The sequence below is a fragment of the Ciconia boyciana genome, chromosome 1 (genome assembly GCF_034638445.1).
Source record: "Ciconia boyciana chromosome 1, ASM3463844v1, whole genome shotgun sequence".
Classification (NCBI taxonomy): domain Eukaryota; kingdom Metazoa; phylum Chordata; class Aves; order Ciconiiformes; family Ciconiidae; genus Ciconia; species Ciconia boyciana.
Genome location: NC_132934.1, coordinates 75,094,882 through 75,166,970, shown reverse-complemented (window position 1 = coordinate 75,166,970; position 72,089 = coordinate 75,094,882). Strand labels below are relative to the sequence as shown.

General features: G+C 38.5%; 2 protein-coding genes across 14 annotated transcripts in view; one reads left to right on the top strand and one right to left on the bottom strand.

The window, feature by feature from the left end:
* C2CD5 (C2 calcium dependent domain containing 5) overlaps positions 1–6,822 on the bottom strand; it is a 70,416-nt gene extending 63,594 nt beyond the window's left edge. For 12 of the 13 annotated variants that reach the window (XR_012044436.1, XR_012044437.1, XM_072875084.1 and 9 more), the window contains exons 1-2: positions 6,076–6,185; positions 1,889–1,975 (exon numbers count right to left, since the gene is read on the bottom strand). Coding sequence is in view for 11 of the 13 variants with exons in the window: in XM_072875084.1 (XP_072731185.1) it covers positions 1,889–1,975; positions 6,076–6,165 (177 nt within the window). In the remaining 2 variants the exon portion in view is untranslated. Of the gene's footprint in view, positions 1–1,888; positions 1,976–6,075; positions 6,192–6,416 lie in introns of those variants that run through there. The other variant, XM_072875033.1, reaches the window with a different exon arrangement.
* A 23,078-nt stretch (positions 6,823–29,900) lies between these two features.
* On the top strand, positions 29,901–63,874 carry ETNK1 (ethanolamine kinase 1). The gene is made up of 8 exons (XM_072874982.1): positions 29,901–30,187; positions 42,053–42,312; positions 43,154–43,294; positions 44,868–45,010; positions 51,606–51,689; positions 52,801–52,961; positions 55,555–55,628; positions 56,839–63,874. The coding sequence occupies exons 1-8, from the start codon at positions 30,032–30,034 to the stop codon at positions 56,909–56,911; spliced, it is 1,092 nt and encodes a 363-aa protein (XP_072731083.1). The 5' UTR covers positions 29,901–30,031; the 3' UTR covers positions 56,912–63,874.
* The last annotated feature ends 8,215 nt before the right edge of the window (positions 63,875–72,089 follow it).

The following is a 72,089-nucleotide window of genomic DNA, read 5'->3' as shown; positions in this document are numbered from 1 at the left end:
TATTTAAAAAAACACACAGGGAAATACTGCTGAAAAACGAATGCAAAAAAGAGGAGAATTAGTGATGTACGGTGACCTGACACAGATAAATCTGTAATTTCAATTTCCTGTATCTAAGCACATTCAGTTATTTTGATTTTACCCTTCACAGACTGGTGAGATCCTGGAACCAGAGTTATCACTGGGAGAAGAACAGAAAAGAAAGATTACAGTGACTACACATTTTAAAATTCCACATGATTTGTTTTAAGTCACATTCCCTAAACTGTCTACCCATCTCCACAATACATACTTTTCATTAAAAAAAGAGAAAATTTAAGATAAAGCATCTCAGAGGACTATTGTACTCTGAAGTTATATTTACTGGTCCTCTCACCTTTCCAAGCTGGTCAGTGGCTTAAAAGAAGACAAGACATTTTATATAACCCATTGTAAAAACCCAGTAATTTCAGACATGTATTTTCCTAAATAAATAACCCATCTGCAGACACCTCAACTATTTTTTAGGACATACAAAGATAGACATTCTACAACTTTTTGTGTTCAACATCACAAACCAAGAATCAGGTTTGCTAAATGCAATGGGATGACTCATGTAAGTGTTTGCAGAATCATAACATGTAATCTTGCAAAAAGATCCAACTACACATACACGCACACACTTACAGTGTCTTAAGCAGTTAGTGTTTTTCCACTCTTTGGGAAAGGAAAGAAAAGAAAAAAAAAAAAAGAATTCCACATTTCAATGTTGCTGTTTGGCTCTTTTCTTTCCCAAATCCATTTTTCCATGCAAAAAGATATAATTTTGAGACTTCCGTTATTGTCAAAAAAACTCTCTCTGTATGAGTAGAGTTAACCCTCCACACAGATCAGCTCTTTCCCCTTCCCAAAAAAATGACCCCAGGAACTGAAAGATAAAAAAAGAAAAATTAATTTAATTTCAACACCACAGTACTACTTTCTTGATCAACATGGATTGCCGATTAAGACATGCTCTTAATCAAGCATTCCGCGTTGATTAATAATCTGCCTAACCTTACTATTTTATATTTGCTCTAGAATATTTCTAACATTACCAGATATTACATCACTTTATTATATGTACATATATTTACAACCATGTTTATACTGTGATATTATCTTAGAACACTATAAATGAACCAGTACTATATATTCAGATGTTTTAACAATTAATTTATTCTAAACACCATTACTTTTTTTTTTTAAGTAATTAAAAAAAATGCAGTAACAAAGAAAAAAAAAAACAGAATATGTAAACACTTGTTCAGGGCGTAATGTCAAAGAACATCAACAAATCAGATCCTGGAAAGCAACAAGCAATTACAGGAAAATGCTGAGTGCCCTCATTATTACATAAGGAAACAGGAAAAGAAAGTGTCCAGTAATTGTTGTCCAAGCTCTTTATTTTGTAATTTTCTCACTGGAATTCTCCATTTTCTTCTCTGTCAAGTGCATTATTCTTGCAACCCAAAGTAACATTTCAAATCCCAATTAACTTTCCTTACTCAAAATTACCCCTTTAAAAAAAAATACAAGCATACCTGTACTAATATCTGAAAGCCTAATCCATAATGCTATTTTCCCCCCACTTTTAACTCTGTCTTGTCTTTTTTATTATTACCCAGAATAACATTTGAGTTTGATCAAATTGGGCAAGCTTTTAACTTTACAAACAGTCCTAAAAAGCCTTTAGCAAACAAGATCTAACTGTAGACAGGCTTGATGAAAAGGCTTCATGTGTATTTAAACAGAAATACACTTCACTCCTCAAAACTCATTTTCTGCCTGAAATGAAATTATTTCATTAAGGGCATCTAAACCAGAGTGTCTATACAGATGCAGGCAAACTCTTGAAAAAAATACTTACTTCAAACTTGAACCACTCAGAATTCCACTGAGGATTAAGTGATTTGGGATACACATCTGTCTTAAATGTTGTATTTCCAAATTTTACCTAAAAATACAAGCATTCTATTATTAATAATAAATATTAATAAATAAATTTAGAAACCCATTAAATCTACACATGCAAATAATTTCAAATACATATTTCAACAATATCAACAAATCCTTTTCAGTGAGACTGGCTTTTTTAATCTATTCACAAGTATCAGTAAGTAACCTTCCACGTAACAACAAGACTTCCAATAAATCTCTCTCTCCCACTATTAAAATCGTTTCTTTTCCTCCTAATCACTTGAGAGGTAAAAATATTGCTTATATTGGCTATTCCAAGTCACTTGGTACACTCTTTTTCGCCTTCAGTTTAGAAATATTATAAGCAAAAGTATTCTATCTAAATATTGATAGTTTATGTCCTATTACTGTTCTCTCTAGGATTTCTAAATCAGCTTTATTGACAATTTATAAAAGAAATCTGGAAATAAAATGGTAACATGGGTAAATTTATTTCTTAAATTTAAGAAATCTCCCCAGATACACACCAGAAAAATAACGGAAACCATCTCCATTAACTGCAATCTTGATATGCTGGACACATATCAGTAAATTCAGAGCAGCAAGGGGGAAGCACCTTATCAGTTTCTATTCCTTTCTTAAAATATAGAAAATTTCAGAAAGCATATAGGCAAAAAGGTTAAGATTACATATCTCTATATATATCCCTGTAACCCACAGTTACTGAAGATTAAATATTCTCCCTACTTCTATTGATTAATGCACCTTCAACTACATAACAGCTTATTTCAGGAATCTCCATTTGGTCTCCATAGCAGTCTATTTCAGAAGGACCCAATTTGTTTGGGTTTTTTTTAAAAAAAAAAAAAGAAAAGTGAAACTGAATTTCTGTGATGCTCCATACATCAAGAAACCGTGCTGCACAATGCAAGAGCCTTTATTTCACTGCAGCTTTCATTCCAAACCATTTACAAACACTTCTAATTCTCTGAATGTTGCCTCTCAAAATAATTAGTACTTCAACTCATACCAACTATCTGATGGTACTTACAAATACCCAAAGTTATTTTTTTTAATTCATTCAAGATTCTTAAGAAAATAATGAATGTGCTGATATAAAAGAAATGCTGCAGTCAAAGACAGTTGTGGATTTTGAATGCTATTTTCTTTCTAAAAGTCTAAATGGATTTTGGAGACTAAATTTAGGCTTAGCTTTTGAAAACAGTACAGCAGTTTTTAAAATATTTTTGCTCAAGAAAGTATTAAATAAACACTTTACATGTTTCAGTAATACGGTGATTATTTTGCATAGGTGCATACCCCAACTCTAAAGAGATTCTGCACTTGCTTAAGTACGCCCAGTTAATTTGAAAAGCCTAAAGCACTGCAGAACTGGACTATGAGTTCACGCTGAGCTCTCTATATAGAACTGTACATACCTCAGTCAACAGAACCCTGTACAGCATTTGTGACCAAAGAAACAAAAAAAAGGTGGGGCCCCTTATTTGATTCAATGAACAGTAATGCTTTTCAAGAAGAAGTTACTTCAAAGTAAGCTTTAAAGTTAAAAAGCCAGAGCAGTATGAAAACACAGGACTAAGCAACCTTAGTGTAAAAAATCATCTAGCTATCAAAAGGTGGATGCAGCCTATGTGCACACAGAAAACTAAGAGCACTGCCACTTAGAATGTGTATTCGTCACACAAAGCAGTATAATCAAGTGATACTGATGCTAGTTTTAACTGAGCTACCTTATGTACCAGAAGCTGCCAAGATGCAACAGCCCAGAGCTCCACCCAACCTATTTTTACATGTTATCTAGGGAGTAAATTAGTTCCCTTGGAGCCCCAGGCAGCTACAACTGAAATTCTCCAGTAGTCAAGCTAGTTCATTAAAGCTAGTAGAGACAATCAAGCACTACACTGCTGTCCGCTGTACAAATTTAGAAGCACAATTACAGAAGAAATTGTGCTAATTTGCTCCAGATCACACATGCTGGCAAAGTCCAAGTTATGCATAACCTGAGCCAAGTAAGAGCTCTAAAGTCTTTTCTCATTTTCTTTTCTAATTCTAGATTTATATGAGAAAATTTAACAAGGAAATTAAAGGCTAGTCATCAGCTAGTACCTTAACATTACTTTAGCTTTTCATTTTTATTTTCGTGAAAACGTTTTGTAAAGGTTTTCAGCAACCTTACACTGAAAAATAAAACAACAGTTTCAAGCTCTATTTATTTTGACATAAATCTCACCTACTGCCTTGCCTACTCTGTATGTGGAAAGGGTAGTTCCCACAGTCTTTCTAAGTAACAGTGCTAAAAGCAAGGCCCCATCTACATATTTCTTCAGCTTTATTTGTGCCAAGACATTCATGAAACTGCACATTAACCCACCTAAGTAAATTGATCTTTCTGATAAATTTTATTTTCCTTTTTTGCTAAGCTAGTCTTTAACCAGATGAATTTCCAAATCTATTTTGCTACACAGCTACTCAGACAGTGGGGTTGGCACAGATGGCGCAGGGTTGGGAACAAACGACCAACAGGAGAAGAGAGCTGTTTCTCCTCAGGGCAGCATAAAAACAGGCCACATGAAACTCATCAGAGAGCTGTATTTCCTATTCCTGTTTTCCCTGTCTCCTAGTAGCACACATCAAGTTGTTGTACACTGCCTATTAATCAAATTTAGCATTACAAGAGAAACGTTTATAAATTAAAAACTGAGTGATGAAACATCTGAAACCAAACACTGAAACACTAAATTAAATGATTGTCATTCATGTAATAAAATACAACTGTGTACTATTTCAGCTGCATTGAAAAGCACATGAGAAATAAATTTTCACTTTATTACCAATTTGCTGTCTCACTAAGCAATGTGCTTACTGTCTAATGTCAACCAAATTTTTAAGCATCAAACCAAATCAGGACTTATATATCAAAATTTATTTTGATATTACTATTATCAGACTTTTCAATTTATGCAGTTCTAGAAAGACATTCTGTCTTCCTACCTTAATTCCAGTGTTGTGCCAACCTGAATTACTATTTGTGGTACAAGCATGCATTTACATAGCATTCCATTTTTAAACACCTCTTTGCTTTTTCTAAGAGTATGATTTCTGAATCTATGGATGTTTCTGAAATGTTCTAAGTTGTTCATACTGGAAATAATGAATCATAAAACAGAAGGATTACGTCACTTATTTTACAATCCCTTCCTGAGAACGCCTTCTATATTGACTGTCAACTAGCTACATGATTGTAAAGAATGTTGAGGTTAGATACTTTTGGTACAATAAAGTGATTTAAACATGCAAACAATATTAAATATTTGTCCAATAGAAATCCTCTTTGAAAATATTTCAGTATTTCAAAGACTTTAAATAGAAATATGAATATCGGCCTTAGAAGTAAAGCCTGTACAACCACTCTGCACTTCATATATTCAGAGATACAAATGACTTAAACACGCTTTTACTACTTCTCCATCCTGCTTACAACGCATCTCTCGAATCCTGAAATGGATTCCATTTGGCTGCGACATCAGCAAGAGCCATTCATTAACAACCTTCAGCCGAGAGACGCTGAAAACGAGTAGACCATTTCTAAAATGCCAGTCAAATTCTACATGTCTGTCAGCTAAAAATCATACCCGAGGGTAAACCGCAAACTGCTTTTAAAGCATCCCTGCGGACACGGGCTCAGGGTGCTCCTTGCCACTCCTGCAGCCCCTCTGCGGCCCATGCTCGCCCACCCGGCCCTGGCCGGCCCGCCCTCCCGCGCAGAGGGGGGCAGCCAACAGAACAGCTCTCTGGCCGAGCCCGAAGGCACGAAACGCCTCCCAGGGCGGGACCGCCGAGGGGAGCGGTGGCCGGCGGCGGCCCAGGCAGCCCTCCGCGCCAGCGTACGTGACCGCGGCGGCACCTGTCACGGCAGCGCGGCCGGCCAGCAGGGGGCGTCCCGCGCGGCCGCGGTAGGTGCGCGTCCCCCCGCCCCTCGCCCGGGGGCGCCGCGGCGGGGCCCGGCAGGTGCCTCGGCCGCGCGGCGCCGGCGGCAGGTGCGCGGGCCCGAGGCGCGAGCTGGCGGGGCCGCCCTCCTCCCCCCCCGGGGCTCAGCGCCCCTCCCCTCCCGCTAACCTCCACAAAGGCGTCGGTCAGGTCACTGGCGCGGTCCATCACCGGCAAATGGCGCCCTGCCACGATTTTGACCTTCAGCTTCCCCGGCATCTTCCTCCTCCTCCTCCGCCCCCCGGCTGCAGGGAGAAAACAACCGCGCGTGTCCCATGGAGCGGCACGGCACGGCACAGGGGGGCGGCGGGCGAGCGGGCGCGCATGCGCCACAGCGAGCAACGGTCTGCGGCTGCCTGCCCATGCCCGGCGCCGCTGCCCGGACCCAGCGCCGCAACGGCCCCGAGGCACGCGCGCCGTGACGCAACCCAGCAGGGAGGGAACGGTAGTTGGGCGCATGCGCTACTTACTGGGTCACTACCGCAAGCAGCTGACATAAGCGGGCGTAGGGAGCGGGGACGAGAACGGGTGGTCCTCCACGCTCTCCCGCTGGCGGCGGCAAGGCCCCGGGGCGCCCCGCCGCGTAGCTCGCCCCTGCCGGTAGCGCTCCGCCCCCGCGCCAAGATGGCGCCGGGGGCATAGAGACCCCGCTGGAAGTCGAACGCCGACTCCTCGATGGGTTCCGCGCTTGCGAAGCGGCGCTGCTTCCAAGGGAAGTCAGGGTGCTTGAGCGCCGAGTCATCGATGCCGGGGGCTGCGGCGCCGGCCGCGGGTGGCCCGGGGCAGCGGCGGGACGGGCTGTGGGCTGGGCCGGGGCCGCCTCCAGACCCTTCGCAGCCGGGCCGGAACGGCGCCGCGCCTCTTCCCCCATCCAGCCTTGCGTCTGCGGCTCTGTGGGGCCCGGTGCCGGGCGTCGCGCTAGGCGCGCCCAGCCCCTGGGCTGGGCTGCTCAGCGTCCCGGGCCGCCGTGGAGGCCCTGCACGGGGGAGGCCGGCCGGCCCGGCCCGGCCCGCTGGGAGAGCCCTGCCAGCGGCTCCGATGGCTCGGGCCTGCTCTGCCTCCAGCCTTCCCCGAGGAAGGAGGCGATCCGGTCTCGGGCTTGAGGACCCGAGGGGAGAGTCCTTTAAAGGACTTAAACCAAACCCCATGGGTTTGTTGTTTTTTTTTTCTTAATCGAATACAAATATTTGCAGTATTTGAGGGATTATGAATAGATTAAATGGAATTTAGTTATCAGAAATAGGATTTTATATGGTTCTTGTAGCCAGGTTTTGACTTTTTGATGCCTGAAAAGCTCTTTGTTTAGGAAGTAGTGCTGTGGAAGCTTGGGGGGAAACCAAGGGAGCAGGGCTGGCCAGGGGTTACATCGTGTGTGTGCCCTCGGGTGGGAATCTGGGAGTATGCAACTAGATTGCGTGAGAATCTGCGGGTCATGGGTTGTACTGCTGGCGTGGTCGTGAACAGGAATATAAAAGAACCCTTGTGTTTTGATTAAGCATTCCCCAGATGTTGAGCCAAATAGTAGATCTGGTTGGATTATTTTCCCCTCTTTCTAATCTTACAAAAAGACTAAATAATGTTATGGGCTGCAATGTGATACTGCAAACACGAAGGATATGAATGAAATACAGTAGTGTGTGGCATACCAAGTTAATGTGTAGAAGATCTTTGTCTATCTGTGCTCTAGCTAGCTCCATTTAGTCTCACTAGTATAGCACTTACTCTCTTTAGCTTGTTTTGAAGTTATCTTTGGAACAATTCATACTGTTGCTAGTACTCATTCTATTATAAACAGCCTACATGCATGTTTCTTCCTCATCCATCCAGTACTCCACTTGTTTGAGTGGAATATTGGAATGAGACTGCTCCCTAGGCAGGATAGCAGTAAAGAGCAAAGACCCGGGAAAGGAATCAAAACCAGAAGACATGCTGCTAATGCTAGGATTTTAGTTTAGACCAGAAACGTGCTTTTTGAATTGAATCTCCCAATCTCACCTGCTTAAATGTTGTTTTCGCTCACATAATCAAGCAGCTACAGAGCATATGAACTGAATAGTTAATTTGGATAAGACTGAACTGAAAAGCGTAAGCTAGCAATACACCAAATGTATTCTAGCTGTTTAAGGGCATTCAGGCTGTGGCAGCAAATTAAAGATAGTATGAAATTAAACCCTCTGAATTGCATATGGTGTGGGTGCTAGGTCCTCAGCGTTCTTTCACCCTAAAGATGGGCCACTGATACACTGTATTACCTGTTAACATAGCCGTTCCTGTGTCTTAACTTCACTATTAGAGTGGAAAACTACCAGCACAAGATGGGACTACAAAAAACCATTCTCTGTTGCTCTTGTTAGATACAGCATTGTTTGGCCTCCAGTAATTGGTGGTGTGTGGCTTTATAGCCCAATATATTTAGGGAGTGTAAAGTAAGTTCTTGACTACAAACAAGTAAAAACAACATAAAAGTAAACTTGGTCATATGTTCTTTTTTCTGTCAAAACACCTATTGCTTTGTTTCTTTTTGCTAGCTAAATTACAGTGCAACAATTATTAGGAAACTGTGGTTACTGCGATTTTACAGCATGTCTTGTGATATGTAGAAAACTTTTTTCAGCTTGTAAGGACATGAATCCTTGAAAAAAAATTATTTAATTTGGAAGAGGAATTTCTAGCACATTGAACAAAAGATTGAAACAGTCTTGTATGTTATAAGCAAAAGGACACAAATGTAGCTTAGTTCTGTCTCTTCAGAGATGGGTAGGTGGCTCTACCAAATATGTTTGTGATGCCAGGGTCTTCCTAAACCCCTCTTTAGTCACTGAACGCACTAAACAAAACTCTGGAGCTCTTTATTGTTCACGGAAGATTGGACAATTTGCCTGATTAATGGCCAGTTAATACAGTGAATACCTGGCTACATGTACTGCCTTATTAAATGAAATAGCTACAATTTGGGACAATCCTTAAACAATTCAAGCATTATTGTACCAGATGCTTGCTGAAAGGGAAACATTCAAGAGAACATCTAACATGGTAAGTAAGCTCTTCCAGGCAGGTTCTTGTAAACTTGCAGCACTCCTGACTCTTAAAGACCTCTTTAATCTTTCCAGACAATCCACCTCAATGCTTCTTATTCTCAAACTTTTAAAAAATATTTTTCTAAAGTTAAAGCTGTGGGGGGTTTTTGTGATGAAATACAAGTCTGTTCTTACCCACTGAACCTAGGGAACAGATTATCCCTTTAGAAATATTAGAAGACTCCTACTCGATTAGACTGGTAATAACTGGTACATATTCTTTTAGGTAATCTTTTTTGTTGTTTAATTTATAGCATCTGGGGCCAGTAAGATCCACAGGTTAACTACCTGCTTTGGGAAAATTTATCTCCTTTTTATTTTGAACTTACAAACTGATTTCACTTGTGGACTCCTATCTCTTACATTATGAGGGAGAAGGAAGAATTGTTCCCTTTATTTTTTTAAATTTACTTGTTTGAAATAAGTAACTTTAATTTTTCCACTCTTTCTTCATAGGTCTTTTTTCATGCCTCTGAACATTCCTTTTAATTTCCCCTGGAGACTCTCTGAACAGGCCATATTATTTCCTGTTTGGGATACTATAAGAAAAAAGTTCCAGGGAACCTTTACCAGTGTTGCCTAGTGAACATCTCCCTCTCTATGGGATTATGAAATACAGGAATTAATGCAATGCATATTTCTTCTCAAAAAAAAAAAAATCTGTCTAAGGATCCAGCTTTTCAATGGAAGATTTTAGTAGTCAAAGGACTAGAAATGAGAACAACACCTGTTTCAGAGAACCAGTTCAAATCTGTTTCTTAGATACTTGGAAGGATCAATTAGGTATGATCGTAATGCATTAAGAAACCTGCTTGGTGGATTATACCTGTCTTAGGGCTAAGGACTTTCTATACTGGCAGAATGAGACTGGTCTTTACATAAATTAAATGTTACTTAACACATTTCATGCCAATAGTATTCCAGATCTCTAGGGCCAGCAGGGACTTAGGGAAAGGTAGAAGGGGCTCAGCTGAAAGTTTAGTCAAAGCCCTAGAATAAACTATTCGGGGCATCTACAATAGCATTAGTTTTCCCTCTGGGCAAACAATGTTCAATATAATGGATATACTTGAAACTAAAGCTATATTATGTACTTTCTCAGTAATATGCATGTCAGAAGTCCACAGAAAATATTAAGAGGTATATTTCATGGGGGGGGGGGGGGGGGGAGGTGTGATAACTGACTTTGCACTTTAGTATCCACTTTGTTTCTTGCTGAGTCTTTTCCCTTCTGCTTAAAAGTGATGTTTTAGCAGGTCATGACAATAGAAGTGTCTTTCAGCAAGATAGCAAGTATGATATGCTTAAAGAACAGCATTATCTTATTTGAGCAGGTATTGTCATGTATTAAATGACATTGTAACCCAACTATACAAACCAAGAATATTGCTAATTACAATATTAAACACATCTTGTGTGGAACAGTGAGTGTCATAAAAAGGGGAGAGTTTTTGTGTGGGGAAGCTGGGAGATTTTACCATCTAAATGTAAAGATCCATGTATCCCTTCTTTTCCAGTTGTTGTAAGTATGATAGGATTTTGTTTTGTGTTTTGTTTTCTGCTTAACTGCTAGCTGAGTCTATGCTTGGATTTCCAGCACAGAGAGATTTCCTTTGTGATAGACATGCACTTTGAACCATTAGTTCAGAAATTGATACTCCAAAGAAAAGATTTTCCCTGTAACTTCAATCTGCTGACCCATCACTTTAGGGTAGGTTTCAATTATGTTAGCTTACTAGCCTTCTTCAAGATACAGCTTAGAAGGTGGTGGCCTAGGCTTTCCTCAGGTTACAACATGACCTGAGATCATAGAATCATGTGGTGGGCTGTGTCTTAACCATGGGGAAAAGTGCTTTTTGATTATGTTGCACTGAGCTGATTTGAACAAAAATTAATTTAAAAGTTTTTTGGTTTTTTAGTTTGTTCAAACACACCAAAGAGACTTTATATCTGCTTTTGCTTATTAGCATTCACAGAAGATACTGGCTCCATTTCTACTGCAGTTAGTGTGATAAGTGGTCTTTGAAACAGGAGTCTTTGTCAACTTATCAACAAAGAAAACTGCAGTGCCAATTTTTGGTTTCTGGAAAAATCCCAGTATTTCTTTGTAACACTACATGTTTCAAAGCAATCTGGCTGAAATCTACAGGACACCAATCCAAAAATATTTTTAATAGTGCTCAGAGGGGTCCTATATCCAGAGTGAGATAGATATATGTCCTTAGTAAAGGACCCCTGCATCCCAGAAGAAAAAAAACTTAATTCCACTCTGACTATGTCTCCTATGCTGTGTGCCCACTACCAGGATTTAAACAGGAGCAAAATCCTGGTCACTACTATTTATTATTGCGTGTATGTATTTGATGTGGCATTGCAATCCCTAATCCTTCTCGTTAGATTAAAAGATAGGGAGTGAAATCCTGTCCCAATAAAATTGGTAAGGTGAAACTCTCTCACTGAAGCGAAAAGGTGAGTTTTATGATGAACTCCTGGCGAGAACAGGGTTTCATTACTGAGGTTTCTGATTTAGGCTGGGGGAGCTCACTGTAGTTAGCCTGTTTAAACAGAAGATTAAGAGCAGTATTAATGTCTATTGCTGTCTACATGAACAAATTCCTGCTACCATAAGGGTCTCTAATATAGCAGGCATGATAAGGAAAGGATGGAAGTCTGACCAGGACAAATGTTTAATTTGTAATTTGGAAATATGTAGACATGACTAATGGAAATGTGAGTTATCACTGAGCGAGTTATCAAAGATAGGCATTTTCTAATTGCCTGTAATCGTAAGTCATTGGGAGCACTTAGAATCTGTAGTTCTGTCACCGAGACTGCATTTTTTGCTGACCTATGAGTGAGAACAAAAAAGAAAAGCCTTGCACAGATGTGCACTACATGCAGCAGGAAGGTGACTGTGGGCAGACTCCGGTCTTCTGTTATTGTCACCTCGCTGCTAGGGCATCTCCCTCCCTCCCTCCCTGTTCTTACAGACAGAGCAGGTGGAGAGGGAGCCTGGAGACAGCTGCAGGAGGAGGCTGTGAAGGCAGTCAATGAACAGTGGCTACCTAGTACTTGAGCCAAAAAGTTCATTTTGACTCTCAGTTACTTGGGGAGGATCTTAAGGGCTCAGTTTTGCTGACTTTGTCCTACTTTGCCTAAAGCTGCGTCTCTCAATAATGCTTTTTAATCTTGATGCTGTAACTGTTAGGTAAAAATCAGATGATCATAAGTGATTTCCCTGATGGAATTAAAGTACATGATATGGGTAATGGTGTACATGGGTGGTTTACTTTTGTCCTGAATCTATTCAGTCATTCCCAGGCTAATGGAACTAAGTTGAGCTGACATTGGTGATAGATGATAATATAGTCTATTCTTTTATATTATACAGGAACTGAATACAGAACTTATTTGGACTTTAAAAGCAGACAGTATCTTGGAATTAATTTTTGAAGTTAAACATTGTCAGGAAATTTAAATACTGTACTAGTGATACAACAGATGGTCAGATCCAGATAAATGTGCTAATATCCTATAATATGTATGAAAAAAGCTTATCCAATGAAAACTCTTTAATTCCAATGATATTCTAAAATATTATTCCCATGCAGATCTTGTGAATTGAATAAAAACTGGTTGTCCTTTGGGGAAAAACACAAGCCAAGAATTATTCTCAAGGCTAACATTAAGAGGGTAAAAATAACCCCAATATGTCTTAGTCCTAAAATTATATTTCTGAATTGTTTATGTACACTTGTTTCCTGGATATCAAATGAAAGTATTTCTTTTGGAAATTAGATCTCAACACTTTATATTCTCTCCAACAGTCTACTCAAGTCAATCTTCTGTTGACTTCAGCAGTTTGGGATTTGGTCCATATCAAACAGGTTGTAAGAACAGAGAGCCATCAAAATATTCCATTTCATGCTGCTATTGCTGTATGAAGGTCTCAGTTTCCATATAGACTTAAAAGAAATTGGATAAAATAAATACTCACTAGCATGGGAATGTATGCAATTACCTACTGGGGGAATCAAACAACTGGATCTAATGTCATGTTCTCAGCTAGTAATTGGATATCATTTATCTTCCTTACAGTTCTGTGAGGGAAATAACATTGCATATGACTCTGTGCATTTTATGAGCAATGAGTGGCAATGGCATAATTGGGGTATCAGTTCACAGAGATTGCAGCAGAATCCTGTGTACACATGCTCTAGCAAAGATATTTAGTTACAGGCAGTACAATAATGATAGCTCTTCAGAGTGCTTCATGCTTACAAAGCCCTAGTTAATTAGTCAAAACCTAGTTAATAATTTAATTAAATGTAATTTTCAGCAGCAGTATTTGTATCATTAGAAGATAATTAGTCCTTCGGTGACACTTTCAACATTTCTGCCCTTCCTCCTTCTAAGAGTTGAGACAAAGAAATGAAATATTTAACTGTGATTGTAATATGTATTATATTTACACAGTTATTAAAATTGTTATATTTGGGGTTTTTTATTCTGCTTAATGCTGTTGGTATTTTCTCTTCCTTTTTCCTGTATAAGTGTAATAAATAGATAATTTATTCAGGTCCCCTCCCAAAACTTGGAAATATTAATGAGTGTAACTTTGTATAAACTATCTATAGAGTAGTCTTCAAGATCCTTCACAAGATAATGCAAATTATTTGCTGGTGCACTGAAGAGATTAAATTGGATTACAATAAAAACAATAAATCTTTGTATTCTAAAACGTGGAGTGAATGCTGTTCTTAATAACCATGTGATGCTTTTGCTTCTTGTGCTCCATTTGGAATAGACATGATGATATGAATTATTAAACATTAAAGTTTTTCATGTATAAACAATAAAAACACATTAATGAAGCAAACTCACTGAGTTTTGTTTTCAGCAGCATGTAATGCCTTATGTTCAGCTTCTTACAAAAGGTCTACACTGTGACACTCATTTGCTGTCAAAACATCTGACACAGAGGGGTTCACGTTGTTTATTTTAAGAATTTAACTCTCATGCCAAGCCAGAGGAGACAGAGAGGCTCTTGATCTGAGTTGTCTCCTCCCTTAGTATGTGAGAAGCAGAAAAACTAGGTTCCCAACTCAGGCTGGTAAGGTTAGAAGCTTAAACTATAAACCAAAAGTAATATAATTCAATTTCCATCACCATTCAATTTGTTGTGAAAAGTATGCTCTACTGCTGCAGAAAATGCCAGTCAAGCTCAGCTAGCAAAGTGTCCATGACACATCGTATGAATTAAAGTAGGGGGAACTGTGATTGCTATGAGATGAAGCACTTCACAACCTAGATAGAAAAACTCTCCCTCCAGGCATGGGGAAAAAGGTGAACAACTAGTAGAAAGTGTTCCCTTCTCATCCAGAGCTCTCAGGGAAGGGAGGTGGGTGAGAAGCCCCAACTAGAAGTCCCAAGTTAATTTTATGTTTCCTACTAAGAATGTGCATTGTGTCTTTCATGGTGTGGTGTGGCAAGAGCATGGTGCTGCTGCTACAGATTTGGGGCTCTGCACTAGGGAGCAGCTCTAGGTGGTCCTAGTGATAAAATCTTACGCTGTATATGAAGGCACACAAAGTCCAAAGTAGAAAAGAGTCATCTTATCTGTGGCTGATGGGTTATTGGAGCAATCAAGATGACTACTTCTAACAAAACAATTTTTTTGTTTGTTTGTAACGGTCCTATCGTGGTTCCTGTACACAATCCTAAGTCCCCCCAGGGTCAGGGCGAAGTCTCTATTCACAGAGAAAGCATAAAAGTTCAAGACCTGCAGGATAAGTGAAAGCCCCACAAAGCACACTTTTCAAAAAAATCCTAATTTATATATAGCCCTGGATGCATATAAACTATATTATGTAGAGTGGAAAGAAGATGGATGGTCTCAGTACTGGCCCATTCTTTATTCCAGTTCACTCTTGGTTACTAGCCATTGAGCAAAGTCTTCACCACCTTATTTCTTAAGTAAAAACTCTTGTAGAATAAAACCTGGCTAACTAAAGTAGGATCTTGTCATCTGTGCTTGTTCTCTGACTACTACCTTAATTCATTCCTGACAGAGTTGTGTTCAGTGCTGCATTTGACCCTATTGACGGCAATTTATAGAGCTTTTGAAATATGAGGACAGTGTCTTTGAAGTACCAAAATTCTCATTCATCAGGCTTGTTCGGCCTTTCTGTGCTTTTATGTACAGGAGAATTACGATCATCACCTTGAACTGTCTTGATAGCAGCTGAGGGAGGTACTGCTTTGATTTTATTAGCAAAGGTGATTATGAACAGCATAACTTGAGAAATATATGCTAAATACATCGCTTAATTATACATTATAACTCTGTAAAATGACTGAGCATCTTCCAATGCATGAAAGTTAAATACAGACCTTAATTAGGCAAGCCAGGAGATAGGGGTGACAGCAAGGCAGGCAGGGGCAATGACATGACCCACCAGGGTGCAGTCCCACAGCACCCCAACAAGACAAGCTGAGCAAGTCCACTGGTGGTAATAGAGTTTGGTCAACAGCCCGGTAATTAGCAGTCAAGTTCATAGTAACAAGGCAGGTTGAAAGTCAAGACAAAGCAGCAACGCAAGGCTGTGATCTACAAGGCTGGATGCAGCTAACCCACCAGGGCTCTCGGGCAAGGACTAAGGAAAGGAGCAAGGGCAGGGGCCTGAGCCTACACCCCGCTCCCATCCAGGGACAGAAGCTGCAGAGTCCCCAGGTGAGAATTTTCTCACCACTTACCGGTTTTCACAAAAGCTATACAGCTGTGGCATATTAGTGCTCATCTTGGATGCTGGCAGCTAAAGCCTGGGGAGGGAGGTAGAAGGGATTGCAGAGGAGGATTATGGAGGAAGGTGGTTACAGGCTGGTGAGGGCAATTGGACCTGGTGTAATTGTGTCGGTGTGTTCAGTGCCTTGATAAGGGTATGCTGTTAAAGTTAGAAGTTAAGGTAAGTAGGCTGCTAGCTAGCACCAAAGCATCTAGCAGCTGGGAAAATCCTGCTAAAATTAAAAAAAAAATTAATGTTTAACACAAAATAAGGACACACACTGTTATATTTTTAAGGAGTAACAAAAAATTGCTCTCTACAGTAGTCCAGAAGAGTTTTCATGTACACACATATGTGATTGCCATAAGAGCTGTAGCCTACAGTTTAGGCTCTTGGAGTAAGAAAGATCTCTGCTATCTTGCCATTACCAAATGTAAGGACTAAGAACAGACCTGCCTTGGCTAATTTTAACAGTCTGAAAGAGGCAAGGAGAAATAAGAATATTCCAGTATGTCCATCCTCATTTTTAGACATGTTCAGTAATTTTTTGTCTTAATTTCACACTACTAGTCTTGCAATGTCTCACAAATTACTTTTGATAGTATGAAAACCTACTGGTTTTCCTGATTTTATTGCTGTGACTCCTGAACCCTCCACCAAACAAAGGCAAGCAAGGTTGATATAATCGGTTTTCAAAAACAAGCCTCCATGTAATTTTTGCAAAGGTCAACCAATTCAAGACTTTGTTGCAAAGTGTAGCTGTGATCTGTATGAAGACAAGGCCTTGAATTTCTGAAGGCCTAATTTTCACACCGCTTCTGAATCCAAAGAGTTAACTGCTATCACCTGTAGTATCATATTTTGTCCGTGGCCTTCCTTTCCAGTGATTTTCCATTTATGCTGGAGATTATCTCAATGCACTATGTAAGTTTCAGTGCTTTAAGTCAACAGATTAATCACTTCATCAGCCTTCACTTCATTTTGGAGGATTGTTTTGAAATTAAGACAGACCTAATATTATTTTAACCTTGTTATTGTTTGCATGTGTGGGGAAACAGCTTGATAACATTGATCTTCAAGTTTAAAAAAGCACAAGCTGTCTTGGATAACATTTGAAACATTTTTCTTGTGATATCTGCCATGTAAGATCTTGCATTATAAAAACACGCACATAGTGCTTGGTTTTGGTTTTTAAGTGTCACTGAGATAAGACAAGGCGTGAACTATCACAATAGATGTGTTATACTGCAGGTCGCCTATGTGAAGTAACCTATAGCCACTGATACGGGGTTGGCAGTTGGTGTCGTCAGACTACTCATAGTCTAAAAGCAGAGTCGGTGGCCTAGGGAGAAACTCTGCTGGAAGCGTACTGCTTATTCTCCACAGGCAGTAATTCTAATTATTAAGTGTTTGAGATGCACACGTATTATGTTTGATCATCACGTACTCTGATATTCCCCTGAGCCAAGTATTCTTAGCATGGTGCCTTAGACAGACCGGAGCATGGGTGAGAACTAAAAGGCTGAGGCAAAATCTGTTTGGGAGTAATGCTACCAAGCTCGGGGAACTAATAGAAAAGTGTGGAAAGGATGATGACTCCCCTATAATTTTAGATATTTGCCTGTCCTTTGTAATTCACATCTTGCAAATTTTTTTGCTCATTGGTGATTGTTAGATAAGCATACAAAATTGTGTCCATGGACACTTTTTGTTATCTGCGTGCAGCAAAGAAGTAACAGCTTAGTCTTTCAGATGCAACCTTTGCAGCTATGATCTTTTCCAGTCTCAAACTGAGGCTTTGTTATCAAAACACACTGTTACAGAAGTTACATTTCAAATCTATCTGCGATATTGAATGGCTCCCAGAGGAAAGGGAACCTTCAGCTCATAAACCAGATATGCGTCATAGTTTCATTTTCTGTTCTTGGTGGCTGTATACATTTTTTTCACACAGTCACTGAAAAGTACTTTGGTATGTGGTAAAATGCAATCCTCACTCACAGCTTTGTTAACTGGCGGTACCTAAATTGTGATGAATGAAATCAGGTAGTTGAAGTTGATGCAGATGAAAAGTAATCTGGAAAAAGAATAATTCTGGTTTAGCCACATCAGATAACCACATGGTCAGATACGGAGAAGTATCAAAACTCTTAACCAGGGGTGGCTGGATGTAGACTGGGTTATGCTTCTGTGCCTAACCCTTCTCATTCCAAATGGCCGCAACTGAAAACAGTAGGAGGCTAACTAACTCTCTCATGTTCTCCACTTCCCTCTCTGATGAGAATAAACACATGGGAATGTTTGGTATTTCTTAGAGATAATATACTACCCTATATTAAGAAGCCCATCATTTTTGATTCAATATCAAAGAGGACAGAGTTATCAAGTTTCTTGTCATTTAACTATGCTTGTTGTTTTTTTAAAAAATTAAAAGACATTTCTTGTCCCCGTTATTCCTATTTGAAGGCTGTTTCAGAACATTCATGCATGATTAGAAATTTCCAACTAGAACTCCAGTAGCAGTTTATGCCTATTCTTGCACACCGATACTGTTTTTTAGCCTAAATGGTTCTTTTCCCTTTAGGATACATCTGTCCAGAAACTTTTGTGATGGGTGGTTCTGCCCACACACAACTTTTCCTGTACTAGATGGAACTAGCCAAGATCCAGACTCCTCTTACAAGAGCATGGGGGTCTCCATTTACCTAATCATGTTATTAACCTTTATCCATACCTGTTTCATTTTTTAATATACAGGACCAGAACTGTACATGGTACTTCAGATGAGGCCTCAACAGTGCTTTGTACTATAATTCCCCTGCATCTGTATCCCATGTACCTCTGTATTTGTAGGTAGTCCCTGCTGGGACTATTTTGCCCGATACATCCTAGGATTCCTTTTTCCTTCTCGACAAGCATATCGTATTTGTGTGACAGACAAGTTTATAAAAACAGAATAATGCTCTATCAGGGTGCAATTATAAAAGTAGAGGTATAGAAACTAAAAGCTAATCTATGTGTGTTCTACACATGCAGCACCAGTTGATACGCAGCTGGGCTTGTGTATGAAAAAAACACTGAGAATTATGCAGAGCCCTCTGAGGACCTGGATTTCCTCAGCAGTCCGTGAAGGGCTGGGGAGCTTATTAAGGGAGCAGAAAGGCTCGGTGATGGCAGAACTCCCTCTTTCTCTCAGATCTCCACACTGATGTGCAGCAGCATGTGTTCTGAATACTCAGTGTAGAAATAGGTTCTAATTCTTATGGAGCACCAAGCTAAGAAATTAAAAATGTCCTAAAGATGGCTACATTAATGTTTTAACATACTTTTGAATATATACACAATGCAATGCGTTGTTCTCACTATGAATGTCTGCTTGTGTATTTGCAGGCCTTGTGGGTTTCCACCGAGGACACCAAAAATAATCTGATGGCAGATGATATCAGTGATCCACTCTTCTATTATCAGCAGTATCCAAGAACCAGAGGCTTCCAAAAATAGGTGAACATATTCTAATATTCCCTAAAAATATACGCAGTGCAATAATAAATAAAGGTTGGAAGAAAAAAATTCCCTCCTGACTTTTGCCAATTTAGTTTATACCCTACAAGAATAAGATTTAATTATCCTTATCTTAATTATCCTTAACTTGGTACATGTAGTAACTGCAGGTATTATTATCAGCCATAAAATTATTCAGCCACAAAATTTACCTACACTGCCCAAAGCACTCTTTTCCATACACCTATCTCAGTTAAAAATGCTTTTCTTTAATTTATTCTAAATTCATTGGACATAAGTTTTATTGGAGTGAATTCCATGTTTTGCTGATAAGGGACCTAAAAGTAGTGATTAGTTTTTGGAAAAGGTTTCTATAGGCTATGTCTACAAAAACAGCTTATCTTACTTTTTAAATGCCTATACTGCTTTCAGTCACCTTGTGTCCACATGGAAACATCTTTTGCTCATGTAAAACTGGAATTAACTTCAGGGTTTTGTAAAATTGGGTCAAATACATAAGTGCATGTCTACAGCTACTTCTGGGCCTGTCCCAGCTGCTTCTTGAACTTTGAGCCTAAGCTTCTCTATCATGCAGTTTTTCTACCATTTCCTCCCCCCCCCACCCCCCATGAAGATTGTGTTTCCCTCTACAGTATTAAAAAAACCCAAACCCTGTACTAATTACATTTCATTTTCTAACCTTTTTCTGATCTTGTTTATGCTTTCAGCAACTGCATCAAAAGTGTGCTTTGTTCTTGTATTTGTGTTTTGCTCTGTGATCCTTCCCATATGAAATTCAGGTTTTGCCAGACTCTTTTGGCCAGGTAAAACCTCTTATTTGTGAGTTCTTCTTTCTAAGAGAAGCCTCACTCTTTTTTTGAAAACAGCTAGTGAATTATGAGGATCAGATTTGAACAGCTAGCTGGGGAAAGAATGCTGAAAAACACCACAAAGATAAAAAAGGGAAAGTTTAAATACACCAGAGAAGAGCAGAAACCCAGAATATTTCTGGAAGCAATTAAAGAGTTTGCTTTATAAAAGAGTAAGCCAGGGAGATGTTATTGTAGGAAAAAATATTTTCTGCCAGAGATTTGGTTTCTGGCATCAACTTTCATGTACACACATGATTAAGGAGAAGTTTTCTTGGTGGAAAAGTTTTCCTCCTTAGCGGAGGTAAAGTAAATCCCTCACTGGCAGAAAGTGAACTACAAATAAGCTGTGACTTTAAATTCATCAAAGGGGTTTTAAAGGTGATTTTTTTTTTTTTAAGTGTTCCAAAGTTCCAAGCATCTGGGTTTATTCTACTTTCTTCATCACAGGTCCACATATGGTATTGGCTTGTAAGATAGGATCTGGTTGAGGCTGTGGCAGAGCTGGTTTGGGGACACTTTAGGGATCACATAGAAGTTGACCTTGAGCCAATGACTTTATGCAACTTCAAGTCAAAGTAAGACAGTGATTTATTGAACTAGAACTGACCGTCACAGAAGAGCTATCTCATGAATTCCACTTGTCCACCGCTAAGGATCTATGAATGGTATTGCAGTTGTTTTTATAAAATACATAATTCTGGGCAATTAATCCATGCGATTGTAGGATCGGTCGATCTACCTTTCAAACATTCCTTCAGTATTTCTGCTTTTGTATACTTGTGTTTTTCTATTGCTTGAAGCTTCCTGTTCCCAAAGACAGTGGGAAACAAATACTTTTAAAGATAAGCAGGGAGTTCAATGTTAGTGGCAGAATAAGGTTTTAGAAATGTTTTTGTCATTTACGGATTGTAAAAAGACCAGTGGACAGCTTTTGGCATGGCTCTTAGTGATACATTTCATTACATGATCAATAACTGCATAGTAATGGCTTCCCGCTGTTTCTTTCCAATGTAAATAGTTGCTGGTGGTGCCAGAAAGTATGTTTATGGCAAAAAAGAGGAAGAGAGATGATTATCAGGAAAACCTGTTAAAATGTAAACCACTTCAAGGGAGACTCAAAAAATCTCTCAAGTTCCCTACTTTTTTGCATTACAATATTACTTGTAACAGACATTCAGAAAAGCTGCTGACTGGCTGCTTTGCTTACTCTAAGCATTCCTTTAATTCTGTAGATTAAATAAATACATTGTTGCAACATGTGAGAAAGTGATTTTTTAATTATTATTATTATTACAGAAAAGGGAGTTGGATTAGAAAAAGTCATTCCCCTGAGAAGTAACACCTCCAAAATAATCTTGCAATGAAGAAAAAAAAAAAAGACAAAATGAGTGATAATCAACAGAGCTAGTTGACATGCTGTTCTTTAAAAGTTAAAGACGTACATCAGTTGGAGAGAGGATATCAAATATCAGTAGGGAGAGCAGCAGGAAACTTTTTCCGCTGGATGAAAGGGGTAAAAAGAAGAAAAACAAGTCTCAGTTGCACTAACAGCTGACTAAGCTCCTGACATACTCGAAGCACAGCCAATTGTAATGAATACCAGGGAAATCAGTATCTTCTAAACAAAAATACTGCTCACTTAGAAACTTAAAGTCAAGATAAAAACATAAATCTGAGAATAACATTTAGGCAGAAGATACACGGATCACAGAACTGAAACAAAATGCTGCAGTTGCGACCTGCTTGCAAAAGATTTTCTCCTGTACTCTGGGTGAACCTCAGCCTTTAGGGATTGTGGGCAGGGAGGCCCAGCTGACATAGAAATGCAAAATTCCAGTGTGTGAGAAAGGACCAAAGGCATTACAACACCCCACCTCTGGTGCTTTGGAGAGAGCCGGGTGAAGCTAGAATGAATATTCTTTCCTTTTCACATGTTAAAGCTTTGTGGATTCCAACAAACCAGAAATGTTGTCACATCTTCAAGTGTAAAGACTGCAGATTTGAATCTGCTGCACAAACCAAAATATTTTAAGAGAAGATGAGAAAGAAGCAGAATTTAGGAAAGCTGGTAATGACTAAGAATATGTGTTTGCTTACACTGCAGTGGGGCTTCCAGTTCTCTTTCAAGGTGTTTGATAAAACTTAAACTCTGAATTCCACTTGCACTGGGAGCTCCTAGCAAGACATGATGTTGTTGTAGTAGTAACTCTTGCTACCTTTCCACTTGATTACCCTCCTCCTGGCTTACTGCTTGCTGTCCAAGCTGGCAGGAGTCAGGGAAGCAATTCACCTCCCTTGCAGTCCTCTGTGCTTCTGTGGTTGTTGAGGTCTACAGCCCTATGGAGGGGAAAACAGAGACTTTGGCAAAGTTTGGCCCTTTACCCTTGGTATATTTGCTGTCGTTTTATTATATTATATTTATTTTTTATTGTATTATTGTTTTACTTTTCAATGGGAATACATAGCTTTATTATCCCTAAACTTGAAATGTAATTTAATTAATGTTCCAAGCTCTGCCTTAACAGAAATACAAATGAAGCTGACTAATTCAGTAATTTCCCATGCTTAGCAACAGTTGCAAACAGAGAAGTCTGTAAAAGATATTTACAGCCTATGATTAAGTATCAGGCTGTTCTGAGCTGTTCTTCTCTTATGCCCACTGTAGTTCTTTGGCAAGCCCCCCTAAGATTCCCAGCCTCAGGAGTAAATAAAATCTGTAGGACAAATAATGAAATAAACAATACCGAAAAAATAAAATCTGTAGGACTTTCAAAAGCAGCCCGAGATGGTGACCTACAGCTTGTAGGTTCAGAATGGAAATATGAGTCTGCCCCTCTGAAAGTTAGATTTGCTTCTCCCCTACCCCCTTGAGAGCAGGTGGTTTTGCTCCAGGGTGGAACCAGGGGGGCTGCTGCCAGGCCCTGGGGCACTCATGAGTTTTAATGGCCCTGCCCAGCCTCCCCAGGACCCCATTTCAGCCCAGCCTGCCCTGCTCCTTGGCTGGGGTGGTGGGACAGCCCTGGCTGCCAGGCGCTGCCCTGCCCTGCCGCGCCGGGGGGACCCCCATAGCCCCTGGCCCCCAGGGCACCTCCGGCCGCGCTGCACCCCGAGAGGTGAGGGGGTGATGGCAGCGAGGGAGCAGCGCTCCGCTCTGAACTTTAATCCAAGCTCATGTGACTGGTCAGACGGACGTAGCCTTTCACTTCCTTTGGCTCCTAATTAGTAAGCGGTGATTTTCCTGGTGACAGCAATGGAAGCTGAACGGGCTGCTCAAAGGTCTGCTCCTCCGACATAACTGATTTTAACCAGGCTGGTATACAACAAAAAAAGGAGAAGACCAAAGGATACAGGAATTGACTAAAACCAAAAGACAGTGGGGGGGGGAAATAAAACAACCACAAACAAAAAGAAGCATGTAGGTTATAGAACAAAAAGGAGGGCTCCAGAAAAGGAAAATGACTGCAGAGCCATGGACTAGTTTGGGGTGCTGTTGCTTGGTCCTTGGACGCAGTGCAAGTCCTTCATTAAGAAGCTACATACTTGCACTCTACCAGCAGGAAAGGACCAAAGCATGAGAGTACTAAGTGAGAAACAAGGCAGGGGGATCAAAATAAAGAAAAAAGAGGCCAAGTCTGAGCAAGGGATACTACACTAGGTTATGCTGGTCAATTTTAATCCACAGAAACTGGGATTACGCACCTTTCAAAAGTGAAGGGACCTCTCCCTTCTACCCAGCTGAGAAGTGGCAAATATAGAGACAAAAACCAAACAAGTTACTTCATCAGCAGCAAGAGAATGGATAAAAGCTTGGCTCAACTTTCCTTTCTTTCAGTGAGAAATAATAGGGATTCTTTTCACCTGTTCAGTAATTCCCAGTTCTAGGATTTAAAACTATCTTTGGTATTTAAAGTCCCAGTGAAATTCCGAAGTCCCTCCTCCTCAAGTTATTAAGGGAGGACAGACAAAAATTCTGGTCACATTAACCTTAAATCTGTAGGAAATAGACTATAAACAAGGATGGAAGTAAGGCTTAGGGAAAAGATGCACAAAGGGGCACCAAAAGAGCATCCAGCTTGAAGTCTGCTGGGCACGCAGGCCTTGGTACGCAAGCTCCAATGTTTATGGAAAGGATGCAGTGGTGTTGCCCCAGAGTCCTCCTGGTTATCTGTCAACTTGATGAAAAGGAATTAGATATAAGCACGAGAAAGCAGCACCATTGCTTGTAATTTCTATGATTTTTTCAGTCCTTGACTTCTTGAAACTACCAAGAAAGTTGCTGGGAATTGTGTTTTTGCGAGGAAGATATTTAAGTCAGTTTAGTAATTTCTTCTCTCATTGACACAGAATCACAACGATCTCCTGCTCTTTCCTTCCCCTTCTCCCTCTCATCTCCTCTCTTTGCCACCCTTTTTTGCCTTTCCTTCTTCTTTATTATTGATTCAGGTTGAATGTGAATTGGCAGTCATTTATATGTGACAACCATTCTCTCGATCTCAGGATAATTCTGTACACATTTTTAAATTGTTTTAATTTAGTTCCACTAACTCCCCACACACACTTTTTATGCTATAAAATTGATTAGAGATTTCACTAGAGAATACAGAATGGCATTCTGATAGTACCTTAAAAATAGGAAAAAGTATTCTAGGCTTCTTTTACAAGCTTGCATAGCATTTAAATGCACATTTGATATTGTCTTTATTCACAGAGATTGTTTCAAATTGCTGAGGTTTATAACTTTTCTTCATAGGAGGATGTTTGATTAGTCAATAAAATGTTAGAAAAGCTTAAATTTTTAGAATATATAAAAGCCATTCAACTCCTCCTCTTATATTGCTGCAGGTGAATTTATTCTTGCATGCAAGGCATCCTAAATCTGCCTACGTAGACTCTTTTTGGGTACTTACACAGCATGTGTATTTATTGCCCTTGAGAAAAACACCAGGATATGGTAAATCATTGGACATGTGTACAGTCCAAGTTTAGTCAAGGATCAGTCAACTTGTAATTACTCTTCATATTTTAAAATAGAGAGGTGTCCATTAAAATAAATGCAGACACTGGCCTTAATTATGATTTTGTACTGCTTTACTTAACCTGTATTTTTGAGTAGTGTAATTAGTACGAAGATTTTCTCTTCTTTCTTTATACCCAGTGGCTATAATGTCTCATAAATAGCCCTAACCAAATGTACAGTTTAGCCCCAACAGCATGGAGAAATCACAGAATTCCTTGCTAAGCTGCTCATTTTGATTTAGCACCTGCTTAAGCGTAAGCATGTATTTGGTCCTACTGACTTAAGCAGGTTTTTCAGGTTTTGTCTCTTCACTGCACTAAGATTAATTAACATGCATGTTTAAGCATTTTGCTTAGTTTGCTTAGGTTTCCTGCAGGACATGTGACCAGGTAGCTACTCCCAGTGGTTCAGCCTACAGTTCATGGACTCAGAGCCAGGGACAGCACAGAGGGAAGACATCTGCACATTGATCTGAAGGAACCTTGGAGGTAACCAAGCCTATTGGCACAGATGTCCAGACTTCCCCTAGAAACTTCTGAGGTTTCCTGGTGAAACACTGAAAAGCTGCAAAAGCTGGAAACCCCTAAGCTATTTCACGTGTAATCAGATCTGTTATTACATTATGCACCGCACCACTCCTGTGTTGGAAAAAATTGGGGTTAGATAGTCAGGAACTAGGCTATCACATGGAATGTGTCAAATGAGTGTCACTAATTGGTAGGCTACTAGAAAATTAAACCATAAAACTTCAGTGAGCATTGAGGTTTTTGCTCTGCTATCATATGTAGCTTTCAAAATATACTTGAAAAAGCTATAACCTATTATTCTGCCAAGCAACTTGCACAAGAGAAGCGTTTTTACCATTTTGACAACACACCAAACAGTATCCATCTTAGAGAAATTTGTAAACTGTCAAGATTTTTATAAAATGATGTGTTTCACGCTAGTCTTCACCGAGATGAAAATGAAATCTGTTTATATAGTACAATAAATATATGACAGAACTATCAACTTTGTGTGTTGAGAGTTGTTGCTGGTAAATCAATATGGATGCTAGGGCACCAGGCACTTTAAAAATCGATATAATAAATAAATAAATATAAGAGTTGAATTACAGTTTAACACTGTGTGTACAGAGATGTGATTCATCTTGACACAAATAATACATGCTGGATAATCAACAGAGATAACATTCTTTAAAGCACTGAAGAAATTCCGTGATCACAGGATTAGTCTGGAAGTCAAAAATTATTTCCAGGCCCGCTGACTGACTGGTCTAATGGCAGGTTTAACCTTCTGATGACTCAATTTTTGTATTTGTGAGATTAGGACAATAGAAAGTATTTTGAGACTCTCTGCTATGCAAAATGTTATTAAAATTAATTATGGCTACAAGGGGTACATTTCCCATTTATAGTCACATTTATGCACTGAGTTCTTCTGAAGCAATTACTGAATAACTGGGTTTGGAAAGCAGCCACGAGAACTGCACCTGGGAAGATAAAACTGGTTCTGAGCCTGATGTTGCTCTTTCCTTTGTGCTTTGTTTTTTTTAAAAGAGCTTATAAAGCACCACCACTGACCTAAAGGCAAGGTGAACAAATGAAGGAACAAATGAAATGGCACAACCTGGTTTCTGATTAGCAGAAGAAGGAAAAGAGAATGGCAGAACAGTGAGGATAAGCAGGTCAGACAGGCTGTATGCAGTCAGTACCTAGACAGCCTGGTAGAGCACAGGTCTGGGAGAGCACTAAAGCACCCTGTTGTCTTCAATTCCATGTTGTGTACATCTGTGGTCAGCCTTAGGATGAGTTTAATTTAGTATGGTGTACCTACAAAACTATCAGGCATTAAGAGAAAACACATTCTCTTTATTCCTGAGCCCTTACTTCATGTAACATCAGCTCTTCCTAAGAACAAGAACAGCTGACCTGAACACGTTGTAGCCTGTGAGGAACCCACTAGAGTTCTTATTAGTGAATTTCACAGTCTGTAGGGTACAGGCGTCAGGAGGGGGGGAAAGAAAAAGGAAAATAAATTTTTCAGAAAGGAAAAAAATACTATTCTTGGAAACTTGAGAAAGAGTCCCAGTCTTCAGAAGATATTTTGTGGGGTTTGATTTGAACACAGCAAATATTTGCAGGAAACAACAGGTAAAAAGGAAAGGAAACAGGGTGAGTAGCAAGCTATAACTTTTATTGACTGTTTTAAAACAGGAATTAAGAATTCCCAGTGCACCATGAGGACAAGCAAAAAGGATGTGTCTTTATACCATGACCAGAAAGATGAAGGTGCTACTGCCTAAGTGTTCTCAGTTCTTTCATCTATTTGATAACTATTTAGAAGGCAGAAGTTCAGTTCCCTTAATTCCCAAACAATCTAAGCACCATGACTGCTCCAGCTTCCCCCTTTTATGTTTAAAATATACTCACAGCCAACTTCTGGAAATTTAGTCAGACTTGGGTAAGTTAGCAAGGCTTCTCAGAGTTAACAACCGAAAGCTTCTGGTAGGAGTACTATGTTCAGCATTAGCAAGATTGAATCTCTGTTTAGACCAGTTCTTGTTGAAATTAACATAAAGAAGCTGGAGCATTCAACCTGTGATATTTTATTTCAACAAAAATGTCACTTTGCCCTTAATCCATAAATAAGTCTTAGTTTATCATCTACCAAACTGCCTAAGCAGAAGCAGAGGGCACCATGTATCACATGCTTGATCAGGTAGAGTAATATGCTACTATGCTAATACTAACTTATAGGACTGAACAATGTATAAAGGTGCGTGTATTTAAAGAAATCTTTTTTTCCAAATAAAAACAGAGTTTAACTTTCAAAATGTCCTTAACATTTAAAGAAGAAAAAGTGGAGTGGGCTAATGGAAGAAATGGGTAGGTCCAATCAGGTGAGATGGAGAAAGAAGATTTTAAGAAGGTGGTGAGTTGGTGTATATAAAAGACAGACACAAAATCACAGGAAAGAGGGTTATAAAACTTGAAACAGTTTTTATTTTAGGGAACAGATTTAAACAAAGGAAAGCCAAAGCATATTACCACTAGAAAGGTACTCAAGCTGTAACATTTAGATCTGGAAATTTTATGACATTTGAAATTTGATTCAGACCCCTATATTCTTACTCTCTTAATCCTTGGTAGAAAAAGGCTATTAATATAGAATAACATATTTACACTAATAACACCAACCCATAAACATTACGTTTTCATTTAAAATACAACAGAAGGAAATTTTGTTTATTGAACTCTCACAAAGATGGATTCCTGGCTCTAAAGATTTTAAACACGTGGTCTGAACCAAAGCTTAGACAGAAGAGAATACTAAGATTAATGATCATGAAGAATGAAAGAAAAAAAGATTTAACAAGGAAATTACTTGAAAAATTGTTGACAGACCATTCCAAATGTTTAATCCTGTCTGAGGGGAAAGGCATACAGGTGAGTGAATGAAGAAGAAATATTGGGATAAGGTGAGATGTTCAACAGAAATGATAGGAATAGAAGTGATGATGCACTTATATAGTCAGGTCATGCAAAACCCTTTGGTGACAAGACAACAGCAATTCTTGGTAAAGGACAACACATCCACAAGTAGATGGAAAAGTTACTAATGCACTGCATTTTTGGAGAGGAACGCGTATGAAATTAAGAGAACTAAACCTGTGGAACTAGCTGTTTCCCTCATGGCATTGTTCATTTTGAGCATAAGTTATGCCCCTTTCCCCTGACCTGGGTCTATTTAGAGTAACAACTCTTTAGGGAAGAGACCGGCCACTATTCTGTTTGTGTAGTTCTTGTGTTTTAGGCTAACCTAATAAACTTGCTTTATAATTGAGGAACTTCTTGAGTTTTCAGTGTTTCCTACGTGGGAAGATCAGAATGTGGCGGGAGACAGGTATTTGTAGGAATATTATGGGTAGCATCAAAATATTTCTAAAAAAACCAAGATAATTTGTTCCTTTTTTTTTCTTGATTGGTAAAATGCTGTGGTGTAGTCAGGGCTTTCCCCCCCCCCCCCCCGAAAATAACTGCCCCATAAAACTTCAAGGCAGCAAGGTTTTCAGCACAAAACAGGAAAAAAACAAAAAGTAACTTTTCTGTACTGCTCATGAAAAGGATAATCTTTATGAAGACATTTAAATCAGGGCGGGCACGTAGCATGGTACTTTCCCAGTGCCTAAGGGGCCACAAATGGTATAAAACTACAACTGGTTGAAACTGGAAGGTGGTTAGCAGGTATACACCCTGCAAGGGAACGGGGGAAACAAAAGGGGGGGTGTTACGAAGGCTGGCCCAGAAATTAAAGACAAAAATTAACCGCAGCGGATAACTCAAAGCCTGATTAAAATCGGCCGTTCGCCCGCTGATTGACTGGGCGGCGCCTCGGCAGCTGCCGGCCGCATTCCTTCACGCCCGGGGAGCGGGCGGCGGCTGGGGGACGCTCTCCCGCACCGGCTGCCTTCACGGCTCCCCCTCCACAGCCGCGAGGAGCTTTTATTAATTACCTCCCTCCCTGCCTCACGGCGGTGGGCTCCGGCAGCGGGCAGGTGGGAGGCGCGGGGGGGCGCTGAGGGAGAGGCGGCGGCGGCGGCGGCGGGCGGGCAGGTGAGGGGCGCGGGGGAGGCGGAGGGCAGGGGGCCGCCAGGCCCCGCCCGCTCTCCCAGGCTGCTCCGCGCCGCAGCCGGGGGGAGGTGGAGCCGCTTTATCGGGAGCCGAAGTGGAAATTTCCCCCTCAGTTGCCGGCTCTGCTGCGGAGAAGACGCTAGCGAGAGCCGCCCGCCCTTGTCGCCCCGTGCCGCGTCCCGTCCGACTGACCGCCGCCATGTCCAACTACATCCACGTCCCGCCCGGCTCCCCGGAGGTGCCCAAGCTAGACATCACTGTCAGTGAGCGGGAGGGGCCCGGCTACCGCCAGGGCGCCCTGCAGCTCCTGCGCCGCCTGCGGCCCCACTGGAGACCCGAGGAGGTGACTCTGCAGGTACGGGGGAGGCCGGGCGCGTCGCGGGGCCTTGCGCCCGGGTCCCCGGCCGGGGATGCGGCAGCCCCAGCTTAGGGAGGGAGGGAAGGGAGAGAGGAAGGAAGGGGGGAGGGAGGGCGGCCATTGTGCGGGGGAGCTGCCGCCTCGTTTCCTTCCCCTCCCCCTCCCTCCTCGCTCTCCGAATGCAGCCCCCTGCGCTGAGCCCCATTTGCTAGGCAGCCTGGCGGCGGGGCGTGTCGGCGCGGCAGCATCCCCTGCCCCCCCTCCCCAGCCCTCCTCCTGCCCCATCGCTCGCTTTCCTCTTTCTCTTTTCGTGCCCTCCCCGCTGAAACTTGGCTCCCCCCGTTAGCGGAGGGGAGAGCTCTTCTACCCGCTCTCGGCTGGCGTCCCTGCCGCACGCACGACGCTCGCTGCCGGCCCGGGGGCCGAGGGCTGCGATGCTGGTGAGGGAGGAGAAGGGGAGGGCCCCGTGAGCTTCACCCTCGCCGGGTCCATGCGGAGCAGGGCGTGTTCGTCAAGCGGTGGGGGACTTCCCTCCTCCCTGGGGCAGAGGAGGGGAAAGGCAGCCGGAGGAGGAGAGGGCGGCTGGCTGCCGCCGCCGCGCTGCCTGTGCTGCCGTTGCACGGAGGGGGGCGGCCGCTGAGGTAACGGCCGCCGAGGTAACGGCCGCCGGGACGCCGCGCGGGGCGGGGGCGCTCCCCTGGGCGCCATCGGCGACGGAGCCCTTGGCGGGCTCTCCCATGTAATAAGTAAATATGAATGCAGGCCTTGGATTCGCTACGGGGTTTGGTTTTAGGCTGACGGTATCTCCATAAGTATCAGCCCCGTTAACGTCCTTGCTTGCATCTCTTAGTCTTGACTGTATGCCGCTTAGTCTCCGGTATTCTCTAGGTGAGCAATCATTCATATTTATGACGAGTCATCAGCTTGAGGATTGGCTGCTTTTGTGCTTCTAGAATATACTTAACCTGGCCCCGTAGAAGTCTTCAGTCAATATACCTGGCTAAAATAGCAGTTCAGTTGCAGCCTGTGTTTAGTTGAGCGTTTTATTATATGCTCTTAAACTGTGTTATTCAGCAGTTATTAATACGTGGAAGTGTCTTATTTTAGTGAAGTTCCGCTGAAGAGCGCTGCTGGAACTAATTTGTATAGAAAAACTGAGCACATTGAGGTAATAGCACATAAATTGACTGAAATTTTCTGAAGTTTCTTGATAGAAAAAGAAACTTGACACATGCTAGTCCAGTTAGTATGAAAATAAAGCTAATGAGATTTTTCTGAGTAACTTCTCTGAGGGCTGTAGCCTAAGTTAAGCACAGTCCCAACATCTTGAGGTGCAATGAAAGTAGCTTTACAACATGTAATGCTAAATAGGGTTGTTAGAATTCAGAGAATCATAGTATGTCTTGAGTTGGAAGGGATCCATGAGGATCATCGAGTCCAACTCCCTGCTCCTTGCAGGACTACCTAAAGTTAAACATGTTTTTGTTCTTTTAGTTCTCTGATTGAGGGTACTTCTCAACATAATATTTTTTGTTCTTTCATACAGGAATGCTAATAAATGAAACTAAAACATTTTCTTATTAAGGAGGGATGACTCTAACCTTGGGAAAGTTCTGGTAGGTTTAAGAAAAAAATGCTGCTTCCTTCCTCTGTCACCCTCTTTGGAAGAAGCAATTAACAGAATAAAAACCACCGGTACCATTCATGTGGAACAGGGACTCATTTGACTGGTCGTGCAACAGTAAAGTAATAGACTACTGTCTGTAGTTAGAGGTTTCTGTCTAAAAATTGTCTGAGTTTTGTTTCAACCAAGTTACTTTAAGACCAAAACTTTTCAACTCACTCTCTTTCCTCTTGCTCCTTTTGAACAGCAGAACATCCTATTCATGAAGCTCTTCAGAGGCCTTTTATTTTTAACTCTTTAATCTGTGTTTAAACTGCTGTGTGTACGTAACAAGCAAGAATGCATGTGGTTTGAAACTAGTTGTATTACCACCATTGCTGCTGCAATGTTACACATGCATGTTACGCATGTATTGCATACAGTAAGATGCTGAAATGAAAGATGACTCTCTTTGTTAAGAGGATGGAGTGAACAGAAGGTCTGCCTTGGAGTCCCCTCATTAGAGGGGTGTATATTTAGGAGAGAGATGAAAATGAGGATCACTTATTGCATGGAAAATATGCTTGACTAATCTGAAATAGGAGCATCATAGCAAAGTAGGCAAAGAACATTGGTAGGTGGAACTACTTCCTCTGTTGAACTCTGTTGTTAGCTACCTTTGCTCTTAGTACTTCTTGGGTCAAAACAATTGGCAAGATGTTGAAGAGTCCAGTAAAAAGTTAATTAACTTCTCTTGCAAAAATTTACTGTTATGTGTCAAATTGTTTAGTCAGCTAAACAATTTTGAAACAGTGTAGTTAAAAATTTTTAATGCTTAATCCTTACTTTCTGTAAGATTTGTAGTTATCTAAAATCACGAATATATTTTAACACTTAATTTTTTTGCATCATAGCATAGAACATAAGTGTAGGACAAGATGAAAAAAATTAAATCTTCAGTGTTTACATTATTCTCATTGCATTGTTTATCAGAAAGTCTATAGAATCCATAAGCATTGCCAATTATCTGCTGAATCACAAGCAGCTCTACTGTAATGTATCTCCTTGATCTCAAGTTATATGTGAATATTATCACTACAGAACAGTACAAATATTCAAGTTCTTTTACATTGGTAAGGAGAAATGAAATTTTCCTGTCTAAACACTGATCTTCACGTAGATACTTTGTGCAGTTGTCATCTGAGGGTGTACTAGGAGCTGTGTAGAACTCTGTGTTACATTTTCTAACTCTTAAATTCTTGAGGTTTGCTTTCTCTGCTTTACGGTCATACAAAGCAATGTCATTAAGATAAATCTGTGCTTTTTGCCGTAGTCACTTTTGATTCTGTAACAGCTGATTTTAGTAATAAAATCATAGAGTAGTTCAGATTGGAAGGGATCTCTGGAGGCCTCTCTCCCAACCTCCTGCTGAAAAGCTCACTGCTTGCTAAATTCAGAAATTGATTGGTGTGAACATGAGAAAAATTTTTTTGGGATTTCATAAACAAAAATGCTTTTCAAAACTCAGACCCTGTTTTGAATTAGTGAACAGCTTAAATTGACAGTGGACATTCCAATTTCTATATTTTGAGCAATTCATTATTAATGAAAGAAAACTTAATTGTTTTAACTCTTTACTGTCTTAAAGAAGTTGTATCACCCTTCCTAATGTAAAAATACAATCACAGTTTGGAATCTGCCCATATTAAGAATTTTTTTATTTTTCCTCTTTTATGGAGATTCATTTGTGTTAGTATTTGAAGGAGGATCGGTATTTGGTTACAGTATGGGAAGGTTTGTTACCACTTCAGTGGTAACAAGTGCAGATTCAGGATTCTTTTATCCCATGACTTATTCTACATCTGGTGATAATGAAGGATTCGGTAGGTTAATGTAATGCAGTGTAATGTTATGGTACAGGAAAAACAATTGTATGTCTTTCCATTCTGAAGTAATCTTTAACATTGAGAATAAAGGCTACTTGGTTTTACTGGTGAAATTGAGTGCTAATTTACACTTTTGTTGTTTGGATAGACCAGCATGATATCTTATGTGCAAAAATCAGCTGCAAAATCATTCAGGGATCTGGAATGATAAAAATGATGTGCTAGCAAACAGTGCTTTTGTCCTGGCCCACACCTGAGGAGAGAGGAAAAGAAAAAGATCAGTTTTGCAAAGGGGATGAAATTCTTACATAAGACTTTTTTTTTTTCTTCCCCCAGAATCCTGCAAGCTCCTATCTGGAACTTAATTCCAGATCATCTCCAAATAAGTGTCATTAAGTTGTGTGGGTTTTTTTTTTCTCTGAAATAATTGGACCTTGCTTGTTTTCTGGTACTGTGTCTTTGTTACCAAGATGTACATGTCTTTGCATTTATCAACACTTTGCATGACTTATTATTGCAGCATTTTATTCTTTCAAAAAATTTGTTCCTGTAGCTATAAAATGTGAACACACAAGATAGAGCCATGCTTATAAAGATTTGTACTTTCATGAGCAAAACGCCCCCTCCCCCCCTTTTTTTTTCCTATATATGAGGTTAGCTTTTCCCTGTGTGTCTCTGCTTTTTCTTCCTGACTTGTGCTCAGTAGCTTTTCTTCAGGCAGTATTTTCTGGCTGCTGCTGTAATTTCTTTGCTTGTGTTGATCTTGGTATTTTCTTTATAACAAACTATGATTAGGTTCAGATTTTGGAACTAGTTAAAATGTTTCACAGTTTATTTAAACAGACTGAATGTGGGATTTAAAGCATTGAAATAATTGAATGGAAACAGAAAATGGAAGTCTGTGGGAAACAAAAGTTTATTTTGTATCATTACATTTTTCAAGAGTATTTTTATTGCTTAGCTGTTTTTAGGACATCATGCTCTTCAGCAGTTGTGAAAGTAGTTACAACTTAAAGAGGAAGGATTGAGTTCACAGATTAACATCCTGAAGTGCTAATATCTCTAAATAGAAAAGTGATGAGTGAAGGAAAGAATAAGAAAAGTTAAGAGTTGCAAATGGGCTGCATTGCTGAGGTGTTGTGGAAAAACTGTAATTTGAGGTGTGCCTTGAACAGTGTCACAGTAAGTGGGAAATGTAGGCAGTATTAGATGTTACTTGAGGCTAGGTTGGTTTCTCTGTTCTCCGTAATCTCAGTCCCTTGTTGTGAAGGGGTTTTTGTGGTATCAGTGGGTGGGGCAGCAATCATGCATGTGGTGACATTTTATGTAATTAGTGTGCCACATCACAGTGCATGATGTAATCCAGTTGTGCACGCTATAGGTGTGTTTGTATTGATTGGTTCCAATTGCAGAGAATCGATATTTGCTTAGGCACAGCTTGGATATGACTAGTAATGGTGTATAACTTACAGTATAGACTTGTAATTTTGGAAAGGAAGGTAGCTATCTTAAGATGTCTTAGTTCCTGTTCTCCCCCCCCCCCCCGCCCCGCCCCGTTACATGGCCATTTTATGTCAAAATCTTCCAGGGAAGGAGCAGCACATTAATTCTTCGAGTTAGAATAAATTCTTATGCTCCTTTTCTATTAGCTTATTTTTTGGGATTTGTCTGTAACTGTTTTCATCAGTATCACAAAGTCTGTAGAAAGATCTAAAACAATTCACCACTTTGGAAGTCTTAACTAGTTACCTGATGTTGACTGTTTTCAGGTAGGAGAACATTCTTCAGAGACAAGATGAAAAAAAAGGAATTTTCCCTTTGGGGTTTTCTTCTGACATAAAAGAAAATAAAGCTTTCCCATCTTGTCATGCATTTAGATCAGAACCAGCCCGTGCAAGGGTGATGTATCTATAGCATTTTATAATAGACTACTGAATGTAATTTTAGATGGTCATTATATTGAGAATATGGAGGATGTGAAACTTCAGGTAAAAACCTTAAAAAAGCCCAACAAACAAAACCAACAACCCTCCCTTGCCCGAGTTCTTCCTTGAAGCTGCAGTGTTGATGGTTTGGTAGCAAAAAAAATATTTAAGTGATACTATATAGCATAGGTAGTGGTGGTGTTGCTTTCTCCATGCTGCTGTCATGGATGAGCACCCCAAGAGTTCAGTGGAAAACTGCTAGTTCAGCCTGTGGCCAAACTTACCATAGAATAGTGCCATGAACTTACTGGCTCCCTGCTAGCCTTGGTCCTTATGACACCAAAGGGTCTTGTTCGTGATTATCTGACCACCAAAATCACACAGACAATGGCTTTCACCTGCTGAGTGTAATGATCTACAGGGTATGGCTCCAGAGCCTGGAGACCTTTGAATGATGTTTCTTGTAAGCCCTGTTGAATATATGAGAATTTACCTAAGGCTTGCATTTTCCATTAGTTGTACTTTGTCCTTCTTTTGGGAATAGCTGCAGAAAGTGACAGAAATAGCTATCCTTGTTTCAAGAAATTAAATGCTTGAGATGTATACTTGTGGATGTGCCTGTATATACTTTTCTAGAAGAAATGAAGTTATATCTTAATACAAACTTGAAGCTTTGTGAGCATTAAAGAAGCATGTATTAAAAGTCTCTTCCTTTCTAGAGATCTTAATGTGCAATATGGGGTTCAGCAGCAGAATGGGGGGAATCCCTACTTGTTTATGCTGAAACTTCACATCACTGTTCTGTTTCTACAGCAGTACAGTACTGCTTTCTATATTTCTCCTCCTATGGATGTAATAACAGTCTAGAAGGAAAAAAACTGCTTAGTTTTACATCTCTCCTGTGAGTGATAAGTGCTTTCTACTTTGCCCTTGTGACACTATTTCTGCCAGTTCGTGCTTATTATGTGTGACTAATTTTGTTCTCATTCTTTTGAACACCTGGAACAACAGGATAAAATGATAGGCTTTTCTTGAACCACCTACTTATGATATGGGAGCACTCCCATCCCACGCCCTTTTCAGGAATCTAATAACCTGATCGTTGCTGACAAGTGCTTTTAGGATAAACTCTGTGTCAAAGATACTTCATGTCTTGGTTGAGTTTTCTCTGCTCTTCCTGGACTCACTTGGCCTGTCTTGTTTCTACCATGTGCTGCTTTCTGAGACTGCATTTGAGTAACTCAAGCTTATTTGTAGCTTTCTCACTTTCACTCTGTGTTTCAGTAAACAGTTTATATTTGTTCCTGAGAGACAGAAAGCCTTGACTTCAAGCTAGATCTCTGACTGGATTGTGGGCCAGTATAAATACCATTTCCAGAAGTGTTTTCAGAATTTAGTTTTAGCTTTGTGGCACCTCACCTGAAAGTACTTACTACAATGTGATAAGTACATATCACAACTGTTTTAATTAAAATATTTAAATAATTACATTACAAGAGTACCAGGATCTTGCTGCTGGATTTTTGTGTTCCATCATGTTCTTGACTTCTGTTGGCTCTCTGCGTTTCTTGATTTATTTCCAGAATTTTCTACCTGCTATTCATAACATTCTGCAGATTTTTCCATTGTCTTCCACATAGCCTTGAGAGTTTACTGATTATCTTATTCATGTCATCAGAGTCAATTCTCTGTTTATGCTGCTTACCTGATGCTTTTGTTATAGAATTCCTGTTTTGCTCTGCTGCATCTCAGGTTATGTTTCAGGCAAGGCATTCCAAGATGATTCTTTAAATGCTACAGTAAAGGCATTCTGAATAAAAGAAAAAAGTGAGTGTTATGTTCTTTTACTGGTAGAAAACATTAGATGTTTTCTCATGATGGAATATGGAAATTGTCTAGTCTGGATAATGTTATTAGAAAAGTAAGCAAGCCCTTCTGCCTTTTTAAGAAGCAATAACTAAAATGCTTCTGGGTGTAAATAATTACTTATAGCAGCATGTTACAAATAGATGCTAATAAGAAGTGGAGTTCCTAAATTATCAGTTGAGGGAGTCCAATTTCCTTGTTGTAGGTTTCTTTTTATTAACGCTAATGAGACTTGTTTTAAGGGGATAATAGACCTGTGCAGTATGACAAAAGCTGTACAGTGGCCAGAAGTTTCTGTTTAACAGAATAAGTGAATGAAATTCTTACTGCTTCTTTGCATTAGTACTACATAATGCCTGTTTTTTTGGTAGTATCACTATTTCTGATGACCTTAGAGCCTTGTCTTTTTTATAGTATAATTTTGTATGGAGAGAAAAGCAAGCTTCATTAGAGGGTTGTTTTATAAGAAGTAGAAAACAGTAGCACAAGTTCCAGTGATTTGAAGTGGTGCCATTGTATGTTGGGAATTGTTGCCTATTTTGTTTGTCGCCTTTGCCATTTGATAAAGATGATAGACTTCACTTTCTTCAGAGGGGATAGTGAATTTTATACTTAATAGTTTTGATCCTTCTTAGTTCAACAGAGCTTTCACTTTTCTTTCGGTCCTGCAATGACAGGATAAGGGCTTTTTCTAACGTTACATTTCAGAAGTTTTCATTTATGTATGGCAGGCAAGATACTTTTTAACTTGATCGACAGCTCAACACAAATAATTTCTGCAAAGTCCTCTTTGAACTTTTTAATGCCTTAATTCTGTTTTTGTGCTAAAATGTATGAGAATCAGTACTTACACATTGATTTGCCATATTAGAGTGCTGTGTCCTGTTCTTGGCTTCTCAGTATGAGAAAGATACAGGCTCACTGGAGCAAGTTCAGCAAAGGGCCATGAAGGTGACGAGGGACTGGAGCATCTTTCATATGAGGAGAAGCTAGGAGGGCTGGGACTGTTTGGCCTGGAAAAAAGTGGGCTTGCAGGGATCGTATCGATATGTATAAATATCTGATGAGGGGGAATGAAGAAGAGAGCCAGACTCTTCTCAGTGCCCAGTGACAGGCGAGGCAATGGGCACAAAATAAAACACATGTGAAATTCCATCTGAACACAAGAAAACACTTTTTTTACTGTGGGGGTGGTCAAACACTGGAATAAGTAGCCCAGACAGGTTGTAGAGTCTCCAGAATTCCTGGAGATTTCATTGGACACAGTCCTGGGCAACTGGCTCTAGTTGGCCCTGCTTGAGCAGAGAGGTTGAACTACATGATCACAGGAGGTCCCTTCCAATATAAATAGTTCTGTGACAATACACTTACAAGGGGGAAGGTTGTGAATGAATACAGTATAATATAAAGGTGTAATTTGTGATTTACAAGTCATACTTGAAATGCATTTAAGTACTGCCTGTTCAAATTGGGTAACACTGCTCAAGCACATCATCCTTCTCTTGATATAGCATGTGTATTGTTGCAACAATATGCTTATGTACACAGAGAAAACTTAAAACATCTGCATAAGCGTCAAGCAAAAGAATAGGGTAGTGTTAAAATACTATTCATTCATTCAGGTGTATTCATTTTAATATGAAAGCCTGTATCCATGGTACTAAACGGTATAGTTTTCTTAGTTGCACTGGTTAACATTGTAACATTTAGTTGCTGTGAAGACTGTTTAAGACAAGTCTTCATTACTTGTCTCCTAGTCTGGGTTATTCAGATAATAGCTAGTAATAAAATGTGTCCATAAATTGTAAAATCTTAGTTTTGAGTCGGTCAAGGAGGCTTTGTAAGCAGGTTTATTGGAATTTATGGTTGCCCCGTGTAGATGAAAAGTATATGATTTGCTGAGCCTACTTCTGCAAGGTTAAGTGTTTGTAATTGTTGAAGAAAACGGAGTACCTTCATATCCTCTGCTATTCTGCATCTCTCCTAAGGAGCCTTGAGCTATTTCTTGTTGCGTTTGTTCATCTCACAGCATAGGGGTGCTGAGGAAAGCAAGGCATAATAGCTAAAATATAGCACCTTCCACTGTGAAAGTCTTGTCTTCTCCTAAATGGGGAGACTTGACCCAACTTCAGATTGATTTTTTTTTTTCTTTAGGAATTAAAAAAAATAAAAATGCTCCTGATGCTTGATTTCTCCAGATCCCTGAGATTTGGAAATAAGCTGTCACTTGTGTTTGAATGATACTACTTTACTTTTCAAAATAAAGGCTACCTCTTGGAGGGGGGCAGGGGAAGTCAAAGTTTCTGAACTGTGTTTGGCTTTCAAAAAAAAAAAAACAAAAAACAAAACAAAACCAAAAAACTAAGGAATGATAATGCCTGTAGAGATGTTGCCTGTTGTTGGTGTGTGTGTTTTAATAAAAGAAAAAAGATTACTTTTTCTTTAAAAACTAATGTTTAATATAAGGTCTGAAATGCAACAGACTTCTCCCTCAAACCCTAAATCAGGCCCAGAACAAAAATACTGACAAATGGAGAAGAAATGCAGGAGGATGTGTGAATAAGGAATTCAAACTGTTGTAATTGAACACTTAGTATTCTAATGCTGATAAATAGGCTTCAATTTTCAGCTGATTCTCTGACTTCTGTTACAATTATGAATGAAAAAAGTCTATCCAGAGTCTCCAGGTTGCCTTTAAATAAAAGCTGCTTGCAGCTTCAAGGACCTATGTAGTTTGTGAAAGCTCTAATAAAGGTGATCAGACCGTATCTCCATTTGTCTCTTGTGCATATGCCAGAAGAGTTAACTACGTGAGAATTAATGATAAAAGCATGTTCTAAAGAAAAGTGTCAAATAAAACTTGCAAGATGTCCACCCAAGGGAAAACTGTATGTCTAACTGTGTATCTTAACCAACTTGAAGGTACTTCCTGCTGCTCGCTTATTTTAGTGCAAGGTCCTGAAAGGAGCTTTTGTGCTTTGTGTGAGAGTGTATTATTTTTTAATTGAGTTTTAATTAGGGTTTGGGGGGCAACAGTGGGAGAAGAGGCATAACTATAGCCACTAAAAAAGGTTATACTTGAATATAAATTACAGTTGCTGTGATAACCTTGACTTTAAATTGTTTACTACTTATGCTTAAGAGTGCAGGAGGCTGTTCAGTAGTTATGAAAACATTGGTGTTCTTGCTTGTCATGCCACTTGTCACCTGCGAATGTTAATGTCTTGCCCTTCAGTCACTTACCTAACAGCTAGACTTAATATGGGTAGTGCTTATCTAGCAAGTTCTTAAACATTCAATCTGGATTGACAGAGTGCAAAGAGTTTGAAAGCACCAAACATCTGGTTTTTGAGCTGTAAAACTGCCCCAGATTGTAGGAGGAGATCAAGAACTGCTGTGTTACTCTTGCAGGCATTGAGCGGGATTTCATGTGCTTGACTGTATGCAACTGGGTACATGCAGCCCATAGCTCAAGATCTAGTCTGCTTGTCAGGTAGCATCTGCAAGAGCTCAGCCTGTATAATGACTATTTCAGGCCTCATTGTCAAATGTGAAAGGAGAAGCAGCAGTTAAGGAGTGGGGTTTTTTTTGTCTGCCCCCCTTCCCATAGCTAGGAACTTGTAGTATCCATACCTCCATCATTATTTGAAAGGCAACGAGTAGGTTGTCATTAGATATAAACATAATGCTCAAGTAATGCTCTTACTTATTTTTGTAGAAGGTTACTTGCTTCATCTTCAGTATGTTCAGGCATCAGTGACTAGACTGGTCAAAGTCTAGTAAATTGCAGGGCTTTAAAAATTGTGTTTATATACATCTTAATGCTAAGGACTTGAAATACTTTTTTAATCTTTTAAATGGCATGTACCAGTTATGAAGTAAAATAGGAGGATAGTGGGTTTTGTCAGAAGCTTTTAAATTTGGAATCGTACTTGAAGCTGAAGACTGGAGTCTTGAATTTTAAGTACTGTCTGAAATTTGTAGGGGAGCCAAAGTGACTTTAGGAATTGTTCTCAATCAATAAAACCTCAAGGCTAGTGGGAAGATGATAACCACTGAACTTGAACTGTTCCTGACCTAAATTTTGCTTTTTAAAAGGAGTGGTTTAGAACTCCAGGAATATCTTTTACTAGTTGTACACTGATCAGCAAATACTGCAATTCTGAAGTGCATCAAAATTGTTTTTGTTTTCGTGCTGCCTGTATTCATGACTGTTTTCGTACTGGTTTAGGATTGCTGCCTTGTTGGGGCTTTGATTTCAGCCATTTTAATCCATCAGTTTCAGAGTGGTTATGTAGAAACTAATTTTACAATATTGAGCTTTCAGTTACTGCCTTTTACATTTAGTATTTCTGTAGGTCACTGCACCATGTTTTCACATATTTCTCTTCTCTTTTCATGTGTTACTGGGAAAAATCCTTGCAATTTTCTCCATGATTTTCCTGTATCTTAAAGGTTTCTTTTGTTAATGCTCAATCTAGTAAACATTTGTGTTTTGTGAACTAAAGAATAACCCTACATTCTTTTCCTGCATGTTGAAAATGCAGATCTGAGTTGCTTATGCATTATTTTTAATTTTCAGCTCTTCACTGATGGAATCACCAATAAACTAATTGGCTGCTACGTGGGTGACATAACAGACGATGTGGTTTTAGTTAGGATCTATGGAAATAAGACCGAGCTCTTAGTAGATCGAGATGAGGAAGTGAAGAGTTTCCGCGTGTTGCAGGCTCATGGTTGTGCACCTCAACTATACTGTACTTTCAATAATGGCCTGTGCTACGAGTTCATGCAGGGAGAAGCACTGGATCCAGAGCATGTATGCAATCCAGATATTTTCAGGTAAGCTTTTTATTTCTTTATTATTATTATTATTATTTCATTATTCAAGTTCTATGATGCATTTATGGTGTTCTGTCAGGCCCAAAGGATCTCAAGCTTAATTTATAAGCAGGCAGAAAAGAAATATTTCTATAAGCCTGCACTAAGTTGATGTTCACACTCTTGATAGTGCACTGTCCTCTGTCTTAGTTCATGGTATTTCAGTGCTGAACAAATGATCCTTGCTGCCTCCCTGGAAGACTATATATTCATTAGAGGTCTGCTTATTGTGAGTATTTTATACTTGCACATTACCATTAGGGACATCATTTAACATGGTGGAGTTGTAGGGGGCTGAACTTGATTAAAGCAAGCACTCCTAGCTCTGTTTCTAATACATTCCTTTTGTGAATAGGTTCAAGATAGTCTTCCATTGAGACATAATTTTTTTAAACTATTAGCAGTGAACAGAAAATGCTGATGTCTTAAGATTTTAGCTTTTCATGTATGCACTGAGTGTATTTGCCTAACAATGGCAGCTCATTTGAGTCAACTCTTCTAAAGATAAGCAAGTTGAAGAGCAGACTGTAAATATATGAAGTATGCATATTGTAACTGAACTCTAACCCCTCCCACCTCCCCTCCGGTAAGTAGTGCTGCTAATGACCATTTGAGTCTTTAAAGATGGTACCTTAATAGCTGTGCTGCTCTTGTTTAAACCCCTTTTGGATTCCCTTGCTGCATTTTTTACAGTCTTTCTGTTAAATATGGTAGTTGTCTTCTCTTGTTGCTAGGAAAAATATGATAAAGGACTGTCAGATCTATTGCAAATATAACATTCATTTAAACTTTGGTTTTTTAGACTCATTGCCAGACAGCTTGCTAAAATCCATACTATTCATGCACACAATGGATGGATCCCTAAATCTAATCTGTGGCTGAAGATGGGGAAATACTTCTCTCTCATACCCACAGAATTTACAGATGAGGAAGTAAATAAAAGGTAAGTATTTCATTATGTGCTTTCCAGATTTCCCATTCTTTCTTGTTGAGAGGTAGAAGAATGTTTAAAAATAGATTTGGGTTACCATGTAATGTTGAAGTTTGTAAAATTTTGAGTTCTGTCATACTCTTATATACTGAAGTAGCTATATAAATGTCAGATATGATAAGGAGAGACTTAATTCATTTGGTATATTGTGTATATATACATACAGTTCTTGGTTTGATTGGATGCTTAAATGATGGTAGTTTTCTTGACCTTGGTTCTTTAAAAAGAGTAAAGTGAAGTACTTCAGGTAGTTGTGTCTCACAGCTTTTAAGAGATCCATCAGTCTCCCAATCCGAGACCTATGTTCTGCGATGAGTACTGAAAGCATATTTTCTGGGGTTGCAGGAGTCCTGCTTGTTGTTCATTCTAACCTGCACCTCTTTGCTGTCCTGTATTTGTTCAGTTTATAAATTTGTCCAAAAATGGGTGGCATAAAAGTAAAGTTAATGAAACGCTGTTCTGAGTGATGGGAAGCTCCCAAAGTGTTTTCCAGAGGAGGAAAAGGTATCTGCACAGTCATTCTAGACTTATGCTATCATGGAGTTTCACTTAGGTTTAAGGGTTTAATTACATCTTGTTTTTAGCATCCCAGTATAGCTCTTGACTTGTAAAACAAACTATTTTTTCTTGGGAGCTTAACAAAATAAGAAAATATTTCCAAAGGGTTCTAGCATCAGTCACTGGAAGGTTGGGATGAGAGGAACGGCAAAACTAGGAGCAATGTTTTACATTTACATTAACCTAAATTTCTGTGCTGTAATCTAAAGCTTGAGTTGAAGACAATGTTTCTCGGGGATTGGAGATCAAACTTTTTAGCTAAAACTGTTATTTGGAAGTGTCTGTGCAATATCCTCAAACTTCATATCAGTCAGTAAGCAGAGTCCAGCTTAAAAACATTCTTCATAGAACTTATTTGAAATCACTGATACCAACTGCCCTTCTTGCTGCATTGTAATTAAAGAATGATCCAGCAAAGTTGTTTGATTTTTTTTTTTCTTCTACAACATAACATTTCTTAAGAATAAGAAAACTGGGAACTTGAGTAGTTAATTGAAAGTCTAAAAGAGAAAATGCTTACTTAAGCATATTTACTGTGACTAGAACCAAAAATTATTCCTAACTTCCTCTGTATAGATACATATAGTACTTACTGTGTATTCTACTTGAAGGAAGTAATGTAATGTGAGCAAAAAGTGAATGAAATTCATGCTATAACACTTTTAATCTTTACTCCTTTAAAAAATATGCAGGATTGTGTTCAAGTTCTACTCCTGAATTTTGGACTACTGTCATTTTTACAGCACAGACGATCTTTAGAGAATTGTTTTTTGGGAGGACAGGGAAAGAATTGTTGTAATTTGACTGCCGTAGTGCCAGGGGAAAGAGTGCTCTAGTTTGGGAGACGGTCTATTGAGTTATTTGAAATAAGAATTTACAGGAAAATAACTTGTTACTTCATCACAAATGCTTGGTATAGAACACATGGTACTAAATATTAACACTCGAACTTCTTATACCTGAAAAGATTTTTAAGTGACATTCCAAGTCCTCAAGTTCTTCAGGAAGAGATGGCCTGGATGAAGGAAAGACTGTCAAATTTAGGATCACCAGTGGTACTCTGTCACAATGACCTGTTGTGTAAGAATATTATTTACAACAAGAAACGAGGTAGGTATTGAACTAAACAGTAAGTAGTGGCTTAGTTTATGCTGTAATTGCATTTGCTGCATCAGTAATGTCATTTTACTGACTTTAGTGAGTGAACTCAATTTGAGCTTTTAAGTACTAATTACCAATGTAGTGATAGTGATATCTGCAAATATTATGTTGCTTAATTAGCTAATTCTCATCTATACGTTACTGTACAGAGGAAAAATGTTGGTGTTCCTTGCTTTACTTTAATGAATTTGTTAATCCCTAGCCTGCCTGTATGACTACACTTCAAAGTATGCAATTGTTTGTTAATTCTATTCTAGTCATATAAACCTTTTTGGAGGAAAAAAAAATCATACAAGCATAGAAAATAAGCTGAAGACGTTATGTCCTATAACGTGTATTGTTCTGGTTTGTGATTGTGGGAAGACACCTTCATAATGAAGTATCTTATTGATACTTAATACTACATTCTGCGACTCAACTTATTTGCTGCGTGAGGTACATAGGCATCTTAAAGATTTATTTTGTAAATACATACTTCAACAGTTGTAGGCAGTACACATCTTGGCAAAGATGAACTACATTTTTGTTTTTATTATAATAAATTCAAGTCATAATTCATGTTATTAAAGAATGCCTTAACTAAAATCTATAAAGCTTCTGTATAAAACTACAGTTTCTTTTGTTTCTGGATTTTAGTGGTTTGAGGTTCGGTTACTAAATGAATCAATTAAACAGGATATTGAAACAAAAAAGGCAAACTTGCGACACTAAAATGGCCATGGTGCAGTAAAAATGCACAACTTCCCTCCCATTTCAAATATCTGAGCTCAGCTGAGTGCAACAAATTCATCATGTTAGATCAAAATTTTTCTTTTGAAGTGAGGATTACATATTCCTTCTAGTAGCTTCGTTTTTGTTTGTGACAGTTTGATAAGGCTGTTGGTATGTAAGCCAAAAGTATGTGAAGTAAGTGACTGTGAATGGAACTGAAGTATTCTCCATCAGTCGTCATTGATCTGTGACCTTTTAAGCTTATATGCCTTAATTTCTAAATAAAAACTAACAAAAACATGCTGGAATTGGTTCTAGTATGAAAACTGGCTGTGTATGTATAACCAATTTCTGTATTAGATATGCACTGAATGCATGTGAATTGAGAAAAGAGAGTCTTTTGGTAGTTTCTATACAAGTTTCCCTCTGCATAATACCATTTTGAAGGGAATTGCTAGTACTTCTAGTTCTGTAGGTACATATGTATATATACCTGTACAATGCTATTAAGAGCAGTTTTAAATTCTAAGAATTCAGTATGAAACTTCAGTGGTTTTACTTAGTTTCAATGCTGGTTGTAGTTCTACTTAAAAAGAGGAGGAGGGGGGAAAGCATGGAAGGTATGCAAAAAAAGAAAATCAGATTGTGGTCTTAAACACATTGGAGTTGTGATACTGTAATACCAAAAATAAATCTATTGTGTGTTTTTTTCAGTGCTGAAACTACCTTGAGTTTTAGCATTCCATAACAGACCCATTGAGGTAAAAGTAATTTTTATAGTCACTTTTTGTAGTAGAACCATGCTGCAAAAAAATCTGAGTAATTCCTTTAAAAGGCTCACTATCATGGTCAATAGGCTTGAAGTTCCTACTTTTAAAACAAATGCTATATGCTTTTCTTTTTGTAAACAGAATGGAGGAAAAAACAATGCCAGCAGTGCATCACTTATGAGCAATCCTACAATAACAAGTGTGTGAGTGCTTAGTGTTTGGGGACAGGGTGGGGAGGAGGGAGGTACATAAAGCACTTTGGCTTCAAGCTAGTTGTAAACATCTGGGGGGGGAAAGACTTAGAAATATGAAATACATATATTAAACTTATGTTTGAATGTTGCACATGTACTGTGTTGTAGCACTTCTAAAATCTGGGTACAACAGGTACCATTTTCATAGTAACCAAACCTCAATGCCATCTGTAGAATATTTGTCTGTTGTTTGAAAGCTGTTTCTTACAGTATACTTTTTACAGAGCAAAAAATATCAATCTGTCTGTTAGTACAATCTTAAGATGAGGAACATGATTTTAGAAGTGGAAGCCCAGCTTTTAACTGTAAATAAACATGTATTGCTGGAATTCTGTTTAGCAGAGCAAAAGCTTTTATTGGTATACAAATAATTTTGCAAGAGCACAAAATAGAATCTTTAAAGATGTACTTCATTAGGAATGACATCAAACTGTACGAAGGTAGTTAACAGCTTTGGTGATGCTGTACTCTTACTAAACTTACTCTTCTGCCTAGAAAGGCTTCTGTGTATGAAAAACCTTGGTGACCCTAAGCTGGAACTAGAGAGAGAATCGGTCTTCTAGATTAACTACTATTTTTTTCTCTCCACAGTAAAGTTTGAGCAAAGCTGGTAGTGTTTATCTGGCTTTTCAGAAGCTGGCACAAACAAAATAACTCATTTGTTTTAGCAACACTGTATTTATTTTGTTTGAATTCTTAATTTGCACACTTACTAGGCATGGGGTGTGTGTGTGTACATGTGTTTTAAGCTAAAGACTATCAACAGATACTAGGACTCCTGTCCAATGCAGTTAGAATGATTGTGGCTTGTCCCAGTGCTTTGCTTTAGACTTGTCCTCTGCATTAAATTCATGTTAAATTTTCAGACTTGAAAGAAGAATCATAGTTGTGCCACATACTGCTTTTAAAAAGAATCAGTCTTATGTACTTAAATGTTATTTATGAGGCTGGAATAGCATGTTGAGTGCTAGCTTCATTTAATGGAGTGTTACTTGTCTTACTTGAATTTGTTCATGCTGTGGCTGAGAGAACTCTGCCTCTTGCTGTTTTGTTAATGTCCGTTTGCAGTCACTCAGGATATGAAAATTTGCAAGTGTAACTTTACATAACTTTAATTATCAGTGTGAACTACTTCGAAGGATATAACTCAGAGCTTCATGTTGCTCTTAATTACAATTTGGGTATCAAGATAGTCAATATGCTTGATGCTTAGTACTGCTTATTTTTAGACCTTGTGTTCTGATGCTCTTAGTTTGGTGGTTTTTCTTTTCCAGCGTGACCTGGGAGTTTCCAAAAATACCTGATGTTTTAAGAGTATTCAAATACTTGCTATTCAATAAGACCAATTATCAGTATTCTTTTGTCTGTATCTGTGCTCTTTTTGAATGTATTAAAATCACCTGCCAGGAAGTTAAGTGTGTAGGTAGATGGCTAGTTTTGTTCTGTTTATTCCCTCTGCCTACCCAATGTTTTCTATGATGTTTCTCCTCCTTTGGTAGGAGTCTGTGGGTGCTCAGTGCTTCTGAAGACTGAGGTATGTTTAAGGCTTCTGGTTTTGATCTAAAAACCTTTTTTTTTTTTTGCAAAGATATATTGGGTATTTATAGCTAAAATTATTCTTTGGGTATACGACCCGTTTGTGAATTTTCAAGTATGTTCATAGCATAGATCATTGTCTTTACCAAAGCTGTCTTCTAGGGCCTCAGTGGCTCACCTGATGAGCCGGATGGATGGAACTCAGGATGCATCATTCTGCTGTGGTAACTACAGCTAGGACTTGCACGTGGAAAGTGCTTACCTTATTAAACCATTAAAAGTGAAGAGCGGCTAGAAAGAGAGGTGTCATCACCCTCCTACCTTTCAGTTTCCTGAGGAGATCTAACGTGTCCTCTTGACTACTACTTGATCTATTTAAAAATTCCTGTTTACGGAATTTCTGTAAATTTCTGGTGTATGGAACACAACATGTATTCCATTTTGTGTCCTTATGTAGTTTTCATAGATTACATTGCATGTTGTCTACAGTAGTAGACCCCTTGATGAAAGGAGTGTGTTTCAACTTGAAATGTTGAATACTCTTGATGTCTCTATTCCTGTTGATAACAGTAGCTTCTCCAGAGAGATGGTAGAGCTTAGTTTTAAATCATGTCTCACTTTAATAAAATACAAATACATTTAGACTAGTGTCTGCTGTTGGTCTGCCTGCTCCCAGTGAAATCAGTGGGATGTAAAAATTCTTTGTACTTACTAAAAACCTCAAAACAAAAGCTAGCTGCTTAACTACTAGTGTAAGCCATATCTTTTTAGAAGTGGCTTTCCTGTATGAACTGCAGTAAATCTTAAAAGTAACTTCTAATACTGTGGATATTTAAACAATTAATGCAAAGTTTCTTCTGCTTCTTCTAAAACAAGGTAGCTGAGACACGTATGCATTTATGAAGTGACAAACATGGTTTTTGCTTTCTTTCAGTTTCACAGAAAGAACTGTGCATCTTTATTTTGAGACTTTCATGCAAAAATTAAACTTAAGGTTGAGTTCCACAGTAGCATAAGTCTGAAAGAGATCAGTAAAAATGCAGGACTTTTTCACTTTGAACTTTTGTCTTACTGAATGTGAGTTTGCCAAATTTTCTTCATCTGCTACAGATTAGGTATGCCATTGTTGCTGCCTTGTGGTGGCATGCACTGTGCTACTTGTGCACTGACTGGAGGTTTATCACATGACTTGTTCACATGCATTTCCCCATAGGAGAGTACCTGGTAACAGCCTCATTTGTATCTTGTTAGATTCAGTTTCTTACTGTATGTAATATTATTTATATCTGGAAGTAAGTTTTAAATATTAGCTGTATTTAAAAATACATAATAGCACATTCAAGATGAAATTTGCACATGAAAGAAATTTAAAGTATTTCTTATGTTGATATTTCGCAGGTAGACTTTTACCTGCCATGTTTATATTTTATGTGGGGGAGGAAAGAAAACCCTCTGAATACAAGCAATATCAAATGTTTGGGGGTGTGTGTAGGGGGGAAGTTCAGGAGATCAGCTGTGTAGCAGAATATTAACCAGGGTTGGGCTGTGCATTTTGACTGGCTGGTAACTTACAGGTGTTTCTTCTTAAAAGTAGTACTAAAGAACCAGTGGGAAATGCAAGCATATGCAAGTATATTAACTTGTGCCAGTGCTTGACTGGCAGATTCATCTGTGACGATATTGTAAGATCTTGGCTGCAGCTGCTGTAAAATTTCTTGTCCCTTCAGAGTTCTAGAGAACCTCAATTTTCCGTTGCCAACAAGATTTTCCTGGGAGGAGCTTGCCACTCTGCAGGCCATTTTCATGTTGGTTTGTCAGAGCCTAAAAGGTTTAACCTCATAACCTTGGTAAGCAATCCTCTCTTTCTGTGGAAGTAAGGGTGTAAACTCTGACTTGGAGGATTGTGACTAAGTAATTTTGTTTGTGTTTTGGGGTTTAACTTTCATTAGAAGTGCTTCAACAAGAAGATTTATCCATCTGGAAAAGATTAATGTGTTAGTATTTCAAATATGGTAAAGATGAACTGCATAGATACGAGGAACACTTCTAACAAAGTTGTTCTGTGATAACATGGTCAGGACATTTATCTGGAAAATCTATTGTATTTGATATGTGTAATATCCATAAATCTTAAGGAGGGAGTATATTAGACACTTAAAATCCTTAGTCTAGGAAATACATAACACACTTAACATTATTCTTGATTTACTTTTTTTTGACTGGGGCTTCTGATAGTTAGCATTAGTATCTGTAAGATGTTTTAAGTCATGCAAAGAAGATTGTTCATTGTAATGGAAGGAATATGTTTTTATTGAGTAAATATGCAGCTAGTCATCAAAAGAATGGGTGTAGAGAGGGAGAAGGGTGCAACTGTTAAAATTACCCATTTCACCATAGCAGTAGGCAATGTAAGGTTTTACATTTTGATATTCTAGTGTGAACAGCTCTTAACCCATTGCTTCCTTTTCTGATATTTTTACTAATTTCACTGGTTTCCCTTAAAATACAAGAGCTCTAGTTTTACCTAATCCTTCTTGTTAATGTCTTGACTGTTTGTGGTGTAGACATTTTTGAGCAGGTTCAATGCTGTATTACCTTGAGTGAAGCGTTTTACTCAGCTTCGCTATAGGTAAATGTAATTTGGAAACATTTGGGGCTGTTTGCTGCTTTATCAGACCTTGTTTACATAACATTACATAGTTTCATAGTTTCGAGGCCTTGAGGGTTGTCTGATGGTTTCTTGAAACTAGTTAAAGCCAGCTAAAAAAAGCAACAATTAAGAATACTCTTGCTTTGTAAGTGTGGTTGGAGGAAGCAGGAAATAGCAACATGTTGCAACATGTTAGTCCACTGTTGTTGCACACTTCTGGGAGAATAAACAGGACTGTTCTTTTTTTAAGTCCGGGAAAAATTGATCTGCTATTTCTACATAAAGTTTAAATAAAGGATCCGCTACTATATTTCTTATTTTGAAGGTAAGGGATGCCCTCATGTGGTAGAACTTAAAATTGAAATTCTGCTATTCAGAGTTTAAAAATAGAGAACTGTAAGCTCTAAGTAATTATTTAAGAGCTTTCTGGAATGAATATTTAAGGAAATCTCATATCATAAAAATCACAACCTTACCCTGGAATGTCTGAGTGCACACAACGGGGCACAAGTAAGATGGGTGTGTTTTGTTTTTCCCCCAAAACTTCAAAGGACACCAAAGGATTAGGGCTGTGACTTCTTTTGATACGGACTCTGATGTTGCTGCTGTTGTGTCTCACATAGGTGATGTGCAGTTCATAGACTATGAGTACTCTGGATACAACTACCTGGCGTATGACATTGGCAATCACTTCAATGAATTTGCAGGTAAAAATTGGATTTCTGAGGTAGAGGTAAACTGGTTTTATTAAAAATAAAAACTTATTCTTGCACACTCTCTTTTTTCTCTGCCTGTATATCTAGATACACCTATATAGCTGTTTATCTGATAGTATCAAAATATGTTAATGTGTCATCTTGCAGGCCAGTTATGCCCTTCCTTTGCAGTTCTGCTAACCCAGAAATGAGAACATAATGTCCTAAGTTTTGACAGAGTTAGATAAATACAGAACTTGCAGCTTTCACAGTATCCTTCTGTGAAATGACACAGCAGAGACTCAGCCCACTGTAATGAAACACTGCAGATATATCTTTTACAGCATAGGTATATATTGAGAATATGCTGTGTGGTTCCACAGTTCCAAATGGCAGGCTTATACGGGTTTTTTTTTGGTGGCTTTGCATGTGTGTGCTAAGTACTTGCCCTTGAGTCGTGTCCTAAAATGAGAAGTAAAAGCTAAGACTCCGTGGTAGGACAAAGGTGGGATTTTAGGAATAAGGTGCTGGTAGACTCATTCATTTACTAGTTCAGATTTTTTCAGGGAATGCTCATTTTGTTTACTCCATAAGAGAGAAATAACCTTGGGTGTATGCTGTATTATTTCAGAAGATGGGGCAACAGGAAAAACCTACATAACGATTAGTATAGATGGAAAGTGCAGTATGGTGAAATTAGGAGCCTTAATCTACTAGTCGTTGTTTCACAAACTGAATGTTAAGTCTAGATAACTAAAAAAAAAAAAAAATCAGAGTGTATACTTGGTCATTTAAGTATTCATAATGCAAATGCTTTTTTCTTGAGGCTTCTCTCAAAGCCAAACTTGTTGAATTTCAAAATACAAGTAGAATATGTATGTGGCTGAAAACATATACAGCGCAAATCTTTCTACTGTGTTGAATGCTCCGATTAGTGTGTGAGAAGTTCTTGCCAACATGTAACTGATAAAATCAGGTCAAAGTAAAAAACACTGATGTTTGTCCACATCAATTTGTGCATATGTGTTAGGGGCAAGGAGGGGGGAAGTAGTCCAGTAATGTGATTCTAATGGTCTTTTAAGACACTGTAAGGTTCTAATAGGTATTTTTTTTGTTTTTCTAGGAGTAAATGAGGTAGACTACAGCCTTTATCCAAACAGAAAATTACAGGAACAATGGCTGAGATCTTACCTGGAGGCCTACAAAGAATATAAAGGATTTGGCACAGAAGTCAGTGAAAAAGAAGTTGAAGTTCTATATGTCCAAGTCAATCAGTTTGCACTGGTAAATAACAAACTGCTGATTAGAATATATTACATGCTATAGGGAAGCCTGCTACTCTATGGACAAATGTAATTGCCAGTTTCTTACTCTGAGTGCTGTGGTATGTAAAGAAAAACTTCCTTAGTCTGTTCTATGGAAACTTTCTGTAATTTTGTCTGTTAAAAATTCTCTGTAGAATATTTCTAGTGAAAGAGGCAGTGAGCATTCAGAAAACAAGATGAGCTTTTAGCGAGTATTTGTATTGGCTGTTTATTGGTCTGGCAAGTTTCTGAGTTGGCTAGAGCTTATGGTGGGTCTGTGTTGAACTTTTTCTTGTAAGGGTAAGAAGACAGAAGAGCAAGGTAGTACTTCATAAAGACCTATAAACCTTCTGAATTTGAAAGCCTTTTTAAAGTAAGATGATAAAATTTTTTGTTAAAAACCCAAAGTATCCTAGTTTAAATTTTTTTTACAGATAATTAGGTCACTCGAGTCTTTCAGTACTACCTTAACTCTTTTCTTGCCTGTGGTGTCTTGGCAAGCAAGGAGTTGCTTTAGATTTGGTTTTGGTCACTTTAGCGGCTTAAGTTGTAGCAAAGTGCACATGTAGTCTCTTGTGGTTCCCTGGAAGTTCTGCCTTTCTGTAGAGTGTGAGGGCTGTCTGTGTGTCTGCTCCCTGCTCCTCCTGTATCTTGTGCATTATAAGCTGTCTCCTGTCTGTCAGTCTGTCTTTCCAAGACTTTGAATGTAAAAGCTTTGTTCCCTTGTTCTTTCCCTTTGAAAGAATGAGCGTGTTCAATTTTGATCTGCCTTCAGAAAATTCCACCTGGCTTTGGTGCCTTGTCCTTCAGGGAAAAAAACCCACATCATTCATGGAGGTAGAATAAGAAGTCAAATAGGTGTGGCATTGAGTCCTTGAATGCCCCAATTATGTATACTGTTAGAAGCAGTTAGAAGATGTCATGGTGGTTCCCCCCCCCAGCTTTATCTCTGATTTCTGAAGATACTTTACAGGTTCACATTATTTGTTATGTTTTCTGACTAGCCCTGATCTTCTTTCGCCTAGGGGATGTAACAGGAGATGTTACAGCAAAAGTGCCTTTTACCCAACAGCTAGATAATTTTATTTTGCTTTCTTCTGAAGAATAACATGCCAAGCTATTTGTAGGACAACTGAGGCTAAGAAGCCAGTTTGGCCTTATTTCAGTCCTCTTTCTGACTAATCCAAGCGCACCTCTGTTACTGTAATACCTTCATTTTTCTGGCAAAAAGCTAATGGTTGCAGTGAGGAAATACAGTTCACATTCTAGGAAGATGATTATTAAACAAGCCCTTAAAAAATACCAGCTTGTTTGCTGTTATTTTAAAATATCTGTATTATCAACTGTTACTGTTCAATTTAGCTGTCCCATTAATCTAGGGAAGTTCTATTTGCAATTAAGTAGACTGGTGGCCTGTTTCAAAATACATAGCATCATTTTGTCAGTTTTAAACTGTGGTCACACTAATGTTTAAGAGGATAGAGTTCTGTTTAGAGAACAACTCAAGACCTGCCTATAGACCACACATGATGCACAAATACTGCCAAACACTCTCGTGTTGGTTAATGTGGGAAGAAGCTTTGTTTAAGAGAAAATACGAACTAAAGTTAATGGATGCTGGTGTAAAATGCCAAACTGCTCACTATCAGGTGAAGTTATCTAAACTAGAGGTACAAGAAAGATGCATGTGTATGTACAGTAGTTACCATTTTAAGGTGTTTTCAGGCGTGTGTGCATGCATGTCTTCTACACTTCTGGTAAAGTGTTACATGCAAGCTTCAGGAAGCAATTTAGGTAATTACTGTAAGCAGTTATTTACTGAACAGAAGTCGGAAGTATATCACTTGTAACCTGGGTGGTCCAGAAATGTCTTCCACAAGGAGACTATCAAGCTCATGGCCATTACATATATTTGTTCATTTGAAATATAATAACAATCATATCATTAATGTAATCCATAGCTTCAATCTGAAACTGAACATAGGCCTCCAGACTACTTACTTGGACTTGTAATGGAAGTAAGTTTGGAACAGATGAGAGATTTGTGTAAATGCTGATGAGTTAGAGGTTCTGTTACATAGCTACAGATCAGATCTCTTTATCCAAGTCTGTAGTGAAAGTGAGTTATAGTTATAATGGTCTAAGGGTTGTAATCAAGGATTCAAAAGGAATTTCATATTCGCACTAGAGTAGAGTACATGTAGAATAATATGTATTTAATTAGCAACAGTAGAAATGAAAGTTGTATTTCTGTGCATTTTTCTAACATGGTGTATATAGTTGTACAACAGTCTAAGAAGAGATGACCTATTTCATAAATGCAACATTATTTTTCTTGAAAACAATACATGGAGAGTCAGGAGGCCAATGGATTTACTCCTCTGATTGCCAGTAATTAAATCTATACTACTCGTTTATCAATCTCTTTGGTAAAGAGATATCAAATAACTTTACAAAAAGTTTTGAGTTTTGAGAGTTCTCTTGTAGTTAAATTTTTGTCTTAATGTGAGAATATGTTTACATGTTGGGTTTTATATAATGTTAATCTTTCACTAATAATTTTTTTCTTTCAGGCTTCCCACTTCTTTTGGGGATTGTGGGCTCTAATTCAAGCCAAATATTCCACCATTGACTTTGATTTTCTAGGGTAAGTGTGCTTGCTACATTTAATCATAGAATACTTGAGGCTGGAAGGGACCTATGGGGCCATCTAGTCCAACAGCCCAGCCAGCTATCAGAAACGGAGATCTGAGCAACAGACCTGATCTATGTGATCATACTATAACTCTTTAATTTTTAAGAGAAAACAAGACAGTAAAAGCTGTTTGTGCTTTTTGTTGCTGAAAGTTCTCTAAATTAGTATGTGCCTCTAGGCTAAAACACATAGTATAACAAGGCAAGGAACATACCTAGAGGAGTAAATGTTTTTGGGCATTGAGTGTTGTGGGGGTTTTTGTTGGAGAGACAAAGGCATAAAAGCCGAGTTGGTCAGTGTGGTGCATTATCTGTCAGATGCAAGACTACGTTTCCAACTGTAAGAGTCAAGCAAGAAACGGGGCTCTTGTACAGAAGAGCTTGTTTACTTCTTATTGCATTGAGTTGATCTTGGAAATTCCTAATTTTTTTTAAAGAGTCTTTGTAATGCCAATGAATGTTAAGTTCTGTTTCCTGAGACGCTCGCCAATGGTTTTCTGTTTCAGGTAGATGTGTTTCTTGGGCATTTTTTTAAATGGTCTTTCATGGCAACAAGAGGGGAATTAATCTCTCCATTGGGGACTGGGTGAGGTGATAAAATTAATCATTTTGCTTGGTAAAAGATCCCACTTCAGAATTTTTGTGCACTAACTGAACCAGTTTACTAGGCTTAGTTGTGTCATTTTGTAAATAAGACAAATGTGATTTTCTTCTTGTGACCAATTATTCTCAAGTAGAAGTACTTGTTAGTAACCACTAGATGGCACAAAAAACCAAGTTAAAGCACAGGTGGTAGAACCCAAAAATGTGTCAGTTTTAAATAAAACATTGTTCTTGCAATGATCAAGATCAGATTTCTTTGGAATTGTAGTTGCCAGTTGTTGGACAGTCTAAGAACTATTAAACACAAAAACGCCACCTCTGATAATCCTGGAACATCTGTTTTGCAAACTGTAGCAAGCTGGGAGTAGGTGGTGGTTGTGAGGAAGTACCATAATATGGTTGCTCTGTTCTTAATTTCTTCCTTTGGCAGCTGCTAAGGGTCAGTGTTGGAAAGAGGTTACTGGGGTAGGTGGACTTTTGACTAGTCCTACCTAGCATGTCTATTTTCATGTAAGGAGTTATCTGCTCTTAACTTCAAATCTCTTTCTCCCTTTGAATAGGTATGCAATTGTTCGGTTTAACCAGTATTTCAAAATGAAGCTGGAGGTCGTGACATTAACTCTTCCTGAGTAATGAAGAGGAAGAAACTTACCAAGTGGATAGACAACCCCTGAATCTTTTCTGAGAACAGATACTGGAAAAAAGCTAAACATTTGCTGAAGTTCTGTAATGCTCACTTGATGGTTCTTGCTTTATAAATAATGCCTCTAACAGTCCTTCAATGTTAAATTTAGTATGAAGAGCATACGTACTGCTGTTGATATAAAACGGATTAGAAACTTGCTAAATCTATAAAAAGTTATAGAAATGGCAATGTAATCCTTCTTTGTAATTTAACATGTTGTATGTGAATTATTTATTATAAGTTTAACATGATTCCATTGCTGCTTTCATCGGTTTTTGTAAAAGTTGGGTGCAGACAGTGAAGTTGTTCCAAAGGATTCGTTTAACAACTTATTTTATTGAAGTTGCGTTAACTTATATTAAAGAAAACATGGTCAGAGAATATTAGCCTTTTAGATGTATACAAGCAAAATATGAGTGATAATAGACTTGTGAGATCACCAGTGTGCTGTAACTAGGGACAAAGGTTAGGATGATCTTTATTTTTTTCCCCCCTCTCTTTTTTAAAAAAGAAAAAGGTAGCTTTCTATATGATGGTACTCTTCTTTTGTATAAGAATCAACCAGCTTGCTGAAATGATAAATAATGCTTTGATTTTACCTTCTTGATGTGTTAAGCTGTAGAAATGTGAAAGTTCTGTGGCCATCAGGTTCTTTGAGGATATGTACCATCATAGTGTTAGATGGACAATGTACCATCTCTAACTTCTGTGGGAAAGCTGCTTGTTCGTTAAGTGTACTTTTAAAGCAGAAGACCACTATTCCAAATCTAGATTCCTTTTTGAAACTTGATTCTAAATTTAAACACTATTCTGGTGTCTGTATTTGTGCTTCAGCAGTATCTAGCAGAATGGACTATTGAACTGATGAGTAGTGAACGGAGATCCTGTTGCACTGGGGAGCAAGAAACTTAGGTTTACAGTTCGTGTATTGTTGACATCTTTCTGCTTTGTCATCTTCTAACCTTGGATTCTAGTCTTAAATGCTTGGTCCTGTAGTTGCAGATTCTGGTATGTCTGGGGTTTGTGTTTTTCTTTTTTTTTTTTCTGTGGCAGCAAATTACTTTTCAAAGTCTCCAGTTTGAACAATAATACGGAAAAGTATATGACTTGAACAATGGGGCTTTGGTCATCACTCACATTTTCTGATTTCTTAAAGCTATTGTACCAAGAATGGTCTGGATTAAAAAATGTGAATTGAAAAGAAAATGTTTACTTAACAAAATAATGTATAAGTTTGAGTGGAAAAGAGGCTTTAAGTCTGAAAGGGGGTGGGGGGGCGGGAGGGGAAGAAACCTGCAACAGAAAAATAAAACCCAACAATGCAGTGTGGAGTTGGGCAGGCATGTACTCAACTCTGATTATACTCTGAAAAACTTTGCACTTTGGTCACATAAGTGCCCACATGTACAAAGTCTCTGTGTGTGCATATACATGTGCAAACGCAAACTTACCTGAAGAGTAAATATTATGGGGAGTCTGTTGTACAGACTCCAGCAAAGATATTTATTCAGAATTGCTTTATGGCACACTGGGGGGTGTGTGTGTGTATACACACACACACACATATATATACATATGTGCTTTACAAAAGCTTGGATTGATTCAGGACAAAGACAATTGATGTGAATGAAAAACTTTCACCTTGAAAGACCATTTTAAATGGCATTCTGTTGTTTTACAAAAGCAAGGTTTGGGATTTTTTTCCTCTAACTTCTTTATATTCATCTCTGAATATATTCATCTCTGAATGTTTCAAATTGTTTTTATTTCTTTCAGTCAAAACCTTGAAAATCCTAATACAAATGGGAGAACTGGGATTTTTTGTAACTTGAAATTAGGTAACCATTTTCATTAGCATTTTTTAACTGGAGGCTACTATACTGGATTAATTTTCTTGGTAGTTAAATAGAAACAAATAGCTAAAACAGACATTTATATTTTCCTTTGTAGCAGTTATCAAGGATGTTGCTAGAGCTCATGAAAGCACTGAAGACTTTCATTTTCTGTACTTTCTCCCTGTTAACATTATTGACATATGTTGAATAATACCCTGCTGTCTTTGTAGTCCCTTTAAGTTCAGCAAGATCTGCTTGGAAGTAAGATAGTAATAAGTTCAAAAATCTTTATCTATTTTCTTCAAGTGGTAGCTTTATTTCTGGCAGTGTTGCTTTTGTATTTGTGAAATATTTGAAAAAGGCTGTGAAGTTCACTTGCTCTTGGGAAATCCAACACTTGACAGATCCTAACTTTCCCAACAGTTAGCAATCCACATTCCCTTTTCAGGTACCAGTACTATTTAAGTTTGGAGTTAGTGTAATTTTTTTTTCAGTAGTATTTTTGTTTGTATAGCTCAAGTAGCAATAACTGTAGGAGTGGAAGCTTGCTTCTGCAGAACCAAAGCTTTTAATGAGTGTAGCTCAATCTCATTCTTGTGGAGTGAAGTTCCACTGAGTCCCATAACAGCACTTTGAAGCAGATAGTAAATACTGCAAGCTTTTCCTGAGCCACTTTGAAGAAGCACAAGGATTCTCACAGGTTACAGTGGTTGACTTTGCAGTACTGGTAGAGGCTTTCATTTTGCACGTTGAAATTCATTTTACACACTTAAATACTGCTTTGCATCAGCTTTCTTTCAAGACAAGTGCAGGTTAAAACAATTCCTGATAAGTTCTGAGGGAATACTGTAAAACATTTTCCAAAATGAAATGCCAGTTACCTTGAGCCTTGTTCCGCATCCGTTTCAGCCAGTAGCACTTGGATATTCTTGCTTGCTAAGGAATATCTACAGATGTGTTAAGTTTGAAGCAGTAGCTTGCAATAGCATTGCAGATTATAAGGTAGCTTGAAACTGTGAATACAGGACATTCTGAATGTAAGTTAGGTACTAGAGCACCGAACTAGAGAACATGTACTTGTTTCAATTAATTTATGTCAGTCTCTTTAATAGCAATGTTAAGATATTTGAAGGAGGACAAAAAAGACTGAGCTCTAGAAACATCCTTGAGTAGTTTTGACTGTGACTTGCCAAGAAGATCTTCTGTTGCCTTTATGTTAAGCTAAGGGCACGAATGCCAAAATTAATAATTCTTACTGTAGTTAAACCTATATTGTAAATATAAAGAGGATTATTAGTAATGGCATTCTTGCATAAATAGCATCAAGTCAATAGACCGTAGTGGCCTGGTTGCTTTTGTAAAGCAGAATAGTGTGAATTTTTTTCTTCTCATTTCTGCGGTCAGATCTGGCTAATCCATGCCTAGTTTCTTCAGTCACCTAAGCATTAAAGATTTCTGAATGATAACTAGTCTCTTCTCACATAACTTTAAATTCCTTCATTTAGATCTCTTGGTTTGCATTTAAAAAGGACTTACCAAATTTGCATTAACCAGGTCTGACTGTGTATGTATATACAACAGTGTAAATAACCATTTGTAAATTAGTGTGAATTGTACTGTATCTTGCATTTATGGACTTGTGTATTGCATTGTATTCTCTCCTATTTTGTAGAAATTTTGATGTAAAGAAGAAATCTAACTCTGTGTGCGGACTTCTTTTGTTAACTTGACCTGTAACAGAGCATAATAGTTTTATGTTAAGGTATCCATTTATAGCCTTGGGCATCCAGTGTCATTTCCCATTAGCTTTTTTGACATCTTGCTCTTGGGAATGATTCTGGGAATAAAGAAATTTATACAGTACTAAGATGAGGAGAAAGTCTATTCTAATAATAGGGCAAACTGTGTCAGAGATACATGTAGTACCTGTGCTATAGGGAAGGCTGTTAAAATTGTTTCCTTAAACTTCCAAAAATTTCCTATATGTTCTTGAATGCTGGTGACTTCTAAACATAAACATGTTGAATTGAAGTACTCCTAAAGTGTGCACTCCTGTGGTGACAGCAATTGAGTGAGTTGTGGTAGAGGTCCCCCAACTTACATGTTTTTGGTGGATATAGCCTTATAATAGGACTAGTTGCTAACTTGTAAATACTTATAATAAATGCCCAAATCACTAAAATAGTTCTGCCAGTCATTTTGCTCAGCACTAGAACTATTGGTAGCCCCTTTAGAGTATTTGAAACTTACCTGAGGTATTTTCCCTCTGTGCCATTCCCTCCACTTCCTCCCTGTGTCCACAACCCTACTTCATGAGGGGAGACAAGAATATAAAAAGGTTTCTTTCCATACTTAATCATCACTATTTCCTTTTTGACTAAAATTGTGTTTTATTTTGTCAGTAATGACTTCTTACCAGAAAATTTTTTTTGTGTAGGAAGTCCCTTTCTGAAGAGGCCTTTGATCTTGGAAGCGTAGACATAATGAAGCATAGTTTTCCCCAAATGCCCAACTATATTTCATTGCTGTTGTCTTTCACTGTCTGTTTTGAACTCCATAGTGTCCTTCAAGCTGTTAGTTTATTCTTGTCACTGCTGTGTTTAGTAACTGCTGGAAAATACTGGTGTGCAGATCTCATTGTCCATCTGACAAATTGATCTTGATACAGTTTGTACATCCTGTCAGCTTTACCCTCACCGGATGAAAGGTATGCATGCTTATCAATGTTGACACTTCAGGTTGCTAGGATCCTGGGAAGTGAGTTTATCAAAGAAGTATTAGTCAAGAGGAGGGATGGGCTCAGTAAATACAAGTAAAAGGAAATAATTCACATGGAAACTCAAGCTTAAGCTTTTGATGTAGCAAGGTATTGGATATGCTTATTTACTTGCATGGTTTAAGGACAAGAACAAATTGTAAAGGGTAAAGTTTGTTTCAAAATGAAGTTCAGATATTTTAAAGCCTTTGGTAGCTAACAAAAGCTTAAAAAATATTCTTTTGTTACTCCTACCAAAAGAAATCTTAAAACAAATTTGGGTAACTTTCTGATTAAACAAAACTTTGTTCTATAACCCAGTGGAATATAACCTCTTGCTTAGCGTAGTCTTTCTGGTAGTTTGCAGAGGAGGTTGACCACATCTTACCTGTTGTGTTTGAGGTGGCTGTCTATTCTTAATTCATTTTAATGTTTTTGTATTGTTTACTGTGTTCTTGGATGCCTTCTAAGGTGTGCTAGATTACTAAACTACTGGAATTAGCTACTGTCTCCTATCATCTCTTCCACACCAGGCAGGTTGTAATTACAGTAGCAGAACAGAAAGCATTTGATCAAACCTTGAGGTAATGCAAGGCTGATGTTGAGCAGTCTTGCAGCTGATTCTTTTCCCCCCTCTTTTACTGTGGGCTGCAAGCTAATTGTTTTCATTAATTGTGAAAGATACAAAAAGCCCATGACCTTTGGTCTTGTGCAAGGTGGGTGTTCTGTTAGCCAAGCACACAACTTTTAAGAGCTGCTCTCAGCAGAGAGAAACCACACAAATCCAGGTGGGACGTATTGGAAGAAACCAAACTTTGTGGCTTGTAGACTGCTGGAGTGGAAAGGAAAATGTGCAAAACATTTGCATGTGCCAGTTGTATAGAGGTGCTCCATCTAAGTGGTGTGGTGAGACACTGGAAAAGCATTGTTTTGTTTTTTAAAGTGACTTTTCCAGTTGTTCTGATCTGTAGAGATTAAATTCCTGGGATTAGGAAACCTGTTAACCTGGGGGGAGAGGGAAGAAACATTCCAAAAGATTACTAAAAAAACCCCTAACCCTGTGCAGTTGATCTATTTGCAACACTTAAGTGTGTGTTGGGCTTTTCTGTGTATTTAATAGTATAGGTGGTGGTCTGCACCAGATTCTTTAATAAAAGGTTTTATTATTATTGTGAAATGTCAGAAAACTGACTGGAATGGGCCTGAAGCCCATTATGATCTTAGAACAGCTGGCCAGACTTTGCCAGATTACCAGACTTCTGGTTCAAGACTTTACATTAACTGTTTCTGTAGCCTTCTAAAATTGTTGAGCTGCTATCTCAGGTTCCCTATGGTGTGGAACTCTTAATTCATGGACTTCCCAGATATGTTTGATTTGATGCTTATAGAGAGATGACAGAGAAAACGTGGTGGAAATTAAAAGTTGTGTGAACACTTAGAAAGCAAACAAGTTACTTGAAATCTAACAAACTTGGAAAATAAATGTTGAAAAAACTTCAGGTACTGCACCAGCCTATTTTTGTGGTATTGCAACTGCGTTTTTCCTGTTAAGTGTTTTTTTGTTTTCCCCCACATAGAGATCCATGCAAAACACCAGATGAAAGACCATGGAAGAGAAACATGAAAAATGTTGTATACTATGCCATAAAACGCAGCGTGAACTGGAAAAAAGTATGTTTCTAAGCTTTTGGTAGTAGTAATTATTAAGTGTTATCAAAAAATGGTAGGTGTCAAGTCCTCAGTGTGTAAGAATTTTTTTTGTAGAAATGTTCCTTTTAACGTTTTGTATCTCAGATGCAGTCTGTGGTAGTTAATAACGCTGCTTTGTACACAAGTGCTTTGAATAGTCTCAGCACTGAGAATGTATCCAATCTTTCTTAAATATGACTTAGATTCATTGGTTCTGTCTTAAGCCTCTTAATCCAGCTATCTAAAACTCTTTAAATATTTGCATAAACAGGGCCATAGCATATTAGGGATATATTCCATTTTGTGGCATTTTTTGTTACTGCATATTTTTCAGTGTTCTTTTAAAACATGAGTCCATTTATGTCCTGTGAATAAAGTAAGCTCAATTTACAAATAAGCCTTTTTCATCTTCCAGCACTGTCATCCCCCAAAAAGTCCCCATGACCCTTCTTGTATGTTGTGGAGTTTAGATGCATCATTTATCCATTGGAGTGAACTGTATTTCTTTTGAACTAAATGTTATTGAAGCTATTATAAGGCCTTCTACCACTGATTAAATGAAGTAATGTACCTTTCAAAGAGATTTATATTGTGTAAATAATTTCAAACTGCAACAATAAAGTTTGTTTCTAACTGCACTGCTGGTGTATATTGTGATGATTTTGCTTTCCCCAGGTTTGAAAGCACTTGATAGGGAATACTTAAGAGTTCTTAGAGGCTTTTGACTTGTGTTAAAATGCATACCTCTTTCTGGGATTAACAACCCAGCTAAAAATAAATACTTTGAGGCAGTATTTGGCTTGCACAAAGCTAACTCTTTTAACAGTTTTGCATATTAAATAGGCTTGGTCACTGACCACTAAAATTTCACAGCTGGGAGGCAGGAATTAGGTGGAACATGGCTGTCAGTAGGAGCTACTACCATTGAGGAACTGGAGGAAAACTTGCAAAGTTTGGGCTGCTCTGAAGTTTAATTTATGTGCAGTAAGGGCTGTGTTAACTATGTGGGACCCATTTCACAGGCTGATCCATGATGCTGAAGAAAGGCTGTGTATCCAGTGCTAGTGGCATGTTAGATGCTTGCTTGGAGGTTAACTGGGATGCTATGTATATCAACAAAACTCTGCTTCCTCCATCTTGGTTGTACACCCTAAAGAGAATGATTTCACCAAGATACAGGTTTTACTTGGGCTTGAGTTACCCTCTGCAGTTGTCTGCAGTGAATTTATTGAGGAAAACATTCCTTGGGCCAGAGTCTGCACTCCATTATGTACCTGCCATCCTTGTCGCTGAAAATGGGCCTTTCCTGCATACACCAAACACAAAACTTTGGTCTTGTTTGTAGTGAGCTTGATTAAGGAGTTAACAGAGTTTGTGTATATGTAGTAAGGGACAGATAGAACAAGCAAATAAAGCAAAACCTTAAAAAAAGTTCTGCTGAGTGCAAAAGTAGGTTAATCTTTGGGCTAAGAAAAAGTGTTGCAGGAGACTGGAGACTTGAGCCCCATGTGTCTTTGCTTAAATAGGTTTTTATATGTAAAAATTCTTCTTAATTTGCAAGGCCTCCACCTTTTAACTCTGTTTTCTGGAAGTGTAACCATTACACAGTAGTACTCTACATGCACAACTTCTGTGGCCCAAGATTCAGAAATGCTCCAAGCATCGCTGTCTCTCATTGACCTAAACACATGGCCTTTTTCCACTGGGCTTTTTGCTGCTGAAGTACTACCACTACAGAATGGGTGAGTTGAAGAATTGTTTTCTAGTTTAACAGAAAATACTCAGACACTGACTGGATATCTAGGGTTACTTGTCCCTAGTGAATTGCTGCCTAGAGCCAAGAGCTGGTGTTTCTCTGGCACCCACTGCCCCTATCCTCAAAACTTTCCACAGGGCTAAGTTGTGGCTAGTCTTTGTTCGCTGTTGTAATCGCAGTGAAAAGGAGATCTCCTGTGCTGATGAACTAATCCATTGTAATGTGGAATCTTTCTTTTCTTCCACATGTAAAAATCTTTCATTCACAACTTGGCCAGAAAATGCAGAGCAAGCTCTTACTGAGCTAGAAGTTGTCAGCAGGAAGTAATAGAGTTTTTTTGAGGCCACCCCAGAAAATATGGTCCTGAATAGGTTATTTATTTTCCTCAAGATAAAGAGCGAACTACAGATGTGAGATAGGAGGGAAAACAATGCCATGTGTAGTGGACTTCAATATGTAATGTATTTACATGTCAACTATATAAAATGTGCATTCCTAGGAGTTTCCCTGAGTGAATTCAAAATAGCACATTTACCCTTAATAACAACAGAAAGCTGATTTGCGTTATATAGAATGTATATAGGTTAATAGATATATTCAATAGAAGGCTTTACTCCCATTAGCGTTGCAGAGGCAAGCTGTGCGAGAGCATGCTGGAATCTGTTTTATGCACATCCACGGGTGTGCGCTGCCAATGGTGCCCTTTCAGAATCTGCGCTTGCTACTGAACAGGTAGAGAAGGCTTTTTTTAAGCCCCACAGTGTGCTTTTATTGCTGACATGTAGGGACAAAAATGTTTCTTTCATCAGGAACTGGCTTTGAGACAGGAGTGTGAACCTCTCATTGCATACTCTTTTGGTAGCCTTCCTTCAGACTCCAGACTTAAGCTGCTAACCATGACTTGTTTCCTTCCCATCCCCTGTTAATATTCCTTACAATTAATCTGCAGTTCATCCTCATTCTGATCTCTTGCCATGCTATTTAGCTGGCAAGACAAAGCTGCTTGTCTGGTTTTTACATTTTTAGGAGTGTGAAAGGAGCAATACATAAAATCGTGCAAACTTTTGCAGTCACCTGAGAGGCTAAAGATGGTGTCTGCTTCAAATGACTGGAAGGGGCAAGTCAGAAGCATGGCTCTTACTTTATTGTCGTTATTTTCTGTTGATACCTTTATTTCCCTGTGCCCTGTGAAACAGTGGCATGATAGACTCCAGCACTTACCCGCAGGTGGCAATGGAGCTGCAGACTGTGTCTCATTGTTGAAGAAGCTTTTCAAGACAGCCTATTTTTGTAGTACAGCATGTCATAGATTGAGTTAAACAGGAAAAAGGGTATTCTTTTATCTCTCAATGAGTTGCAGCCAAGATCTGTAATTGCCTTGCTCTTAATGTTGCATAACTGTTAGCAAGACTCAAGCCAAGCATTAATGAATTTCATCAGAACTTCATTTTTTAATGAGCATCATTAATCGTTAGTCATGCGTGCTACAACCTACACTTCTCTAAAGTGGGGGTTTGCTAATCATGTTGCACTATAAAAACAGCAGCATATTTTCCCCAGATTTTATCAGTAAAATAACAACAAGAAAAGACCATGGAGAGAGTGAGACCAAAAAACTAATTTATTTGACCTTTTAAATACTTAAGATGCTTTCTGAAAGTTGGTCTGAAGCTTCAGCTTGTGAGCAGCTGCTGCCTCACTCTTCTCTGGCCTGTGGTAATACTGTGAGAGCTCTTGTGAGTGTTAGTGGGGACTGAAATGGATCTCACCTACCGAACTTGAGTCGCTCCAAGCTACAATGTTGATCTGGCCTCTTAAGATGGACTCACTGGGCTTCCTCTGACTCTTGTTATAAAATTCAGTTAAGCTTTTAAGGTAAAACTTATTTTCAGCTTGGAAAAATGATTACTAGTGATCTACTGGCTAGTCTTTACTCCTTTGGATTGTGTAACTGGATGTGTTGAAAAGCTAGAGAAGGAGCGTCAGATTCCTGACTGTCCCGGCGCACTTGTCCAGATTTAGCAATTCCAGTAACTAGTCAGTGGTGAAGTTTTATCTGCATCAAACTGTCTTGCAGCTCATTCATACTCCCTCTATATAAAGTGGAGCTGGCTAACTTGCAGAGGTGGGTGAATTAAGTTGTCATGCAGGTGTCAGACTGGCAGAGCTTTACACAAAACAAAACCTTTTCCCTGTTGTGTGTACTAGAGATACAGGACTACTTGTAACTCTGGCCCAAATAGTACAGTCTCTCACTACAGATGCTGATTAGTACCAAGATTTCAGAAGCAGGTTAACAAACAAAACTAATCAAATTGTATCTAATAATACTGCACAACAATGAAAAAGTATTTTCTGTATCTTATGCACTAGACCAAGAAAATGTTTTATCCTAAACTTAACCTATGTGAATACTAATGTTTGTGGTTAAAACAGAGGAGTTGTCTAAGGTAGTGGTATATGGGGAGAAGAGTAAGAGAAGGGCTCTTCATTTGCAGGGATCAGAAAGAAGAATGTGCCTCTCTGATGAGAAGAGGAGGAGGGGCTAGCCCCATGGAGGAGAAAGATAAGGAAAGGATTACAGGAAAAGAGAATGGTAAAAGGAGTGATTAATGAAAAGGTGTACTGACATGGGAGGACAGTGGAGGGCTAAAAAATGGGGATATGAAATAAAGGGAGCTCCCAAGGTGAGAAGGAGAAGATGTTGAACAGAGTGGCAAGAAAAAATCAGAGGTTTGCTGCAAATAATGTTTGAAAAGAAAAAATGGACAAAGAAAAAAATGGAGACCTCCTTATGAAGGTGTCATAGTTAATTTACTTTATTGTTTCTCTTGCATATATTATCAAAAGCAGTAGTGAATTTGGATATTTTTGTTTGAGTGTCTAATTGGAGATCCAGCAGTCTTCAGGGCAGCTTGCTACAGTGTCCCAAAACCAGGTCTACTTGCAAGTTCTGAGCTTCATGTTTTGGAAGTGTATTTATTCATTAGATGTAGGGTTCATTTCAACTGCTTATGATTCTCTAGGCCAAAAAATTGAGAGGAAAATATAGAAATGCATGCAGGAGATAATTCTCCAGTGTGAGAGCACATTTAGTCCTAGAACTACTCTTTGAATAAAACTCAACTGCTGCTCTTTATGTTGGGCTACCATGAATCTGAAGATCTGTACCCAACCTTTACCTAGCTCAGCTGATTATGCAAAATTTTGAGGAGGAAATAGAAAGGCAAAAAGTAACCTCATAGGTCACCTCAAATAAAACAAGAATATTTGGGATAAAAGGGTTTCTCTCAATGTTTAGCTGGTTTTAGCTTGAGGTGCAGGGTAGCATTGCAGAATTCCTCCTAGCCTATTTGCTATGGCTAAGATTAGCAAAATGTGCTGCAGCTGGCTTTATGGGTTGTGAAGCAGAAAGACTGAGATTTTAATAAGTTGCTGGTTAATACCTGTTCCAGGGTGTGCGTGTGCAGTGAGAGAGCTGTAAGTATTACCTCTTACTTTGTATAACCTGGTTCTCAACAAGGGAGGCCAGAGAAAACTGGCAGGAGGACATGGCTGAGAAATTCAGCTTATAAGAAATAATATATGGATTGCAGCAGTGAACTGGTGAGATGGAGGCTACTGAGATCACTTCTTCATGCCAAGGTTTTGTAAGTCGTGTCATTTGGTATCCTGATTTATGGCTGCTTCACTTGAGAAGTACATGTTTGTGCTAGGATATTGCAGGTGGAGAATTACTTTGAGTGGCAAAAAAAAGTGATATTTTAAACTTTGCCACTGAGTAATATTATTGTTGCTATGTTATGTTCCATAATGCTGGACCAAATAGGGTATTACTGCTCCTTTAGTTCTTCCTTTGATCTGTCAACAAATATACGTATTAACAGCTGGGTTCACTAGCAGGAATGTGTAACTGTCTGAGAAACTGATCCAGTTTAATACCTTGCTCTGATATGAACCTGTTAACTAACCTGATCTGGGCCAATTTTGTTTTCTCTGTTTCTCTCTTCCTGCTGTATTGTGTGTATTTAGATTGCCAAAATCCTAGGGTTGTCCAAGATTCTGATAAACAATGGCCGCAGTCCCCTGTGTCAGAGATACAAACAGCTACTACTGTCACAATTAAAACAAGCAAATCCTTTTCTTTATATATAATTCCGTATAACAAATATAACACACAAAATTAATGCAAACAATGTAAACTTAATATACCTATAAGTATATTAAATATTATCAAACCTATTAATATATATAGCATAGAATATATATTATTCTGTGTGCTACATTCTATCTATGACTATTATAATTGTATTATATATTATTACATGAATTATTACATGTATTATAACACATAATTAATTAAAAACCACTACTCTAGAAGCAAAACAAAGACTTCTAAAACTGAAAAGCATGATTAGATTTTGAGAGCTGAAAATAACCAGAAGCTGATACATTATTTTCTATCATTGTATCTGTTATTAGACTTCGTTGTGAACAATGTTCTTCTAAAAACATCAGTCCTAACCAGTATCTATCATGTGTACATTAAATGGAGCAAAAAACCCAGCTGGCTGGCAAATATAATTTCCTTGCCATGGGAAATGATCTGAAATTGCAAAATGTTATCTTACTGTCATATTGTTCTGCAAAGAAACACATGGCATAAAATAATTCCATTCCTTCAAATAATTCAATATTTTATTTAAATATATAATATTCAAGTCATGGATGGCAGATAATATCTCTGAGTTGCACTTCCTAACTGTTGACTATATTTTTTAAATAGAGCAGTAGAAGAACAAACATTATCTATGCTACAAATGAGCTTAGACACCTAAAGCTGTTTTGCTTTTTACTATGTGTGTGTAAATATACACACACAGGGAAAGAGACAGTCTTCTGCCCAAGGACCTTACAATAGAAGTAAAGGTAGAAGGTCATATTCCCATTTTACAAGTAGAGAAGAACATAATAGAAATATAAATTACAAACCTAGCTTCACGCAATGAGTTTTGTAGCATGAACAGGAATTAAACTCAGATATTAAATTGATCAAGCTTTTCAAATCTTTTTTTTTTCACTGAGCAAACAGTGCTCGCTGAGACTGAAATGTTTCTACAATTATGTTCTGTTCACTGAAAATTTCCTGAGATCTTGGGCAAGGTATGAAGCACCAATGAAGCTTTGAATCGGGAAGGAAAGCAGGTATCTCTCTTGCATCTGCATGAGTCTCCCTGCCATCAGGGCAGTGATTTTAGATCAGCTCTCTTCTTCCTCCCCCTAAAATGAAGGTTAAAAACTCAGTCTCATTAGAGTTAGTAACAAAATTTTGAAAGCTGGAAACGCGTTTGTGAAATGATGTCCAGGACAGTATTTTAAATCCAAACATCTACCTTCAACAACTGTTGACAACGTTGATGATAAATTCATGATTTTCAGAATAATTTAAGATTCACTGACAATTCCTGGCTATCTTCAGATTATCTACCACATGCAAATAATTAACGTGTAGATTCACATGGATTTTAAATGTAGTGGATATTAATAGAACACTTACTCTGATCTTTTCTGTAATTCAGGTCATATAATTTTTTTCCTCCTACTGCTAGGCTGAACCAAAATAACTTGTGCCTTCAGTAAACCAGTCAATCTTGATTTAAAGAGAGCCTGGCATGATGAGTTCGCTGCTTTGACAGGTACCATGTTTCTATGGTCAGTCAGACTCACCAGTAGAAAGAGTTGCTTCATTCTTCCTCTGAATTTCTCTGCCTTAAATTCCTTTTTATAACTCTCTGCTTAAAAAAAAAAGTCACCTTTTAACCTCATTTTTCCCTTGCCATCTTTCAGTCTTCTTTCTGACAGGCAAAACAATGAAGCAAACTAACTCAGCTTATAAATACTTTCCTCATTGCACTTTTCCATGCTTACAGTTTTACACTGCTGATACCAGAGGAGGATACCATATTCCACTATTGGTCCCCTCTCGGTATCCTACTTGTTTCTCCCCTGCTTTCATTTACTGCTTAGTTATTTATCGATTAAAAATCATTGATCCCTTCCTGCCAAGGCAGAGTTGCCATCAAGCAGCAGAGTCAGCATCTTTGTTGGTGGGGGCAGGGTCTAGATTTTCCTGATTTGAAATGCTTCATGTTTGAGTCACCAGTCTCCCAAGGGGATCCCCATCACACTACGATGGCCCTGGCCACTCTGCCCAACTCCTTATTACCTAGAAATTTGTCAAAAGTGTTTTTATATTCATTTTCGGATCACAAGTGGTAATATTAAATTGCACTGGGCTGTGAACTGATCCCTTTCACCATATATCTGACACACAGTAATAATTCACCACTGACAACTATTTTTTGAGATCTGTGAGTTAGCCAGTTTTTAATTAGAGCTCACTGAAACAATTCTTCTGTAAAAAAGAATTCTGTTTGTCAAAATCCAAATGTTTTGCAAGAACGTGTCAATTCTGACAAATATTTTTAACGAGAAAAAGTCAAAACATTTCATTTTTACTTTCTTGATTTATTTTAATAATATCAAAACATTTTGTTTTGATATAAGATACAATTGTTTTGACTTTATCATGTTTTCATTTCACTTTCTTTCTATATTAAAATATCCTTAACATGCTTCATATTAAATATACCAGCTAACACATCATATTTAACATAAGAGAAGCTCAAATGAGATAGATAAACATTATCCAAATGAATTATTGGAAATATGTTGGTTGTTCTAAATCAACTTGGAGGCAATTTTTAATCCATTGCTGATTTTGAAGTCACAAAATTTTGCTCTGATTTGGAAACCATTTCAGCCCCTCTCCACAGCTCTGAATTTTCTGCAAGGTAAGTTTGCATTCTGGGTCCATTTAATGTCCCCTCTATGAATGACAAGCAGTAACTTTGAATTGTAATGGTAGTATCATTGCTCCACCTATTAAAGTGAACTCATCTTGTCACTTTCTAAATGGAAAAAAAAATATTTTAAAGGGCTTTTTTTTGCGCTTTAGCTATGCAAGCTGTCTTCTTACAGTTCTTGGTCTGGGAGGGTCATGGTTTAAGATGTTGGAGCTGGGTCCCTCA

Excerpts from the sequence above, each read along its gene's own strand:
- ETNK1 (XM_072874982.1), top strand. The coding sequence starts at position 30,032 with ATGTCCAACTACATCCACGTCCCGCCCGGCTCCCCGGAGGTGCCCAAG. Across the intron at positions 30,188-42,052 it reads CCGAGGAGGTGACTCTGCAG|CTCTTCACTGATGGAATCAC; the intron begins GTACGGGGGAGG and ends TTTAATTTTCAG. Across the intron at positions 42,313-43,153 it reads TGCAATCCAGATATTTTCAG|ACTCATTGCCAGACAGCTTG; the intron begins GTAAGCTTTTTA and ends TTGGTTTTTTAG.